The sequence below is a fragment of the Armigeres subalbatus genome, chromosome 2, assembly GCF_024139115.2.
Source record: "Armigeres subalbatus isolate Guangzhou_Male chromosome 2, GZ_Asu_2, whole genome shotgun sequence".
NCBI classification, from domain to species: domain Eukaryota; kingdom Metazoa; phylum Arthropoda; class Insecta; order Diptera; family Culicidae; genus Armigeres; species Armigeres subalbatus.
This window is the reverse complement of record NC_085140.1, coordinates 286,074,381-286,135,328: the sequence shown is the minus strand read 5'-3', so window position 1 is coordinate 286,135,328 and position 60,948 is coordinate 286,074,381. Positions and strand designations below refer to the sequence as shown.

At 38.9% G+C, this 60,948-nt stretch overlaps 4 protein-coding genes and 2 pseudogenes across 4 annotated transcripts; 4 read left to right on the top strand and 2 right to left on the bottom strand.

The window, feature by feature from the left end:
• Nucleotides 1-2,682: 2,682 nt before the first annotated feature.
• On the bottom strand, nt 2,683-5,071 carry LOC134216482 (cuticle protein 8-like). The gene is made up of 2 exons (XM_062695353.1): nt 4,997-5,071; nt 2,683-4,939 (listed from the first exon to the last, which is right to left on the bottom strand). Exons 1-2 carry the CDS (start codon nt 5,006-5,008, stop codon nt 4,352-4,354), a joined length of 600 nt encoding a protein of 199 aa, XP_062551337.1. The 5' UTR covers nt 5,009-5,071; the 3' UTR covers nt 2,683-4,351.
• A 2,747-nt stretch (nt 5,072-7,818) lies between these two features.
• LOC134216481 (cuticle protein 8-like) lies at nt 7,819-9,544 on the top strand. Its single transcript, XM_062695352.1, has 2 exons — nt 7,819-7,893; nt 7,954-9,544. The coding sequence occupies exons 1-2, from the start codon at nt 7,882-7,884 to the stop codon at nt 8,539-8,541; spliced, it is 600 nt and encodes a 199-aa protein (XP_062551336.1). The 5' UTR covers nt 7,819-7,881; the 3' UTR covers nt 8,542-9,544.
• A 10,086-nt stretch (nt 9,545-19,630) lies between these two features.
• On the bottom strand, nt 19,631-32,743 carry LOC134209782 (uncharacterized; annotated as a pseudogene).
• Nucleotides 32,744-33,160: 417 nt separating this feature from the next.
• Nucleotides 33,161-34,029, top strand: LOC134216480 (larval cuticle protein A2B-like). Its single transcript, XM_062695351.1, has 2 exons — nt 33,161-33,280; nt 33,343-34,029. The coding sequence occupies exons 1-2, from the start codon at nt 33,269-33,271 to the stop codon at nt 33,952-33,954; spliced, it is 624 nt and encodes a 207-aa protein (XP_062551335.1). The 5' UTR covers nt 33,161-33,268; the 3' UTR covers nt 33,955-34,029.
• Nucleotides 34,030-50,274: 16,245 nt separating this feature from the next.
• Nucleotides 50,275-52,123, top strand: LOC134216479 (uncharacterized; annotated as a pseudogene).
• Nucleotides 52,124-57,233: 5,110 nt separating this feature from the next.
• LOC134216478 (cuticle protein 8-like) lies at nt 57,234-58,046 on the top strand. The gene is made up of 2 exons (XM_062695350.1): nt 57,234-57,361; nt 57,425-58,046. The coding sequence occupies exons 1-2, from the start codon at nt 57,251-57,253 to the stop codon at nt 57,941-57,943; spliced, it is 630 nt and encodes a 209-aa protein (XP_062551334.1). The 5' UTR covers nt 57,234-57,250; the 3' UTR covers nt 57,944-58,046.
• The last annotated feature ends 2,902 nt before the right edge of the window (nt 58,047-60,948 follow it).

Below are 60,948 nucleotides of genomic sequence, written 5' to 3'. Positions count from 1 at the left end.
CCCAAAAGTGGTAAAAACGACTCATGATATAAGCCTAGTGTATTTTCCCTTTATGAAAATACACCATGATTTGAGCTCATGATATCATGATTATGATATCATGACGCATACGAAGTGTTACAAATTATTCAGCCAAGAGATAACCATGAATCGGAATCATGATATCATAATGAACTGCTCCCCAAATCATGATTTGAATTATGGAAATCATGACTTTGGCTCATGATAGTGGATGCGCCTAATTCATGATTCCGTTTTTTTCTAGGACCATGAATCCAAATCATGATTTCGAGATTTCAATTAATGAAATCAGGTGCGACTTTTTAGGGTACCATATATAAAAACATGTTTTTGACATTGTGAATCTGTAGAAGCTTATGATGAAACACATTTTTGGATTTTCATTAAATTTATTTTGTTTTACATTTAACTTGTGTTACTCATCCATTGATTCAAGTAAATCTCGTGTGCTTTTTTGGAGCTGCAAGATAGACGCTGGTATTTAAAAAAAAATGACTGAATGAAAGCCATAACGGTTTGCAGTCCGGAGTATATTGCAGGTTCAACACATATGTTATGTGCATGGAAATGCACACAGCATGTACAATATTATCCGCAGTTAACTCAGCGCCACCGAAAATGACCATTATCGCTGTCGAAAAATGACCATTATCGCCGAGCCCACTACGACAATTTGGGGCTGTAGAGAAACACTGCCAAATTTCTCGGTAAGAAATTTGAGTCGCTGCTCGATTCTGCCTTCGATGTCACCTGCCGTCTGTATAAAAGAAAAAACAATAGATGTATGAAAGTAAAAACCTGAAACTATTTTTTGTCAGAGTAACAAAAAACATTCAAAGACAATTTAGTTATAGAAATGATCAATCAGAATAGAAAAAAAAAACAGATTAATCTACCTAGCGGTGATAATTCCTTTCTCGCTCATTATAAAATGTATAGATGAAAGTTCTTTAGAGAGATCAAAACAGCACCAATATGAAGCAATTAATGGCTTACCGTTGGAAAATGTATATTCGGTGCCAGTTTTTTATTGATATATAGACATTCGACATATTGGAAATAATTCTTCTTCTTCTTCTTCAAGCTTCCAAATTCTAATTTTTAATAAGCAACAGACAACAAAAATCTTTATACTATTTCTTTACAAATAAATGTCGCAAAATTAAATGATTAGGTGATGATTAGAACATCATTTTTAAGGACAATCCTCACGGAACTCAAATATAAAAGTAGTAGCGTTTTCAAGGGCACACCGCTCAATACGGAAGCAACGCACAACTGTCGTTTTTATTATATCACGCATGCTACGACGCAACATGATCATCATATAACTTTTTTGACTGATAAAAAGGATCAGTTACTACTTACGTTATTATTTTTGCTACAAAAGACACATTCTCACGTATATTTGTGCCAATAAATCATGTTCCTTCTACCAGATCTCTGAAGTGCGGCATCTATACCGACGCGGCATCTCACCCGGATTTACTTTATACTAATATGAATTTCGACAAAATGTTTCCTTTTCCACTATTTTTGACAAACCAATTTTAACCACGTAATATATTTTAAGGATATCATTCTTGGAGGTTTGTTATACTGAAGTTTCGACTACACGAAAAGAGAAAGAAAATCTCATTCCCATCGTTCAGTAGTTGGAAAAAACGCAGCTGGAAATTTTTTCCCGAATCTCGTTCCTTTTCTTTGGTTCACGGTTGGATCAAACAACACAAAATTTGAGTTGGATTAGATCTGGCATATCTTTCATTCCAGCCGTCTTTCATTCCATCAAACACAGAGAATGAAAACTACATAACGATAGCAGTTCAATGCGGAGGGAGTCAACATTAGGTTTAAGGGGTGGGACTCAAATTTGTTTTTTTAACCTATTAGAATTAAGGAAAATTAAGAATTAAGAAAACTATACAATGTTATGGAAATACTAATATTATCTTCTAAACTTAGACGTACATGTTTATGATAGAATTACAGGCGAACGTATAGACTAGATAGTTCCGTTAGATTACGGCAGGTATGAAAAATCTGTATATATAAAAATGAGTTTGTATTTCCTTTGAGGCAATATAACTCACAAATGGAAGAACCGATTTGTATGATACATGCATGGTTCGATTCGATCTAGAATGGGCTGTGTTTATATGTAGGGAAAAAAATAATTTTCATGGGGATATTTCAAAAATCAATAATATGCTAAAAGCTGTTGAGTTGTGAAGAAATTCAAGACGATTTAACATAATTCGATCTAAAGTGAGTTGCTGCAATATTTGACATTTACAAAGCAAAAGTGTCGATCCCGGGTATTATATAGAAGTGAATTTGAAAGCGAGTGGAGGGCAATATTTGTGATGACATAAATATTACGACTTCCTTCTGCCGTATGAAAAGGGATGGGAGAGTATCAGTGTGGAAGCAGCCGATAGTTCGTTTTCGGAGTGAAATGATATCCTTTCAGTACTACTTTATTGTACGAGAAAGGTAAAAAAGTATTTTGACAATAATTTCTCAACATAGAGTCCGATCTGGCTAATTTTTAATAATAATATCGGAATAGATCAGTTAGAGATTAGTGATAAAATAAATAAGCGACACTTTTTAGGCGATTTTTCTGTAATTTCATTTGATTTTGCCCATAGCTTCCGAGCCCATAGTGCGATCTGGCCAATTTTCGTCGAATGCGACTTGCGAATTGCGAGTAATTCGGATGAAGATAAGTGCCAAAAAAATGAGTGAAAATTTCTTAGGCGATCTTTCGGTAAAAATAATATTTTGGCTATAACTTCCGAGTTCATAGTATAGGGACACGAATTAAAAAATAATGCAACTATTGGAACAATGTACCAATAATTAAAGTTGTCATTTAAGGACGGAATGTATGGAATGCATGCGACGGAAGCATTTTCTATTAAAATAGATTAGGAAAACTGTGAAATAAATATCCAAGGTGAGTGAAATAAGTATTTGAATAATTCTGGGAAAATGAAAAGTTTTAGAACATACTTAGTTCCTCCACTATTGGATCATTTACCATAATCCAATGGTGATTTTAGAAAACTAAACAGTTCATTTCTGAAATCCCTATTCATGATTTTTTTTAGAATTATCAACCATTTTTTCGTCAAAGTACAGATTGCTGCTGAATCTTCGGATTTCACCTGGAGTGAGAATTATTTTTAAAATTTTACTTATTCAAAATATACCGCGTCACTAATCTATAACTTATCACGCACAACGGTGCCTGTATAAGTATGAAGGATTTTAGAAACTATTTTCCTACAACAAATGCCATTTCAAGTTATATTATGTTTAAAGGTTTTGTCACACCCCAGTAAATAATAAAGCTTTCCATGCATTCTGGAAATGTTTGAAAAAAAAAATTGGAGTAAATCATTTATCAATTATTTTCGCATATAAGTTTAATTTATTCGTTCAGCAGGGCAGAACGATCGCGCGATTTGTCGAAATTTTGTGTTTTGCATTGCGCGGCCGGTAATAAAGTTAATTAGTTCAGTGCGTGTTGGCTCTTGTTTCGGACGGCAGAACGATCACGCGATTTGCCGAAATTTTGTGTTTTGTTTTGTTTTTCCCTTAGGACGGTTCGTAAGTAAATTGATGAATATATTTTATTATTTTTACAGCATATACTGTTATTGACAAACGCTCTATATTGTCGAATAAAGCTCCCTATTATTCACCTTTCCCACTAACACAAATTTTCCTTCCCGAGACATCTATGAAGGTAGTATGGGTTCCCTGCATCTTCACTAGTAGATGTTGAACTAACATTCCTTCCCTTCCTTCCGTGATTGTAAGGACGTGGCCAGGTATACAACTGCTACTGTATAGGAAAAGGTACTAATCCCAAGTATCAATTTGCGACAATATACAGTGGATTGCTCAATTCAAGCTCTGTCTGGTAGGGGGGCGGGTGTCGCGGGAGGGGGTTCTCTTCGTCGACTTCCCCTCATTTGAATGGAGGTGACAGGCAGGGGGTTTCTTTGCAGTTTATCACCTCAGAATGCAAGTTCGCATTGTTTTCTTTCGTTCTGAGGTGATGAACCACAGAGAGATCTGCTGCTTGTCACTTTTGTTTAGGGGAGGGGGGGTCGATGGGGAGAGTCCTCTCTTGCGACTTTCGCCCTTATTCCGGATGGAGCTTGAATTGAGCATTGTATAGCCACCCACGATTTGTACAATCACATATGCTATGCTATGCTATGCTATAAGTTTAATTTATTCGTTCAGCACAGAACAAATTGCCTATTTCATTATCTAAGTTGTCTGACTAAGAGAAGTATCTGGTTAAATCATTCTAATAATAATGACCATTTTGCGAGAGACCATGATGCGAAATTGGGGCGGCAATGTGTGAGATATGCGCAATTGGTGCCGCCTGATGCGAGATGGTGGCATGATGCACTGGAGCGACAGCATGAGAAGCAATATGCACTGGCTGGGCAATAACTTTGTGCACTGGCTGGGCGATCTTCACGTGCGTTGGCTCCCGACGAACGACAGCATTGAATCCGGAGTGATGATCGGCGTGGTAGTCAACAATGCGCTGATGTCCATCAGAATCAATCAGACTGTACTGTCCGTGGACCTCATCTCCGTGGCGTGTCTCATGTTGGCTTTTGATGTCTCCGGTGTGTTCATCGTGGACTGCGTAGGAGAATTCGTAGTTAGCCGGGGCGTGTTGCTCAACTTCTTTCACGATGGTGTGGTGGACAGGTGCGGCGTGAATTGCAGCCACATGATGCACCGGAGCAGCTTGAATAGCAGCCAAGTGATGAACTGGAGCGGCATGGTGATGTTGGATAGACTGATGTGAAGAAGCGTATCCATGCTCTGGGATCAATCCAGCGCTGGCAGCTACGACCAAGGTGGCCAATAGAACTAACTATAAAAAAACGTTTATAAATATTTAAAAAAAGTCATACATCTATCGGAGACTTACTTTGAATGCCATTTTGAAATTACCTTTACTGAAGAACTTATTCTCGAGGAATGATGCTAAGGATAACGATTTCACCACTTTTATACCACCTAAAGCAAGAATTTTCTTAACGAATTTTACACACCATTATTATGGTGTCCAGCTGCCCTTGATGATAGCGTTCAACTTTCTCTGTACAAGCGAGCCTCCATACCAGCCTTCAAAACACACCCGCGAAAACTATTTTCGGATTTCATTTTTTTTAAATTTTTACTTCCATTGTGCAATTTGTCACCACGAAGAACTTGTTTCGAGACATTCAGTCATTACTGCTTGAACAAAAAACGGCTGCTAGTAGGTAATGAAAGTGAAAAAAAAAATAATTGGTCCGTGTTTGCATCCGCATAACTTGAAACGGCCGGATGATATTTCTTCATTCATACAGCCAATCTGGCCAATCTATGCTTTATAAATAGGGATATTTTTTCATGTCAAAATCACGAGTTGTATATAGTGAAAATCTCAAAAACTTGAATAAGGATTTATATGGGAACTGTGCATAGGCAGTGGATAACGCGCATTCTCGCTTACTATGCAGGACAACGCAACGTCTACCGACAACTAGTACGGTAAGAATGTATAATCTGCCCCGCTATTTAATTAGTTTCTTAAGCAACTGCTGCTGGGTACGCCGTCATCGGTTCCGACATCCAATTTTATTTATTAACTAGCAGACCCGACGAACTTCCTTTCGTCTAAAATTGATTTATTCTCTGATTAGATCTCGAGTTCTGCAGAAATTTCCGTTTCATTTGTATGGGAGCCCCCTTTATCAGAAGGGGGAGGTGTTTTGAACTACCACAGAAACATAGCTTCGGTTCCAAAACCTCCATATGCCAGATTTGGTTCCATTTGCTTGGTTAATTATCAGAGTTAAGAAGCAATTGGTGCTTCATTTGTATGGGAGACCCCTTTTCCAAAGCAGGGAGGGGTCTCGGACCGTCTTAAGAACCTTCCCCGACCCCAAAAACCTCTGAATACAAATTTTCACGCTGATCGGTTTAGTAATTTCCGAGTCTGTAAGGCTCAGACAGACAGAAATTCATTTTTATGTAGGAGAGCTGTTCCGTTTTCCATCTCACTGAACATATATTCATCTCATAGCAAAACAAAGAAATACAGCGCCAATCTCGTCGCTTCTTTTTGATAACACGTGTGCTCACTCGTGAAAAAATCACAAAAATAAGAAACAAACCAAATTCCTTTTCATTGATTTGTTTTTGATGGGATGGAATTCCCATTGCCGTTTCTTTTCTTCTCACGTAAATTTTACTCAGTTTTCGTCAAAAGTGGGACTACTCATAGCTATGAGAGGAAAGAGACGGCAATACAATTTTACTCAGTTAGTGAGTAGATTAAAGTTAGCGTATCTGATCGTTAAATAAACGAACATCCACTCGGCAGACACGGTCGAAACAAGCGCTATCTTCAATAATCGAGCAAGTAAGTACAGTCTGTGTTTTAGTTGTGGCGAAGTGGTTAAGATAGCGAATCAGTGTTCGGGAAAATATGTTAGACACGCGTTGCGTTTCCGTCTTTGTATCATCATGAATATGGCGTCGTAGAACAGAAATAATAAGTCGTTTACTAAGGCGATTTCAAATAGATTTCCTTCCCAACTAATATACTATTACTTTCCAGTGCGCTCATGGAGATGCAGAGGATTCCTCGGTCTCTTGTAGCAATGAGTGTCGAGCTAATTTTCCTCCCCTTATCCTAATTGACTGTGAGGACAAGGCCGGCATCGTTTATGTCCTTAAATTAAGGTCACTCCTGACGGAATCCAATTTTCAAAGTACTCGCGTTTTCAAGGGCACACCATTCGATACGGAAGCAACGCACAACTGTCATTTTTATTTTTTCACGCATGCAGCGACGCAGCAAAGCTCCCCCTCCCTGCTTTGGTCTTCCATACAAATGAAGCACCAATTGCTTCTTAACTCTGATAATTAACCAAGCAAATGGAACCAAATCTGGCATATGGAGGTTTTGGAACCGAAACTATGATTCTGTGGTAGTTCAAAACACCTCCCCCTTCTGAAAAAGGAGGCTCCCATACAAATGAAACGGAAATTTCTGCAGAACTCGAGATCTAATCAGAGAATAAATCAATTTTAGACGAAAGGAAGTTCGTCGGGTCTGCTAGTTAATAAATAAAATTGGATGTCGGAACCGATGACGGCGTACCCAGCAGCAGTTGCTTCAGAAACTATTTAAATAGCGGGGCAGATTATACATTCTTACCGTACTAGTTGTCGGTAGACGTTGCGTTGTCCTGCATAGTAAGCGAGAATGCTCGTTATCCACTGCCTATGCACAGTTCCCATATAAATCCTTATTCAAGTTTTTGAGATTTTCACTAAAAACAACTCGTGATTTTGACATGAAAAAATATCCCTATTTATAAAGCATAGATTGGCCAGATTGGCTGTATGAATGAAGAAATATCATACCGCCGTTTCAAGTTATGCGGATGCAAACACGGACCAATTATTTTTTTTTTCACTTTCATTACCTACTAGCTGCTATAGCCGTTTTTTTGTTCAAGCAGCAATGACTGAATGTCTCAAAACAAGTTCTTCGTGGTGACAAATTGCACAATGGAAGTAAAAATTAAAAAAAATGAAATCCGAAAATAGTTTTCGCGGGTGTGTTTTGAAGGCTGGTATGGAGGCTCGCTTGTACAGAGAAAGTTGAACGCTATCATCAAGGGCAGCTGGACACCATAATAATGGTGGTTAAAATTCGTTAAGAAAATTCTTGCTTTAGGTGGTATAAAAGTGGTGAAATCGTTATCCTTAGCATCATTCCTCGAGAATAAGTTCTTCAGTAAAGGTAATTTCAAAATGGCATTCAAAGTAAGTCTCCGATAGATGTATGACTTTTTTTTTCAAATAATTATGAACGTTTTTTTATAGTTAGTTCTATTGGCCACCTTGGTCGTAGCTGCCAGCGCTGGATTGATCCCAGAGCATGGATACGCTTCTTCACATCAGTCTATCCAACATCACCATGCCGCTCCAGTTCATCACTTGGCTGCTATTCAAGCTGCTCCGGTGCATCATGTGGCTGCAATTCACGCCGCACCTGTCCACCACACCATCGTGAAAGAAGTTGAGCAACACGCCCCGGCTAACTACGAATTCTCCTACGCAGTCCACGATGAACACACCGGAGACATCAAAAGCCAACATGAGACACGCCACGGAGATGAGGTCCACGGACAGTACAGTCTGATTGATTCTGATGGACATCATCGCATTGTTGACTACCACGCCGATCATCACTCCGGATTCAATGCTGTCGTTCGTCGGGAGCCAACGCACGTCAAGATCGCCCAGCCAGTGCACAAAGTTATTGCCCAGCCAGTGCATATTGCTTCTCATGCTGTCGCTCCAGTGCATCATGCCACCATCTCGCATCAGGCGGCACCAATTGCGCATATCTCACACATTGCCGCCCCAATTTCGCATCATGGTCTCTCGCAAAATGGTCATTATTATTAGAATGATTTAACCAGATATTTCTCTTAGTCAGACAACTTAGATAATGAAATAGGCAATTTGTTCTGTGCTGAACGAATAAATTAAACTTATATGCGAAAATAATTGATAAATGATTTACTCCAATTTTTTTTTCAAACATTTATTATTTACTGGGGTGTGACAAAACCTTTAAACATCATATAACTTGAAATGGCATTTGTTGTAGGAAAATAGTTTCTAAAATCCTTCATACTTATACAGGCACCGTTGTGCGTGATAAGTTATAGATTAGTGACGCGGTATATTTTGAATAAGTAAAACTCTCGGGGAGTGTTTCGTGGCAGCGCACATCTGTAGTCAGGGGCTCCGTAGGTCGCAAGTATCTTTTGCGGAAAATTTCACCATTATTTTAAAAATAATTCTCACTCCAGGTGAAATCCGAAGATTCAGCAGCAATCTGTACTTTGACGAAAAAATGGTTGATAATTCTAAAAAAAAATCATGAATAGGGATTTCAGAAATGAACTGTTTAGTTTTCTAAAATCACCATTGGATTATGGTAAATGATCCAATAGTGGAGGAACTAAGTATGTTCTAAAACTTTTCATTTTCCCAGAATTATTCAAATACTTATTTCACTCACCTTGGATATTTATTTCATAGTTTTCCTAATCTATTTTAATAGAAAATGCTTCCGTCGCATGCATTCCATACATTCCGTCCTTAAATGACAACTTTAATTATTGGTACATTGTTCCAATAGTTGCATTATTTTTTTAATTCGTGTCCCTATACTATGAACTCGGAAGTTATAGCCAAAATATTATTTTTCCCGATAGATCGCCTAAGAAATTTTCACTCATTTTTTTGGCACTTATCTTCAACCGAATTACTCGCAATTCGCAAGTCGCATTCGACGCAGAATACAGACCCATTGTTTCCTTTTGAAAATTGGCCAGATCGCACTATGGGCTCGGAAGCTATGGGCAAAATCAAATTAAATTACAGAAAAATCGCCTAAAAAGTGTCGCTTATTATTTTATCACTTATCTCTAACTGATCTATTCCGATATCTATCTATATAATAAAAATGAAATGGTCTGTGTTCGTATCCGCATAACTCGAAAACGGCTGGATGGATTTTCTTCTTTCCTTCAGCAGATATGTTCATTTTGGTTTCCGACGGGTTTATATAATATTTGCTCATGAGAAAATTACGGGCAATGTTGATTAAATCTTCAAAAACTAAAATTAGGATTCCTATGGGCATTTTGTATGGGTAGTCCAGAACGCGCATTCTAGCCTACTATGCAGGACAACGTCTGCCGGGTCGACTAGTTATTATTAAAAATTAGCCAGAACGGACTCTATGTTGAGAAATTATTGTCAAAATACTTTTTTACCTTTCTCGTACAATAAAGTAGTACTGAAAGGATATCATTTCACTCCGAAAACGAACTATCGGCTGCTTCCACACTGATACTCTTCCATCCCTTTTCATACGGCAGAAGGAAGTCGTAATATTTATGTCATCACAAATATTGCCCTCCACTCGCTTTCAAATTCACTTCTATATAATACCCGGGATCGACACTTTTGCTTTGTAAATGTCAAATATTGCAGCAACTCACACGAATTTATGTTAAATCGTCATGAATTTCTTCACAACTCAACAGCTTTTAGCATATTATTGATTTTTGAAATATCCCCATGAAAATTATTTTTTTCCCTACATATAAACACAGCCCATTCTAGATCGAATCGAACCGTGCATGTATCATACTAATCGGTTCATCCATTTGTGAGTTATATTGCCTCAAAGGAAATACAAACTCAAACAGATTTTTCGTACCTGCCGTAATCTAACGGAACTATCTAGTCTATACGTTCGCCTGTAATTCTATCATAAACATGTACGTCTAAGTTTAGAAGATAATATTAGTATTTCCATAACATTGTATAGTTTTAAGGAAATTCTAATAGGTTAAAAAAAACAAATTTGAGTCCAACCCCTTAAACCTAATGTTGACTCCCTCCGCATTGAACTGCTATCGTTATGTAGTTTTCATTCTCTGTGTTTGATAACAACGGCTGGAATGAAAGATATGCCAGATCTAATCCAACTCAAATTTTGTGTTGTTTGATCCAACCGTGAACCAAAGAAAAGGAACGAGATTCGGGAAAAAATTTCCAGTTGCGTTATTTTAATCTACTGAACGATGGGAATGAGATTTTCTTTTTCTGTAGTGTAGTCGAAACTTCAGTATAACAAACCTCCAAGAATGATATCCTTAAAATATATTACGTGGTTAAAATTGGTTTGTCAAAAATATTGGAAAAGGAAACATTTTGTCGAAATTCATATTAGTATAAAGTAAATCCGGGTGAGATGCCGCGTCGGTATAGATGCCGCACTTCAGAGATCTGGTAGAAGGAACTTGATTTATTGGCACAAATATACGTGAGAATAGCTCTGGACGAGAACAGCTTCCCTGGGAAGCTTACCAGACTGATCAAAGCAACGGTGGGTGGTGTGCAAAACTGTGTGAAGATCTCGGGCGAACACTCCAGTTCGTTCGAATCGCGCCGGGGACTAAGACAAGGTGATGGACTTTCGTGCCTGTTGTTCAACATTGCGCTAGAAGGTGTCATGCGGAGAGCCGGGTGTAACAGCCGGGGTACGATTTTCAACAGATCCAGTCAATTTATTTGCTTCGCGGATGACATGGACATTGTCGGCCGAACATTTGCAAAGGTGGCAGAACTGTACACCCGCCTGAAACGTGAAACAACAAAAGTTGGACTGGTGGTGAATGCGTCAAAGACAAAGTACATGCTTGTGGGCGGAACCGAGCGCGACAGGGCCCGCCTGGGAAGCAGTGTTACGATAGACGGGGATACCTTCAAGGTGGTCGAGGAATTCGTCTACCTCGGATCCTTGCTAACGGCTGACAACAACGTTAGTCGTGAAATACGAAGGCGCATCATCTGTGGAAGTCGGGCCTACTACGGGCTCCAGAAGAAACTGCGGTCGAAAAAGATTCGCCACCGCACCAAATGTGTCATGTACAAGACGCTTATAAGACCGGTTGTCCTCTACGGACATGAAACATGGACAATGCTCGAGGAGGACTTGCAAGCACTCGGAGTATTCGAGAGACGGGTGCTTAGGACCATCTTTGGCGGTGTGCAAGAAGACGGTGTGTGGCGGCGAAGAATGAACCATGAGCTCGCCCAACTCTACGGCGAACCCAGTATCCAGAAGGTAGCTAAAGTCGGAAGGGTACGATGGGCAGGACATGTTGCAAGAATGCCGGACAGCAACCCTGCAAAGATGGTGTTCGCTTCCGATCCGGCAGGTACGAGACGGCGTGGAGCGCAGCGAGCGAGATGGGCAGACCAGGTGCAGAACGACTTGGCGAGCGTGGGGCGTATCCGAGGATGGAGAGATGCGGCCTCGAACCGTGCATTGTGGCGTCAAATTGTTGATTCAGTGTTATCTGTTTAGATGTTAAATAAATAAATGAATGAATACGTGAGAATGTGTCTTTTGTAGCAAAAATAATAACGTAAGTAGTAACTGATCATTGTTATCAGTCAAAAAAGTGATATGATGATCATGCTGCGTCGCAGCATGCGTGAAATAATAAAAATGACAGTTGTGAGTTGTTTCCGTTTTGAGTGGTGTGCCCTTGAAAACGCTAGTACTTTAAAATTTGAATTCTGTGAGGATTGTCCTTAAAAATGCTGTTCTAATCATCACCTAATCATTTAATTTTGCGACATTTATTTGTAAAGAAATAGTATAAAGATTTTTGTTGTCTGTTGCTTATTAAAAATTAGAATTTGGAAGCTTGAAGAAGAAGAAGAAGAAGAAGAAGAAGAAGAAGAAGAAGAAGAAGAAGAAGAAGAAGAAGAAGAATTATTTCCAATATGTCGAATGTCTATATATCAATAAAAAACTGGCACCGAATATACATTTTCCAGCGTTAAGCCATTAATTGCTTCATATTTGTGCTGTTTTGATCTCTCTAAAGAACTTTCATCTATACATTTTATAATGAGCGAGAAAGGAATTATCACCGCTAGGTGGATTAATCTGTTTTTTTTTCTATTCTGATTGATCATTTTCATAACTAAATTGTCTTTGAATATTTTTTATTACTCTGACAAAAAATAGTTTCAGGTTTTTACTTTCATACATCTATTGTTTTTGGCTTTCTCGTATACTAAGTATACGTAAAGGCTATATGTTCACTCTAAAAACAAACTTTTTATAGAAGGCTCGGAAACCCATAGTGTTATATACCAATCAACTCAGCTCGACGAATTGAGGTGATGTCTGTGTGTGTGTGCGTGTGTGTGTGTGTATGTGTGTGTGTATGTGCGCACCAAAAGAGCAAAAAGTTTAGCTCACTTTTTTTGCACTTACCCTCAACCAATTTACTCGCAACAGGTTTACGCATTACGCATTCGACGCAGTATACTGCCCCATTGTTTCCTATTGAAAATTGGCCGGATCGGACTATGGGCTTGGAAGTTATGGCCAAAATACTTTTCCTCATAAAAAAGCGCGTAAAAAAGTCTAGCTCACTTTTAATGCACTTACCCTAAACGGATTGTCTCACAACAGGCTGCATTCGACGCAGTATCTTACTCCATTGTTTCCTATTGAAAAGTGGACGGATCGGACAATGGGTTTGGTAGTTATGGCCAAAATACTTTTTCTCATAAAAAAGCGCGTAAAAAAGTCTAGCTCATTTTTAATGCACTTACCCTGAACGGATTCCCTCACAACAGACTGCATTCGACGCAGTATACTGCCCCATTGTTTCCTATTGAAAATTGGACGGATCGGACAATAGGCTTGGTAGTTATGGCCAAAATACTATTTTTTACCGCACGAGAAAGGCATCATCACCGCTAGGTGGATTAATCTGGGTTTTTTCTTTTATACAGACGGCAGGTGACATCGAAGGCAGAATCGAGCAGCGACTCAAATTTCTTACCGAGAAATTTGGCAGTGTTTCTCTACAGCCCCAAATTGTCGTAGTGGGCTCGGCGATAATGGTCATTTTCCGACAGCGATAATGGTCATTTTCGGTGGCGCTGAGTTAACTGCGGATAATATTCTACATGCTGTGTGCATTTCCATGCACATAACATATGTGTTGAACCTGCAATATACTCCGGACTGCAAACCGCTATGGCTTTCATTCAGTCATTTTTTTTTAAATACCAGCGTCTATCTTGCAGCTCCAAAAAAGCACACGAGATTTACTTGAATCAATGGATGAGTAACACAAGTTAAATGTACCGTCGTTCGGGGTGACATTGGGCCTAGGGGGTAAGATTGGGCCAAAAACGAAAAATGTTTCAACTCCTAATATCTCAGAAACTGTTACGAATTTGGATGAAAACTTCAAACGGTTCGAAAACATATTAAAATTCACGTCTAGGAAATCACAAAACAAATTCCAAGGATTAATTGTGCTCGTACCATAATGCTTGGAATTTGAATGTAAAACTATTGATCGAATTAACCCGTATTAAAATAGTGTCAGTAATGCCCCACAAATCTATTACATAACTAAATTTTAGATCGATGGATACCTGGTGATCATGTTACGATAATCTGTTTGTTGTTTTATCGAATTTTATGAATATTTATTTAGCATTCTTGCTTTTTCGTAGCAACGAGCAATGCATGCAAAAAAGGGGTGAGATTGGGCCAAGCTTTTGGCTGATTTGCCATACATAGTTGGTAAAAGCCTTAATGTAGGCAATTATTTTTATTGAACGATTGAGTCGTTGCATCGTCACCGCTGAACTTTATTGTATGTGGCCCAATGTCACCCCCTGTGAGGGGTGAGAATGGGCCAATTTTAAACAACATATAACTTCGAAGAATTTCTCTCATTTATTGACGTAAACTACGTCTAAGGGGAAGACTCGGATACAGGGTGACAAATGAAAATTTCCAAATTCGAGACCGTCACGAAATCATGTAAGATTTTGAACTTGAATAGCGCCTTTATCTTCCGATGGATTTTTGAGATTTATATATCAATCGACTCGGAAATTCTCTACCAATTTGTCAATTATATTGAAACTTTGGGTTATGAACGTTAAAATAGGGTATCCGATCATTTTGGCAGCACCTTCTTTTCTTGTCCGCAAGAGTCTCGTTTCGGCCGTCGCCGTTCAGTGCGGTTGGCTTTTTGACTCTGCTCTTTGTGCGGTGTTTCGCACAAAAAGTAGAACAATGGAGCCGTACCAGTGACCGCGGTCGAAACAAAGGTAACAAAAATGCGTAAAGTAGTGCATGGTGCATAACAAGTGATGCAGATTGGGGCATGAGACGATCAATTGCTATCAATGCCAATGCTCTTGCTAGTAATGCAATCATCGCAATGTTATTTCACAAACATGTTTATATTTAAAAACGACTTTGGAAAAATGTTGAACTTTTTTTTTTGCAAACTGAAAACTAATTTTATTTATTAAAAATTATGGTCTACGCAAGGTCAAGCTCTACTGGTCTCCGCAAAGTCAAGAGGGAGGGGGTAATCTTCTTCTTCTTCTATTGAATCGAGCGGCGTGAAAATTTGAATGCAGAGGTTTTTGGGGCCGGGGAAGGTTCTTAAGATGGTTCGAGACCCCTCTCTTCTTTGAAACCTGGCTCCTATACAAATGAAACATCAATTTCACCATAACTCGAGATCAAGCAAATGGAACCAAATCTGGCGTGTGGATGTTTTGGAAGGGTAGATATATTTCTGTGGTGGTTTGCAACGCCTCCCCCTTCTGGAAAGGAGGGCTCCCATACAAATGAACTAAAAATTTCAGCATAACTCGAGAACTAATCAGAGAATTAATCAATTTTAGGCAAAACAAAGTTCGTCGGGTCTGCTAGTAAAAAATGAATATTAAAATGAAAAAAAAAATCCTTGGATTTGTTAAAGAATGTTTTGAAAGTTCGTGGGTGCAATCATGCGGTACTTATTGTACACGACAAAAGCTTCGGAACGCATACGTTCTTGAGACGGGTTATATGAGTTACAATAGAGCTATCACCTTCTTGCTCCCTGATTCAAAAGTCTTGCAATGATAATATTAAAATGGTTGCACGAATATTTTATCCATAGTGACACTCAGTGTTGGTAGAATCATACTCAAATCTGAATCATCGAAGTTTCATGCACGAGCTATCTCGCCTGCGATTCTGTAGGTGGAGCATCGATTTCACCATTGAGTTTCTCGGCCAGAATCGCTTCGCTCACTCACCGAAAAATGATTTCGTTCTAAGAAGCGTCAAAACGCAATCGAGGCGTTGTTTTAGACGAAAAACAGATAATTCAATGCATTCAACAATGAAGAACACGTAAATATCATGCAATGATGCAAATTGCGATTCGAATCATGAGCAAATCTATGGGCCATGATTCTGATGGGATTTTACTCACGCATGGTTTGAATCGCCGATGAGATTTAAGATTTTGAGATTTTACCAACACTGGTGACACTGCCAGACAGTGGGAGTTAGATTGTAATAACACACACACCCTCTTTTCCCGTCCGCAACGTTTACTACTCGCGCGCATCACAACCAAATTAATTGGGTTTTGGTACATGATTGACATTTTATGATTTCTAGTGATGCACCACGAAAAACAAGATATGCCTATGATTGGAATGTTTCTGAATAATAAATGTTGCAAACGGAAAAGAGGATTCTCCCCTAGTGCTTCTTCTATTGAAATATTTCATCAAATGCTTTAGAACCCAAATGTAGGCAATTCGGATCCAAGAAGGAATAAATTTGGATTTTCATAGTAAATTTTTTAAACAATTGTCGTATCCAACAATTTTCATATCTTAAGATATGCTGTTCGAAACCAGTGACATAAGTAATCAAATGAATTTTCTAAAAATATTCATGCCTGATGGCACTACAATCCTCACTGAACAAAACTGCCTTACGTAGTTAACGTTGGGCGGTTGTGTCTTGTACATAACCCTTCTGATTTTTATTTTTTCCCCACACAGTGGTAAATTTATTGTTCAAGCTTGTACCTAACTAATTACAACTTGATTCCAATATTAACTACTAGAGCTTTGTAACATTTACTTGGAGCATACCACATTTTGGCCCAATGACACCCCCGTAGACGGTAAAACAAAATAAATTTAATGAAAATCCAAAAATGTGTTTCATCATAAGCTTCTACAGATTCACAATGTCAAAAACATGTTTTTATATATGGTACCCTAAAAAGTCGCACCCGATTTCCTTAAATTAAAGAAACTCCGAAGCATGTACAGTGAGGATAGTTTTATAGTCCAGAGAATACTATTCAACTGGTCAGCTGTGCATATTTGTTGTTTCTTGGCCAATCACGGCTAGCAACTACGATGTGTACAGTGAATCAAGCTAAGCTAAACTAACCAAACGGCTTTTCTGGCATAATAACTAATTATGCCAAACGACCGTAAACACGGAAGCTTGAGCATACCCAAAAAATCCACATTGTCGCAAGAAGAAAATAAGATTATTGAGTACATTCAAAGTTAATTGCCTATATGCCGGGTATTAAGCCACCCGGAGTGGAAATTGATTACTATGTCTGAAACTTGATTATGCATATGTACAACATGTGATAGATTTAGTTCGGAAAAGGTATTGGAGGGTAACCGCCCCTTCGGTGTAGGAGCCGGACAATACTAAATACTTATCCTACTTGGTTGACATGTGTACAAAAATACATTTGAGAGAGTTAGTTCTGAAAATGTATTGCGAGAGATCGGCTGGTACCTGGTGCTGGGAATTTGGTTTCATCAGTACCCGCTAAGCTGCGGTGGACGACGGTAGGGAAGGGAAAGTAGGGAAAGCACCTGTCATGCGAACTGGGGTCGTGGGATCAAAGCCCACCGAAGGGGCGGTTACCCTCCAATACCTTTTCCGAACTAAATCTATCACATGTTGTACATATGCATAATCAAGTTTCAGACATAGTAAGATTATTGATATTAACCCGAATTATGTATCGCTAAATAAACAACATCTCATTTATTTCTATAAATTAAAATCATAACTAGGGGAACTGTTTCGTTTTTCATCTCACAGCACAAAAAAAAATTTAGATTTTATTTTTTTTTCAAAGGGAGGACCCTTGGCAAAAAAAAAGTTTTTTGGATAACTCTGGAACGCAATGGCCGATCGAACTAATGTCGAATTCGTTTTTAAAAAGTTCCAACCTAGGTTGGAACCAGTTCCAACCTAAGTGCTGTCTAAGTGTTTTTTTATTCGCTCAGGTTGGAACTAGGTTCGCACTAGTTCCAACCCCAAAGCTGTCGGGTTCGCACTGTGTTGTTTCACGGTTTCGCACCGGGTTCACCAATACAACTGTACTTCAACTGTCAAAACCACGTGAGTGGGTGGGACTGGGCGGAATAAACAAGCAGAAGGGAGAACGAAACTGTCTGTTTATTAAAATGAAAGGCGCGTAGAAAACCTTTTTTTTCCGATAATTTTGTGATATTTGTTATTGTAGTTTAAAATTAAATTAAACCGGTACTGTTGTCTAGATTCAGTTTTAAAAACAGTTGTGAGGGAATGTATGTATTCATAAGTTCATTCGGGTTTTCCTTACTGATTGTGTCCTAAATTAGGTCGGTGGATGCAATTATGTAGTTTTGGAATTCCTCTTGAAACCCGTTCTCAAAATCCGCTAAGAATTGTCAGAAAAATATATTTGAGGAATACCGAATAGAATTATTTCTTATGCAGAATTTCTTTTGAAATTCTTCCAAAAACTCTTTCGTGCATTTCAGAATTGTCTTCGGAAATTCTGCCAAAAATTACTTCAGAAATTCTTTCAGTAATTCTTTCTTGAATTTTTGGCGAAATCTTTCAGGTATTCCTTCATATTTTTTCCAAGGGATCCTTTCGAGATAAATTCCTTTGGAAATTCTTCTAGGAATATCTTTGAATACTGTTCCAGGATTTTCTCTGGAAGTTGCTCCAGGAATTAATCTGGAAATTCCTACAATGATTCCTTCAGGAAATCTTTCTGGAATACAGGAACTTACTCAAAGTTTCCTTCAGGAATTGCTCCGCAAGTTTCGTACATAAGTTTCCCGGAAGTACCTTGAGCAATTCCTCCGGGAGATTCTTGAAAATTGAAAATGCACGGGGCCCAAAATCCGGTGGAAAATTTTCCCGAGGTGTGAGGCTACCTTTATCAGGAGAGGTAGCGAGGAAGGAAAATTAGCGAATCCTGGAGAATTATTACATGCTTCAGAGTGTTCTCCGGAAAAAAAAACGTTTGCGGAAATAGATGATTTTTTATAGAATAGAAAATCTCTTTTACATGAATTCTATACGGAATTCTTGGTATAAAAATGTGAGCGGGATTATTGCATATAATTAAATAGGTGAACTGTTCCGATCTCCATCTCACTGAACATATATTCATCTCATCGGGAAACAAAGAAATACAGCACCAATTTCGTCGCCTCTTTTTGTCAACATGCGTGCTCACTTCTGAAAAAAATACAAAAATAATAAACAATCCAAATTTCTTTCCATTGCTTTGTTTTTGATGGGATGAATATCGGAGCCATGAGATGAATTCCAGGAGCAGTTCCCCTATTTTTATCCACCCAAAAGTAAATTCCACTATCCGTAAAAATCATATTTATTTATCATGATCTGATTAGTCAAGGCCAACGCACTGCCAGTGCACTAGATGTCCTGGATCATACACTGCCGTAAAAAACCTTCCGGATTTCATTAACTTGCCTTATGAAAATTAGCCACAAGGAAACACTTTGAAAATCATAAGGTTACCTTATGATGCTGAATGAACTATGGATGAACCAGACTCATAGTTGATGTTTATGTTTTTCTTAGAATTGCCTTATGCGTTTCATTAGACAACCTTATGAAATACAATAAGTATGAGTTATGAAATTCTTCATTGAAATTTTGATTTCAGTTTTAAAAGATTATGTAAATTTGTCTTACAAATACGGGAAAATATATAATACAAAACACGTTTTATTTTTTAAACAGAATCAGTCAAAATATAATAAATTCCTCCGGGATATTCTCCAATAATTCCTTAACTTTTTTTCCAGCAATTCTTCCGGGAATTCCTCCGGAAATTACTCTATATGAATTCCTTCAGGAAATACTCAACGAATTACTCCAGTATTTCCTTCGGGAATTTCTTCAGGAATACCTCCGGGAATTTCCCCAGAATTTCTTTCAGAAATTCCTCCAGAAACTCCTTCGGAAATTACTCCGAGAATTCTGGAAAGAAATCATGGAAACAATCCCGGAGGAATTCCCAACGAAATGTCTTGACGAATACCCTAAAGCAATCCGGGAGGTATTCCTGGAGGTATTCCTTTCGGAAAACTTCTATTTGCCTTGCGTACATCTTTCTGATTAATCCTGCTCCAGTTTTCAAAGACCTTACATCGGGTGCCTTCACCTTATCTTCTACGGAATGTTTCAACTTGTCTTGTCAACCATTCAGTCGAGCCTGCTTCTGTTTTTCGCTTGATTTAATCTCTGCTATTGCTGTGACAACCGAATTTCGACAAGTTTCCGCCATCAGAGGATTTTCCGGAAGGGATTCTGGCGAGATGGTTTCGCTACTCAGATCGACTGGCCTTTTGAAACGCCTTGTACGACGAGCCGATGAAAATTGATCAAATTGTCCATCTCCAAGTACTTCGGGTTCGGCGAGACTATATTTAGTCTATAGTCTTCGGTTCCAATTCGACAGATTGTTCATTATCGCCGTGTAGCTTACGACAGGAACTGCTTCCGCTAACATTTTGATTTTCACGGTTAAAGCTCTTCTGGATAGAATGCGGCGTTTCAATGTTATCGGAATCGATCTCGATCTTATTATTCGTCTGCATAATGCAGTGCTCATATTAGATGTGGTGCGTTCGACGACCTCTTCGTGGTAGGGGTGCAACTGATGGGATACTCTCCAGTAACTGATTATCGCTGGTGCTGGTGCATGATAGGTTGATGGATGAAATCGTGGACGGAGTATTATCGGTCGTATGTAGATCGATTATTTTTCCGCCACTGGACTTCGTTGTCGAGTACTCGCTACAGCTCGCTACCATTCGTTGGCCTTATGTAGATGAATTGCTTGTTTTCTTCGTTTTGCTTTGGTGAACTGACTGCGCTTTTGGGTTGTGAAGTGTTGTCCGATCCTCGGCGAATGTAGATTTGCAGCCAATCGGATCGAGGTCGTTCACCCAGTGATTGGAAAACAAATTTTCGTTTGTCCTCATTAAGTATCGACTGCGATTTTGGACCAGTATTTTCCCTGAATCGTTGCCTTCGATATCGTCTGGCGTCTTGATCCTCTTGGCTGTTCTAACTGGATTTCCGCCATGCCGATTGGTCCTGGACTGACGGTAGTGCACCTAGAGCGGTAACAAAAAAATATTCAACCACACAGAGTGAATAAAAATTTCTGATCGTACCGGCAATTGCATCCATAATTCCCATGACATCAGTCTTCTTAAGTGCACTAGATGGCTTTCAGTCGGGATTAACAAGTTTGTAGTTCGATGTCATCTGATCCACCGTATTCTCTGTTTTCAGTCTCATACGATCGCCGGTTGACGGCGAGCATTTTTCGTTTCTTCTTCAATTCTTTGGTTCATTCGTCGGCTTCGTTTGCTTGCAGCCATGACTCGATCTTTTGTCGCCATTCGCTGGAAAAATAATTTTCGATTAGCGTTCGAGAACACAAACCATTAGCCGAGCTATTAGCATGGTGGCCACAATCTCATTCTGACGTAGAGACCACACTCTTAGATTTGTTAGTTTCGAAATAGTTCACCCGTACTGTTTATTAGTCACTTACTTCAAAAATTGAAGAGAACTAAAACAGGTGACGGCGAGCTCCGTCGCTCCCAATCCGCTTCGAAGTCCACATTGAGCACTACCGGATCTTGCTCGACGAGCACAAGACCGATCCAAACTACCGCCATACGAGGATACAGACTTCCCCTCGCGGCTGCAATTTTCATGACCAGACGACCGGATCAAGTCCTTGAGATTATCTTCATCCTATTCGGAAAGCACCCGGCTGCTCCTTCTAGGTAGACTACCATTTGGTGTGATATCCGGCGAAGCACAATCATCTCGCAGCATCACTGGATCTCCATTGCTGGTAAACGATCCTATCCACCTTCGGGACATGGCTGGGCTGTATCGCATGTCATACTGCAAGGGATCCACTGTTATCTGAATAAGACACTGGAGTTCAAGGTTGATTTGCTATGGAAGGTATACAAAATATCACGCAATGTGTTACAAATGGGGTTACACGAAAAAAATGCGAAACATACATTGCCGTTGTTTGAGAGCTCGCTGTTCCTCCCTTCCGTCGGACCCGTGCCAGTTCTTCCTGGATACTGCGCTTTTAGTTCTCCTTGACGGCTTAAACGTCCTGAAACATTCCTCCATTTTGAGCGTGGCAAAGTCGTCACAGAAGAAGTCGGCCAACTAAAGTAGCATCGTTTCCGGTCGTTTCAGCGCTCGTTGTTTCATCAAGATGTTCCGTTCCGCGGTCTGTATGTAAAATTTTAAAATGAATTAACAATTCAGTCAAATATACCAACAATTTCCAGCTTACTGTAATAAGTTTATCCATTTGATATTTGATTTTCTAGTTCGCACATCTGGCCTGGGAAGACCAGAAGTTCGGGGTTTTCCTTCTCTGCTTGTAGTGCCACAAGATGTATCAGGTTCATACCGGGTTTGTTTGCCCGAATATCTGTTAGTTTCTGCAGTGAGGACAATTTAACACCGGCAGCATTTCCGGCGTGACCACCGGAATTCAGGAAGTTACCGGCCACTAGTATAAATTAAAAGTTTATTCTCCATACTCAATATTTTCTTTACTATTTATCCCGCTTGAAACACGAGCTGTCACTCCAAAAATGAACTACAAAAATGAACAACATGATATTTCATAAGAACACCTTATGAAAAATTTACGCAAGAACGAGTTATAAATTTCATAAGGTAAAGTTATGAATTTTGTGAAGTTTGTTATGTTTTCGATAAGGAACTTATGAAACAGAAATAAAATGAATTTTTGATGTTTCATAAGGCAAAGATTATGAAAATCAATTTTATTTTTCCGGCAGTATATGTTTCGAATCAAAACAAACACGATGCTACGCACACCAACATATCCAATGACAGATGGAACTGAAAATGTTTTTTTATTCAGGGTTCGGGTTGGCACGGACCCAGGTTTAAAAACGAATTCGACATAATTTTCAATAGGAAACAACTAGACCGGAATCTGCGTCGATTGCAATTTGTTGCGAGCAAATTGAATAATGCTAAGTACCAAAAAGTGTGTCTCACATTTTTGTACACACACATACAGACATCACCTCATTTCGTCGAGCTGAGTCGATTGATATATGACAATAAGGGTCTCCGAGCCTTCTATCAAAAGTTTGGTTTTGAAGTGATCCTATAGCCTTTACGTATACTTTGTATACGAGAAAGGCAAAAAAATGCATCTTCCCGCTTTTCTAAATTTTGACGTTTGTTTGGAACGAGATTCGGAGCATGAAATCAGTGTATTATATTCTTACAAGGCATAAGGTTAGCAAAAAAAAGCATTCTTTTAGTTCCGGTTGGTTGTGACCGACGATTTCGATTTTCAGATTTCACAACAGTGCCTCCCGTTGCTGTTGTTTCTCCATCACGAAGACCCACTGGATAAGGTATTTTATTTGTTTTATTTTTGTGATTTTTTTAGCAGTGAGCACGCATGTTAGCAGAAAGAAGCTTCAAGATTTGTGCTGTGAGATGAAAAACGGAACAGTTCCCCTAGTTATGATTTTAATTTATAGAAATAAATGAGATGTTGTTTATTTAGCGATACATAATTCGGGTTAATATCAATAACCTCATTTTCTAAATGCGACAATGTGGATTTTTTACCCATTTTCCAATAAAACAGCAGTTGAAAATACCCATTTATTGAAGTTTGTTGAGAGTACTCATTAATGAGTAAACGCGATATACTCATTCAATGAGTTATACTGCTTTTCTTCAAAATGGGATCTTGAATACCCTTTAATGTGTATTCCCAGGCTTTTGTGTGTCCATTTCAGCCGATTGGCCGTCTCTACCCAACGACAATTTCAGTCAAACGGCATTTTCGGCCTAACGACTTATTCAGCCAGACGTCTTTTTCGACCAAATGACCTGTCCGCTCGGTGGAATGGCATTATTGGCCGCATGTCCATTTCTGCCAAATGGAATTTTCGGTCAAATGACTTTCGGTCAGATTGAGTCTGACCTAATGGTTTGTTTGGCCAAACAATTTCGGTCATATAACTTTCGGCCAAACGGCACATCCATGTTTTCAATGAGAACTCTTCAGATTTTTGCCTTTCTCGTATACTAAGTATACGGAAAGGCATTAGGACCGCTCCAAAACCATTTTTTTTTATAGAAGGCCCGGAGACCCATAGTGTTATATATCAATCGACTCAGCTCGACGAATTGAGGTGATGTCTGTATGTGTGTTAGGGTGGCTCAAATTAGTATGGGAAAAACTTTTTTAATTTTTTTGATGGGCCGCCCTCTTATTCGGTTCTATTTGATGCCCTGATGCTCTGGACAAAATTTCAGCCAAATCGGTCAACGTTTGGGTGGTGCTAAACTCGTTGGAAGTTTATATGCAAAAATGTATGCAGAAACATCCAAAAACAGTGATTTGCAGTTGGAAGGCACAATTTACAATCAAGAACCATGATACTCATTCAGTTCTTGTAGAATTAAATACAGAGTGTTATGCAGAAAACCGTGAGAAGATTATGCATTGATTCAACAATGAAGAACACGTAAATATCATGCAATGATGCAAATTGCGATTCGAATCATGAGCAAATCTCTGGGCCATGATTCTGATGGGATTTTACTCACGCATGGTTTGAATCGCCGATGAGATTTGAGATTTTGAGATTTTACCAACACTGGTGATACTGCCAGACAGTGGGAGTTAGATTGTAAAACCACACACACCCTCTTTTCCCGTCCGCAACGTTTACTACTCGCGCGCATCACAACCAAATTAATTGGGTTTTGGTACATGATTGACATTTTATGATTTCTAATGATGCACGAAAAACAAGATATGCCTATGATTGGAATGTTTCTGAATAATAAATGTTGCAAACGGAAAAGAGGATGCTCCCCTAGGGCTTCTTCTATTGAAATATTTCATCAAATGCTTCAAAACCCAAATGTAGGCAATTCGGATCCAAGAAAGGCATCATCATAACAATTTTCATATCTTTAGACGATCCCCACCGATGTGTATCCAAATGAGTGTCTAGTATAGGAACGAAATGCGTTCATATTTTATTTATGCACTTGTTCTCGCACCGGTTGTTTCTATCAAGGTTGTTGAAGTGCAATCATGCTTCGCACCGGTGGTGAATATCCGGTTGCTATTGAGGCAAACACGGAAATAAATAAAATCAGGAATTTTTTTTTATTTATTTTCAAATCTTTCAGAACGCGCTCCAACTTTTGTAATAAAAAATATGTGCGTAATGCATTTTGTGATTATCAGATTAGCTAGACACACATCTGCTAGGTGGCGCTAGCTTATATGCAATAATTCAGTGAGGTGGATATCTCGAGATCTATAAGACTTAGAAAGACTTTGTCTTCTACAAAGTTGTTCGGGTAGCCATAACATTTATGATGGAGACTAGTTTAGTTTGGAATTCATACGCATAGCGGCGCCAGTGTATGAGAAATAACCTGTTAGGTTAAATATTTCTAAATCCGTTAGAGTTATAAAGTGGCCATCTTCTACAAAGTTATCCGAATTATCTGTTAGGTTGGTTATTATGTAAGATTTAAAAGGGTAGTCAAAACAGAAGTTTAGTTTGAAACCGCAATACTCGTTGGCGCTCGAATTGAGTCCAATCGAGTCAAGTACGAGGCACTGAAGATGGTCTTACTGTAGAAGTCGAAATAAGTATCTGTCAAAGGTACAACCAAGTTTTGGAATTAAATGGAATTGTACGAACTCGTCTTATGGCAAGTTACTTTGTAGAATACGGCAATATTCTGAAAATTCCAGATTTTGAGATATTTACCCTATCAGTTTATTTCTTATACACTAGCGCCGCTAAGCGATTGTGTTTAAAACTAAATTTGCTTGCATCATGACGGTTTTCACCACCCGAACAACTTTGTGGAATACGGCAATATTCTAAAAATATCTAACCTAGCAGGTTATTTCTTATACACTAGCACCACCAAGCGGTTATATCTTAATCTAAACCTGCGTTGGTCATAATGGTTTTGACCACCCGAACAACTTTGTAGAAGGCGGCAATATTCTAAAAATTACATATTTTGAGATACCTAACCTATCAGGTTATTTCCAATACACTAGCGCCGCCAAGCGGTTGTATTATTAACTAAACTTGCTTTCGTCATGATGGTTTTAATCATCCGAACAACTTTGTAGAAGACGGCAATATTCTTAAGATTTCAACTATCGAAATATCTAACCTTATAGCTTCACTAGCGCCGCCAAGCGGTTGTATTTCAAATTAAACTTGTTTTCGTCATGATGGTTTTGACCACCCGAACAACTTTGTAGAAGACGCCAATATTCTAAAAATTCCAGATTTCGAGATATCTAACCTATCAGGTTATTTCATATGCACTAGCGCCGCCAATCAGTTGAAATCCAAACTAAACTGACCTCCATCACAATGGTTTTGATGATAAATAACCGAACAATTTTTCAGAATGCGGCACATTTTTTATTTATGCGTTACTCTATATTTCCGTGTGATGGTTTGGCAACGGTTGGAGCGGGTCGCCAAATTTGCTAACTCGCTATTCACCGAAGGTTGCGTTTACATTTCCCAAACCCGTTTACCAACGACCGGTGCGAGTTCGCGGCATGATGGAGGTTGCTATTTTGGCTTTATTTACGCACTGGTGGGGATCGTCTTAGATACGCTAGTTTTGTTCGAAACCAGTAACATAAGTAATCAAATGAATTTTCTAAAAATATTCATGCATGATGGCACTACAATCCTCACTGAACAAAACTGCCTTACGTAGTTTACGTTGGGCGGTTGTGTCTTGTACATAACCCTTCTGATTTTTTGTACTTAGCTTTATCCGATTTTCTAGCAAGTTGCACAAGTTGCAATCGACGCAGATTGTGGCCTAGTTAGACCCTATTGAAGTTTTTTGTTAAGGGTCCCCCCTTGGAAAAAAAAATTGAGACATTTTTTTTTTCGGAAATTGCTGCAATGCATTGAAATGTAAGCATTCATTAGCAAATGAGAAATGATGGAAATAATGAAATCTATTTCCTTAGAGTGCTATTTTGACCTATCTAATGTTTTTTTTGAAGTTTCGGAACGAAATTCTTTGAAATTTTACTAAGCTCTACATCACCTTTGAGTACAAACCGGGTCGTTCTTTTGAGTTTGCATTTTGCGTATACTAAGTATACGTAAAGGTTATAGGATCACTCCAAACCGAACTTTTGATAAAAGGCTAGGAGACCCATAGTGTTAAATACCAATCGACTCAGCTCGACGAATTGAGGTGATGTGTGTATGTATGTATGAATGTATGTGTGTGTAAAAAAGCTAAAACATTTTTTTTTCAAGAACTTTTGCAATGCATTCAAATCAACACAAATAAATTATGAATTGACGGAAATAACTGAGTCTATCTCCCTAAAATGCAATTGTGATCTCTCTTATATGCTTTTCTTGTTACTCTTATGTGTTTTCTTGTTTTTTAATACACGCTAGGTGGATCATAACGTTTTTTTTTATTTCTGTACAAAAATGCATAAAATTGAAACTTCCCAAAATTTGAACGAGCACTAATGGACAGTGTTGTGCTGAATCATTATCAGACGATAATGATAGCAATTTCCATGTGAAAACTTTTCACATATAAACTGTAGGCGATTTGTCGCCGGCGACAACTTCTCAAATTTTGTACTCAAACGATAATAAACACAGAATTTTCATTCAAACAATAATCCTTACTAATTTCAGCTAATTGTCAACAGTTCCGTTATATATTCTATTTGGCGTATTTTTTTCATGGTAGTAAGGAAAAAGAGTTCAAAATGTAACGGTAAATGCTTCAAATCAAGATACGATTTTCAAACGATTCTTAATCGCTGGCACTTGATAATTTAAAAATAAGATCGCGGGTGAGTTTGATCATCCTCGATTTTTTGAAAATTAAATCTTTTCCTTCCCTGCTAATGGACACGTGGTATCGAAAAAAATGCGGTTTCCAAAATTTCCCAAAAGTGATTTTTGATATTCCAAAATTGATAGTAGACGATGCAGCTATATTCACACTTAATTTTTTTCGCCGAGGCCGGCAAAATAAATTACCGAGAATCCAACAGCTGAGATGTCGGTAAAAATCTCGGCAAAAGTTCAAATTACCAAATTACAGCAAAAGCGTGAGGTAGCATCAAATATATTTTGTAAATGGAAAATGTGAAATGAATAACGCTTGAAATTATCGAGAGTATCATTGTACACCCAGGTTTTTTTACACGGTTTGGTTTAAGTCGTTTAAGACCTTCAGCGTCAATGAAACAATGAGTTGACCCCACCAAAAAATTCACAAAAAATCAAAGAAAATTCAGGGGGTATTTAAAAAGTTGTGAAAGTTCGGGTTTACCGAGAAATTGATGAATTCCAACCGCGTGTAAAAAAAAACCTGGGTCCTATTTCGACCACTTAAGATATGATAACACTACTCTGGCTGCACTTAGTATATGGCGAGCTGGAATGCTCTTCCACATCCAAGAATCCGTCACGAGAAGTCACACCCATTGCAAGCTGACATTAATCATTGAGTTACAATAATCGTCCTCTTCATTCTATTCCATGATGGTATATGTTCTGTAAAATAAAAGTTCAAGCACGGGATAAAGTAAAATGCCTGCTAAAATGTAACTTTATAACTTACATGAAGATTTTGACGTAGGACTTACGTCTTTCATTACTATACTGGGTGTCATTTAGATTTTCTAGAAATCCAGAGCGTTACGCTGAAAGGGAAGATTTTGAACGTTACTAGCGCCTTTATCTTTCGATGGATTTTTAAGATTTATACATCAATCGACTCGGACACTCTCCAGCAATTTTCCAACTTCATTGAAACTTAATATTGTTTACGATAAGCTATTGAAAATTTCAATTCTTGTCAAGGCCAAAAAAAATTTCATATATAATGAATCTCGTGCATTCCTAACACGGACATCAGAATGCACTGCCACGTGCCATCGGATCCACCGCAAGATATTATTTGTGCGTAAAAGAAGCAGTGCCTTCCGTGTGCGAGTCATTACCGTTAGTGACAGCAGCGCGTACTGACGTGCTTTATGCTCGCGCATTTTTTCTCGCATTTTTTTACCTACACGGCATACGCTAGGAGAAGAATGAATTCTGTCATTGAAAGGAAAAGTAGCATCATGAAAAAAAATCACAGCGACGTATGGGATGCAGCTCTCAAAATAATTTTCAAAATTAAAAACTTATATTTATTTACAAATAATTTATAGCATGAGGTTAGAATTTTGATTGTCTACATTATACATATATTAATTTGATTTTTAATGACAATGAAGTTTTCTCTTGAAATGATTCCGGAGATGGTACTACTTTTAATGTTTATTGAATTTCTAATCCCGCCCAATAAATCATTTTCAAAATAAACTATGTTTGTAATTTTTAAAATTATTTTCAATTCCGTTGGCTATACCTTGCCGTGTTAAATTTCAGTGATTCTACTTTTCCTCTGATGACAGCGTTCATCCACTTCTCCTCGCGTATGCAGTCGCCAGTGGGAGAGCTCCCGGTGGGTTTGCGAGTGTGTGTGAAAGAAGAGGGCGCAATTTTTTGCCATTCTATGCATGATGAATATGATGGTCGGATGCAGTGGTGTCGGTTACGATCGATGCAATCGCCCATCGCATCGCTCGGAGCTCACGGCTAGACACCGATGATGGCTGACGCTGCGAGGGCAGCGGTGGTGGATGAAGAATAATAAAAATAGCCCAGGGAAAGTGATTGGTTTAATAATCCACATCATTCCGGGATGGGAATGAGTCATGGCATATGACTGACCATATGTTAAGTGGTACTAAACGACAAGTACATTAAAACAGGGTTATACCATTACAGTTCTGATTCCTTAGCAAAAAAAAATTAACTACAATACTGATCAACTGAATACAGAAATTTGATTAAAAATAATTATTTTCATTCATTCGCAGAAGGCATTGGCAATTAAATGATACACATTTGCTTGAGTTCATAAGGGTTTCTCTCTCTTCTCTCTTCATTGGCATTACACCCCCCACTGGGACATTGCCGCCTCGCAGCTTAGTGTTCATTAAGCACTTCCACAGTTATTAACTGCGAGGTTTCTAAGCCAAGTTACCATTTCTGCATTCGTATATCATGAGGCTAACACGATGATACTTTGATGCCCAGAGAAGTCGAGACAATTTTCATAAGGGTTTAATAGTTAGAAATAAAGCGAAGCTAATTATGTATTTAAATGTTGGTTTTATTTCTAGAAGTTTTGAAAAAACAAATCGCTAATTATTCTACATAGTATGAATGTTGTCGTTTCCAATACCTATCCAGTTTTCCGCGAGCGGTAATGGCCGCCAGCTTGCCTGCGGGTTAATCTCTGATTTGACATTTCTGGAGGTCAACTGCACCCACCGTTCCGAGCATTCTGATCAATGTGGCATATAAGAAGGTGCTGATTGAGTGAATTCGAGCCTTCTTATATACCACATTGATCAAAATGCTCGAACGGTGGGTGCAGTTGACCTCCATAAACGTCATATCAGAGACTAACCCGCAGGCAAGCTGGCGGCCATTACCGCTCGCGGAAAACTGGATACTAATCAAACCTCATTAATTCAAAAGTTAAATGTAAATACGTTACGATTATTCAAGTCCTACGTCTACTCGCGGTTATGTTTAAAACATTACCCATTACTTTTTTTTGTACTGTCTCTGTCTCTATGTTCCGTAGATCTCCGTTACTCAGGCCATCCGGAAGACGCTCCCAGTAGAACCAATCCTCGAGCACGACGACACGCCACATCGTCCCTTACGCCAAATGCCCGGATGAGCAGCCGAAATTCCTTGATTCCGACGTAAACTAACCTCGAGTCACCACGAGTACGCTGGCTCCTATCCCTCTCTTACTAACTGGAAAAAATGACATTGATTGTATATATCACAAAGAAATATGGCTCCGTAAAGTGTTATACACGCCTGAGCCTACCAAATAAACGAACTTGGAAAAAAAAAAGTTGCCTGGCGTCCGTAGCAGAATCACGAGCGCGCGTCGGAGGGAGATGCTACAAATATGTATTCGCATGAATAGCTTCAGTGGCAGTCAAGTTTTATTCTTTCAAGATTCTTATTTGGTTTTGTTATTCCAGCCTGTGGCGTGGGTCGTGTGGTCGTTAGTGATTCGAAATATGCATTATTGGGATTTAATCGATTCTTCTCATGCACACCATTTTAAACATAGGAAGATTGAGGCGAGACGAATTTGTTCAAAGTACGACGTCGTAGCATACGTTGCCGTTCGTAGCAGAATAACGAGCGCGTATTGTAGAGAGCTGCTGCAAATATGTATTCTTGCACTGGCACTAGATTCTTCATTTGATTTCTGTGTCGGTTTGATGAGAAGATTTTGCCAAGGAATGGTATGCAACGCTGATTATTTATCCAAAATAGTTGATGTGAGAAATTTGGACATATTATGTATCTTAAAGGCATGGTCAAGTCAAGTCCTACGTCCACTTAGCGGTTATGTCACAGACATTACCCACTGTTCGTTTTTCTAACACGTGCTTCTGTCACGTTTTGACGTTTGACAAGTATACTTCTCCGAAATTCGGTAAAGTGGATAGTATACCGATGAAGATCGCAAAGCATATATCCGAATCTCAGTAAAACGTTTATTTAGCTGATTCTCGGTAATTAAATGTACAATAATTCGGTGAAACAACTTTTTTTGACGACATTCCGGTTAAAAGCGGTTTTACAGAACATGTTCGTTAAATTCTTTTACCGAAATAAGAATCTGGCTTTTAAGTGTGTTCAACTACATATATATTTTCCGTTTTCCGCGTACTGGGAATGCCGGATATTTCCCTGCTTCAACTATCGAATGCCTTGATGGATGTCTATATCACTGGTGGAGACAACAGTGCGCACATTGTTTTTATACCCTATGGGCTAGGAGAGCCGGATTAATTCTGCCATGAGAGAAAAAGGAGAGTCACGAAAATTTACCACGGCAAGGTATAGCCAACGGAATTCAAAATAATTTTAAAAATTTTTAGCTGATATTTTTTTTTTTAAATGGTTTACATATTGCACGAGATTAGAAATTCAATAAACATCAAAAATAATACCTTTTCCGGGATCAGTTCGATTATCATGATCAATCAAATAAACATATGTCAATGTAGATAATCAAAAGTCTAACCCGGTGCTCCAAATTATTTTCAAATACATAACATTTCGAAATTTTTAAAATTATTTAGAGAATTGCATCCCATAGGTATCTCGCTGAGGAATTTTTTCGTGATTCTACTTTTTCTTTTTTGACATTTCCTCTAGCGTATTGATGTTGTGCCGATTGGTGATCAATCGAATCCAAAAACTATCTCCCTCAGTTGTGAGTAGAAATATATTGACTCTATGTCCATGTTTACATCCACATGATAAATCACTGCAACAACTGGGCGGCATTACAAATTGTTTTCGAATAGGTTGCCAACTAAAGATTAGTTATTATCCAGTTTTCAATTTACTTCAGAATTTGTCAATCAGTTCATATTTTTTGCCTTTTCACTTTTCCGAAAACAACTTTGCCGGCACTTATATTGCTTATTATCTTTTGTACAAGTGGTTTGACTACCGATTGCATTGATTCAGAAGGAACTGGGACAACACTAGACTACTGCTGCTGAATAAGCCCGCCGTGTGTTCCTATAACGAAGCAAATAACATCACTTTTTCGATTTACGATTGCCGGTCGGTTGATCGAATTACTTTTGGTGGCACCGGCAGCAACGTACATCGTCGGTTGGCGACATCTCGTTCGATCGGGTAAAAATGTAACAGAAATAAAGATATATAACTGGTTCAATCGTACTGACGGAATTCGACCAGACCCTGCGCGAACCGTTGAGGATATTAATATATTTGATTTGTCTGCGCATTGCTCCGCACAAAACGGTGTCAATGATGTGGTCGTTCTTGCAAGACTACCACGCATTTGGCTGGAAAGCGATCAACGCACTCATTAGTCGGATACGCTGGAAGAACTCGATTTTTTAAGGGTGACATTTTTGCGCAAGTTTTCCCCACCGTGGCCGTTCTTCAAGAACCCATATGGAGAGTGTGGAAACTGGTCACACCTTGGGTAAAAGAGAATATTCTGCAGAAGCGGAAAAGCCTGCGCGAATTGAATTGGATCTTTGGTATATATACTAAGGTGGAATTTAAGAAATTGTATAGTACAGCGAGAGCATTCATAGAATAACGGTAACAGTGAAAGAGCAAATTGAATTCTGAAAACTAAAGTTTAAGAGTGAATATAGATATGGCTTTCAAAGTAAAACTAAAACCCATAAGCATTTAGTACATAGGTGACTGAAGTTCTGATTATTTTTGCAGTTCATTCTGGTAGTGTCTTTAGTTGCAGCAGTCAACGCACTGCCCCAGCATGGATATGCATCATCGCATCAAAGCATTCAGCTGCATACGGCACACGCAGCTCCAGTTCACCATGTTGCTGCTATTCATGCTGCTCCAATTCAACATGCCATTGTGAAGCAAGTCGAACATCATGCTCCAGCAAACTACGAATTCTCTTATTCTGTCCACGATGGTCACACTGGAGACATCAAGAGTCAACACGAGTCCCGCCACGGTGATGAGGTACGTGGTCAATACACCCTCCTGGATGCCGATGGTCATCATCGTATTGTCGATTATCACGCTGACCATCACAGTGGATTCAATGCTGTGGTTCGCCGAGAGCCCACCAACATTAAAATTGCCCAACCAGTGCAGAAAGTGATCGCTCAGCCAATTCACGTAGCCGCTGTGGCTCACGCTGCTCCCATTTCGCATGCCAGCATTTCCCATCATGTAGCTCCAATTGCTCACATTTCGCATGTCGCCCCAGTGGCCCACGCCAGCTATGCGCATTATGCACCTGTTGCCGCTTACCAGAGTCACGGTGGACACCAGGCCACCAGCCATATTACTCATCACCACTACTGAGACGCTTATCTTTCGTTCACATGGGACCTGATTGTAGAATGTGCGAATTAGAAATATAGTCATTTTAACATGTTATCATTTCGATTTTATATTTACTTTAGTTAAAGAGAAGTATCCTTCCACTTACTTGCTTACTTACTAAATGGGGTACAGCTCTTCCTTGCAGAGCCTACGTCGAATACAGTATCCTTCTTCACTGGACTCGATCCTGGACCAATCGTATAAAGTATTGTAACTGCACCAGTTTTGGCCATGTTCCTAATTTGGTCAGTTTCTCGCATAACTCCAACAATAAAGCAACTTCCGAGGGTTTTATTGGCTGAAACAGGAGATATATCCCTTATGCTTCATCGCTGTGGAAACTGATCGATGGTTTTTGGAAAATATACATTTTTCAGGGTTGGCCAAATTAGGCACTAAGGTGGCTAAAACAGGTGCACTTCCTATATGAAGAATCAGGGTAGTTTACAGCGCGGATTACGTCTTCGTTCGCAAACTACGGTACTTAAGTAGGTTACGAATTTCAAAGACCTATCCTCGCTCTCTCCCTCTTAGAAGACACAAAAGTCTCCACCACGGCACGGTGATCAATCCCGAGGGCTTGCGAAATGTCAAACCCGATCGTATCTAATCCCTTAGACAAGCGAAGCTGCGGTATACATCAAGTATAAAATCATTAGCTGGTAAAATGGTAGGTAATTGGTGCAAATTTACATTACTTTTCAGTTTTCTACGAAAGCACATTCTGAAATGATTGAACAACTTTTGATGATTGACCAATTTTGGATCAATAAAAAAATCAACGCTCGATTGCGATATCACACTTACCTACTGAATTCTAATACGCTGGCAATGAACTCGGTTGACTGGCAGAGCACATAGCATGCATTATTTGGAAGCCGAACGTATATTTTACTGTTTTCCGCAGTATTTCCTCATTGAAGCAACAAGTCAGTCGCGACAGACGAACTTGGTTTAAGTTTAAAGCGTCAGGAATGAACCCGTGAAGGTTATTACCGACAGTTCAAAGAGCGATTCATGGGAGCCGTAATTTACGTTTCTAGTGTACATAAAACGAATTTTCATTTAAAATTGTTTTATCATTATTTTTTTCTTTTAGTCAAGATGCAAAGGTTCATTGACCATTTCCACAATTCTAAACTATTCGGTTTTCAATCCAGGCTTTTCCGGCAAGCTATTGCACTTTGGCACATCCCTCTAAAATGGCAATTTCTAATAATGTTTCCAATCACTGTTCAGTTTCAACTACATGATAATTAATTGCATATTGTTTGGCAACTAGGCCATACGAAAAATCTTTTTGCCTTTCTCGTATACAAAGTATACGTAAAGGCTATATGATCGCTCCAAAAATGAACTTTTTATAGAAGGCCCGGAAACCCATAGTGTTATATACCGATCGACTCAGCTCGATGAATGGAGGTGATGTCTGTGTGTACGTCTGTGCGCAAAACACGTATAAAAACTAAATCATTTTTTGCGCACTTATCCTGAAACGGTTTGTTCGCAGCAAATTGCATTCGACGCAGAGTCCTGTCCCATTGTTTCCTATTGAACATAAGCCGGATTGGATCTACATATAAGCCGGATTGGATACAATTCAGAAATATGGCCAAAATACATTTTTGTACATGAAAAATTCTCACTCATTTTGAGGCAATTATGAGGCAAAAAGACCACTTAACTCTTATTGACAAACTGCTAAATGACCGAACCCAGTTCAGAATGTTCGAAAACATCTTTTGTCTGAAGGTTTTCCAGAGGTAAAATAGAAATAGAATAGAATAAAAGAATAGGTAAAATTGGAATCTGCAAATGTGATTGATTAACGTTTTAAATGAAAATTAATAAATGATAAATAAAGCACCTTTAAATGGATTATTAGAAGCCACGGTTAAAAGTTTTATACAAACATCAAACAATTTATTGAAATCTCAAACATCCCAAATCCTGCTTTCCTGCGATTTCTTGGTAGTTTACTTTAGTTAGATCCATACATAACTATTTTTGAAAGTAAATATAAAATCCTTAGCAGTTAGAAATATTGATTGAAAACATTGATGATTTATACAAGTTTCTGTGAGCGATAATCGTAAGAATTCCTGTATGTTAGTTTCTTGGAAGACCTTAATAATATTTGAAAAGCAATGTTTGTCCTGATAATTGATAAAAAATCTCAAATTATGTGAGTATTCTCCGCAAGAACAATAATAAATATTTTAGAATTGATTATATTGCCTCCGCAAGGATAACTGTCCCATGTTGAAATGGATTTCATATCAATATGGAACGGTTATGCTTTCAGCGGCAGTATTGGTAGAATATGCATAGTATTCTCAACATATTATTAAAATCGGAGACAAGCTCGGTACTCTAGTAGTTACCGATTCTGCCTATAGAGCAGAAGGTCGTGGGCTCAATCGCAGGCTCGTCCCTTTCCAATTCTGCATGTCTCAGTTTTTTTTTTGTTTTTCGTTTTCTACCAAAACGAATTCTACCCAACTAACAATTGGAATGCTTCAAAACTCTTGTTAGTTTTATAGAGGTTTATAATACGTGACGGTTACATACGTGACTATAGAATAGTCGTCAACGCCGGTCGGCGATTTTTCTCTTTGCTTTATACGCCCGTTTCTGTTGAACAAGCTTCGCAAAAATCGCAAAAATATTCCTAGTTTGAACAAAAGTGCTGTATTAACGCATATGTGTACAAGATCAACAAACTGCGTATTATAAAGTGGATTCAACGCTAATTTTTGAGCCGAAATATTTGCTTGTGGCCATCATGGAGAAGATTTGCGAGAAGTGCTCATTATCTATTGATATGAAGAGTGAGTTGTTTACTGTGTGTGAGGGAAAGTGCGCCAAGTCATTCCACGCTTGCTGTGTTGGGCTTTCCGAAGCTGATGTGTGCACCTTGTTCAGCAATATAATTTGGCTGTGCGATGCATGTATGGTAGGGTGTCCCAAAATTGGACCAAGTCTGGGATTTTGGAGGCTCAACCTTCAAATGAAAGCTTAGGGTATAACAAAAGAAAAATTGTTCTAGGACAACTCTGTGAAATAACGTTTAGGGGTGGCCCCGACGCGTTTTATGAAAAAAGTGCATTTTTGCCTTTCTCGTATACTAAGTATACGGTAAAGGCTATATGATCGCTCCAAAAACAAACTTTTTATAGAAGGCCCGGAGACCCATAGTGTTATATACCGATCGACTCAGCTCGACGAATTGAGGTGATGTCTGTGTGTGTGTGTATGTGTGTTCGTCTGTGCGCACCCACCCAAAAAAAATTGTCACTCATTTTTCAGGTACTTATCCTTAACCGATTTACTCGCAACAAGTTGCATTCGACGCAGGACACTTTGCCATTGTTTCCTATTGAAAATCGGTCAGATCGGACTATGGGCTCGGAAGCTATGGCCAAAATATCACTTTTATTACAGAAAAAAATGTCACTCATTTTTCATGCACTTATCCCTTAACTGATTTACTCGCAACAAGTTGCATTCGACGCAGCATTTTCTGCCATTATTTCCTATTAAAAATTGGTCAGATCGGATCGGAAGTTATGGCCAAAATACTACTTTTTTATAGAAAAATTGAGTAAAAAAATGTCACTCATTTTTCAGGCACATATCCTTAGTCGATTTACTCGCAACAAATTGCATTCGACGCAAGATAATCTACCATTGCTATAAGAAAATTATTTTGAGCTTTTTAGTGGAATGTTTTCACCTGTCATAAGACGAGTTTAAACAATCCCATTGAATTCCACCACTTAATTGTATCCTGACAGATACGTATTTCGACCTCAACAGTAAGGCCGTCTTCAGTGTCTTGTACTTGACTCGACTACCATTGCTTCCTATTGAAAATTGGGCAGATCGGACTATGGGCTCAAGAGTAATGGCCAAAATACTATTTTTATAATGCACGAGAAAGGCACCATTACCGCTAGGTGGATTAATCAGGGTTTTTATAGGTAACATCGAAAATACCGGTATATCGGAAAGAAATTCGATGAAACCCATCCATTTTATATTTTTTACATTTAACTTAGGGTCTATACTTTATGATAAAACTTTGATACCGCATGTTTTAGCTCTACATATTTTTCACTGATGCTTTAAATGCCCAAAATGATGAATTTTTCTTAATATTTTTTTATTAATGCATCCAAAATGGGTATCCATCTTAATGCTTTCGAAACTCGAAACCACCATAGAAAGGTGGGGAATTTTATAACGAATATTTTGCTAAAAATAGCAACCTCCTATCTCTATCCGTTTAAAAGTTATTCACGATTTACTGCAGCTTGGAAAAAGACTTTTTGAAATTTCGGATCATAATACCTGGATCATGTTTAAGTAAAGAAACGCCTACTTTTCCATACCAACCAAATGAGCGCTTTAATAACCAATATAGCATTCATATGAGTTGCATAAAATTGTTTTAATACTTATTTGGGTGTTATAATGGAAACCCAACGATGGACCAGCAGTAACATGACTGACTACAAATTATTCAGTTAGTCTGGGTGAGTACTCAAATAGAGTGATGAATATGGTTTCAAAACTACCCATAGGTAGGTTCAGCTATCGTTTCATGGTTTGGTGAGCTGTGCAATGTTTCTCGATAACATGGAAATTAATATCTAGTTTCGAAAGCATTATAATGGATACCCGTTTTGGATGCATTAATAAAAAAATATTTAGAAAAATTCATCATTTTTGGGCATTTAAAGCATCAGTGAAAAATATATAGACCTAAAACATGCGGTATCAAAGTTTTACCATAAAGTATAGACCCTAAGTTAAATGTAAAAAAATATAAAATGGATGGGTTTCATCGAATTTCTTTCCGATATACCGGTATTTTCGATGTTACCTATGAAAAATGCACTTTTCTCATAAAACGCGTCGGGGCCACCCCTACACGTCATTTCCCAGAGTTGTCGTAGAACAATTTTTCTTTTGTTTTACCCTAAGCTTTCATTTGAAGGTTGAGCCTCCAAAATCCCAGACTTTGTCCAATTTTGGGACACCCTAATGTATGGTTTTATTCTCTAGGATGAGAGAACGCACGCATGCTGATGCTGCTACAGCCACTCAACCTGCCCGATCGATGGAGAACGAAATAAACGATTTGAAATCTACAGTGACAGAAATCGCCAAAACACTCTCAACTGTAATGCAGTATCTCGATCCTGCTGTTATACATTTGCATTCAACACCTGTGACATCGCCACATCTGTTTGATGGAACGAACAATGCGCTATCGTCTGGACCAGCGGTTCCCAACCTTATTCTTGAGAGGTACCCTTTCGAGCTTTTACATTAATTGAGGTACCCCCTATTTTTTCGTTTTAAATAAAAATAAGCATAGCCCATGAGGCATATGAAAAACGGTCCTGAAAACTGACAGGCTTCCGAGTTTCTTGAAAAGAGACTTCCGAGCCTCTTGGAAGAAGTATATCGTTAATTTGTTGATATTTTTCGGTGAAAACTAAACTCACACTTTGCATAATTTTGCATAACGTTTCGGCCTACTGCTTTTCAGCCATCATCAGATTTGCAATTAATCAAACGTTCACCACCAGTGTGGTTTTCAAACTCACCACACTGGTGGTGAACGTTTGATTAATTGCAAATCTGATGATGGCTGAAAAGCAGTAGGCCGAAACGTTATGCAAAGTGTAAGTTTAGTTTTCACTAAAAAATATCAACAAATTAACGATATAAAAGTTCACGGTGACCCAAACTCTACCAAGTGAAAACTCTTGGAAGAAGGCTTACGACCCTTTTGGGAGGAGGCTTCCGAGTTTCTTCTTCCTCTTGGAAAGAAGCCTCCGAGCCTTTTGAAAGAAGGTTTCCGAGCCTCTTGGAAAGAAGGCTTCCGAGCCTCTTGGAAAGAAGGCTTCCGAGCCTCTTGAAAGAAGGCTTCCGAGCCTCTTGAAAGAAGGCTTCCGAGCCTCTTGAAAGGAGGCTTCCAGGCATCTTGAAAGGAGGCTTCTGAGCCTCTTGAAAGGAGGCTTCAGGCCTCTTGAAAGGAGGCTTGAGCCTCTTGAAGGAGGCTTCAGAGCCTCTTGAAAGGAGGCTTTTGAGCCACTTGAAAGAAGGCTTCCGAGCCTCTTGAGAGGAGGCTTTCGAGCCTATTGAGCCTCTTGAAAAAAAGCTTCAGAGCCTCTTGAAAGGAGGCTTTTGAGCCACTTGAAAGAAGGCTTCCGAGCCTTTCGAGAGGAGGCTTCCAAGCCTCTTGAGAGGAGGATTCCGAGCCTCTTGAGAGGAGGCTTCCGAGCCTCTTGAAAGGAGGCTTCCGAGCCTCTTGAAAGGAGGCTTCCGAGCCTCTTGAAAGGAGGCTTCTGAGCCTCTTGAAAGGAGGCTTCCGAGCCTCTTGAAAGGAGGCTTCCGAGCCTCTTGAAAGGAGGCTTCCAAGCCTCTTGAAAGGAGGCTTCCGAGCCTCTTGAAAGGAGACTTCCGAGCCTCTTGAAGGGAGGCTTACGAGTCTCTTGAAAGCAAGCTTAGGAGTCTCTTGAAAGCAAGCTTAGGAGTCTCTTGAAAGCAAGCTTAGGAGTCACTTAAAAGGAAGCTTTGGAGTCTTATTAGAAGACTTAGCATTAGCATTAGCATTGAGCATTTCGCACAAATTCGTAGGTGGTACAAGCCAAGACTATTGTATGAGAGTAGCAACACTCTCATCCGGTACCACAGATATTGATTTGGGACTAATCGCTATCTCTTAGATGGAAGCAATGCACTCTCCAATAGTCGAGATCTGTCCTGGCCACGTCCTTGCGAATGCTGAGGAAGGGAAAGGATGGTTAGTTGGACACCTACTTCAGAAAGATGCAGAGAACTCTACGACCTCTCATAGGTGCCACGGGAGGTTTTTGGATTGTTAGTGTTGAAGGTTTAGCTGTAGGAATCGTTCTGGTAGTACACACTTAACTCATTTCACCGTATTCGGTAAATTTTACCGAAATCTCAACAGCAGAACTATTCGGTATTTTATTTTACAGATTTTTTGTAATTTTTTCCATTGCTCAACTGTCAAAATCACCGAAAATCAGTTAAATTATTTACCGAACAGTTCTGCTGTTGAGATTTCGGTAAAATTTTACCGAATTCGGCGATTTATTTTAAGTGTGTACGTGAAACACAGAAAGAACTAAGATAGAAATACAAAGTAGGAAAGGGACGAGCCTGGAATTGAACCCACGACCTCCTGCTTATAAGGCAGAAGCGGTAGCCACTAGACCACCGAGCTCGTCAGCTTTTCGGAAAAAGCCTGTATGCCTATAAAATGGAGGATTTCAAACCTTCAGTATTAGTATATTAGTATAGAATAGAATTAGTATAGAATCTAGGTTTTAGTCGCCGAAGTTTTGTTTTTTTTAGTCTTTGTGTCATAGTCCTTCATATACTGTGTTGGCTGTGGTCAATTAAAAAAACACATTTTTTTTTAAATTAAAGTTTCACAATTATCAAAACTTTGTCAAAAAAGATTATTTAAATTGTAATACATCCGCCATTACGCACTTTTGTCTGAGGTACCCCCTGCAGACAGTAAAGGTACCCCCAGGGGTACATGTACCCCAGGTTGAGAACCGCTGGTCTGGACCAACCCAGAAAGAATGGCTAGAGTCTGCGGAATCACTCGATTGTGAAACGTTCGCATTATACCTAACCAATATTGATAGGAACGCCACCGATGAAGACATCAGAACTATGGTTTCACACTCATTGAATGTCCCCTTGCATCTTTGTTGTGATACAGTAAAGCTTGTGCCAAAAAAACGAAACACTAGCTCCAGGGATTACGTGTCATTTAAAGTTGTATTGACTTCGGACTTGAAACAAATAGCAATGGATGCATCTACTTGGCCTAAGGGGATAAAGCTTAGAGAGTTCATAGATCGAACGAATGAAACATGGAAACCACCCGTTTAAAAAAAAAAATATTAATAATTAGTAAATGATTGTTGTTTTTTCGTTTTAGTCGTTGTTATTTGTTTATGTATACTATGTTGAGAATGTAGTTAATGTAGGTAATCATGTTCGTATTATGATGTAAAATTGTGGTGAAAATTATTGTAGCAATTTGTATTGATGAAATTTGTTGTTGTTTGTATACTAGTTTTAAGAGATTCAATAAGACCAGTATTGGTCAGTTGGGTTTAATGAAATAATAAATAATAAATAATAATAGCACGCTCCAAAGCTTAAGGTTTCATTCTGGTTTCATACAGTTGTCATTTAATTAGAGTACTAGGGAACCGTGTTTTGACTTCCAATATAAAATCTCGTATTCTAGGTTCTATAATGCTCTTGTATTCCTCTTCAGAACTACAAAATGGAACTAACATAAAACCAGCGAGTGATTTATATGTTGATTTTGATCAAGACTTATATAAGCTGTCAAGCTTTGTAGAGTACTGTATAAAACCCACATATAACCTTTAATCCTGAAAAAGACCTGCATAGGAATATGAAGTTTTGAACATTTACATTCGATAAATGCACGAATTTCTAATCCAGCACAAATTGTTTGGCCAGTCGCCACTAGATATTTTATTTCCATTTGGCAGCAAGAAAGCATAAATCATAGCAGTATTTTCTTCGACACAAATTATTGTATAAATTCAATTCGACGACAAAACCTCTAGCTGTTTAAAATGCCATGATAGGGCCAGTTCAGGAGTAACGGTTTTATAGAGGTATATTTTATGCATTTCGGGGCCTTCATTAGCCGCATGGAAAGATGCGCGGCTACAAAACCGACCATGCTGAAGGTGGCTAGGTTCGATTCCGGGCACGGTCAAGGAAATTTTCGGGTTGGAAATTTCCTCGACTTCCCTGGGCATAGAAGTATCATCGTGTAAGCCTCATGATATACAAATGCAAAAATAGTAACTTGGCATAGAAATCTCGCAGTTAACAAATGTGGAAGCGCTTAACCTTTTGTCTGTGCTCTGGGGTCAATATGACCCCAGGCGTTTTTGAAAGGCTGCCATTTTTATAAGTTTTCAATCGATTCTCGAAATTTTTGGTAGTTTGTTAAAAATCGCCGAGATCTGCCCTTTAAGTGCAAATTCGCATGGAAAATCTTGAAAATAAGCGCCATTGTGTACTTTAAAAAAAATTTACGTTGTCTGTGCTCTGGGGTCATATTATGATGATGATGATGATGATGATGGTCCCGCCACATACCCCTACAAAGGTTTGAGCTGGACGAGTTATCTTTAAGATAATTAAATAAGATCAATGTAATCGGTTTTGCAAACAAACGATCCGATTGTATATACAGATATAAAATCCAAAATAAAATTCCATACTGTACAGCAAAAATAAATTGGTAAAATGAACTAAAGAACTACACCTAGAATTTTTGTAATCAACAGTAGTGATACATGGAGCTCATCAAAAGCTAAACTTGTGAAACCTCTCGCACAGATTTCAAAAGCTCCGCCAAACATCGCGTTCTTTTCACAAACCAATATCGCAATCTAAAACTCACATGTATCTGAACATGGATCATTAGGTTCGACAACCAAACATCAAAACTTGTGTAACCGCTCCGTCGATAACAAAAGTTTCGGAACAACCGCGAGTACAAAATAATCTACCAGAAGGCTTACTACTAATTCAAGAGCATGATTCAACAGTTCGAAATATGCAAGTTTTTAAATAAATTCAAAATCATTCATATCTGTAATCCGCGCGCGATGCTCAAACTTTTGTAGACTACACAAAGAAAGGTTAAAAATAAACTACGTCAATAAATTAAAATCCATCATCATCATCGAGGCGAACGTTATAGCTTATTAATGCCTCAATAAATAATAAAAATAAAAAATGGTCCATAAAAATCATCCGTTGTTAAAAACTTCGTCAAGATACATGTGTTAACGGGTAAAAAATTGCCGGGTAGCTGTTCAAAAGGCAGCTTTGACGTGTGAAATACATTGTCTCTTGAACTGCGTTAGCGTGACTGCACGTTTGATGTGTGAAGGCATCGAATTGAAAACATTTATACCTTTAAAAAACAAAGAGTTTTGTGAAGCGCCATACAGAAAATAGGGTGTTCTCACATTATCCGCGTGTCTAGTATTATAACTATGAATATCACTTCCTCTTTCAATTCGATCACACAAATATCGAGGCAGTAAACCGTTTATTACTTTAAAATGAACACCATAGTCAAGTACACTATTCTTTGCTTCACTGACAGCCATTGTAAGGCGTCCAACAGGAAAGTTGAGGAAGTGAATCTATCACATTTTAAAATCAAACGCATTATTTTATTTTGTAAGCGCTGCAATCTCGATATTTGTGTTTCGTTAGCCAAGAAAAGGATGGAAGGGCAAAAATCCAGATGAGGAGAGATGATTGATTTATACAAGAGTATTTTGCTACCAATAGTCAAATCGTGTTTTAATCGACAGAGCATTCCATACTTCTTGGCTATTTTCTTGATAACATTGTCAATATGTATGTCAAATTTTAGCTTGTCATCAATAATCACGCCAAGATATTTAATATCGCGGACGCGATCAATTGTCTCATCATCAATTTTAACAGAGACATCCTCATTTACTCGGGTTCGCGAAATTACCATGTATTTTGTTTTATTAATATTCAATTTCAATTGCTTGTATTTCAAATCCATCTACTTAGAGAGTGTAAATCCTCGTTCAAGCGTGAAACGGCATCTGCTAAATTTTTAGCTGCAATGAATATCACGGTGTCATCAGCAAAAGATTTATATCACAAAATCGTAAGACTCGTCGCATGTCATTTATATACATAATGAATAAAATAGGCCCTAATACACTTCCCTGTGGCACTCCTAGCGTGTTCTCCACGGGACTAGAAACAGAATCATTAAAAGCAGTCCTTTGAGATCTGTCAGACAAATAGCTTTTAAACCAATTGTATGTAGATCCCGAAATTCCAAAGCGCTTGATTGTGCTCAACAATAAGGGCCGAGAAATTGTCTCAAAAGCGCGTTTTAGATCCAAGAACACAGCAACAATCGTATCTTTACGCTCTACATTTTCCTTCCATTTAGCTAATACCAAGTTCAATGCGGTTTCACAAGAATGACCTTCTCGATATCCCGATTGTTCCGGTATCAGCAAGTTATTTCTATTCAAATACTCAAGCAGCTGGCCTTTTACTACAAGTTCCAAAATTTTCTCTAATGTGTGCAACATATTGATAGGACGAAACTCTTCGGCTTTAATCGTCCCAGCAACTTTTTGAATCGGAATCACTAGAGATTCCTTCCAAACTTGTGGCACGTGCCCAGTTCGTAAAGATTCATTTATAAGGTCCAGCAAGTTGTGTCCGATGACATCAAAGCAGTCTTGTATTACCTTGGCATTAACATTATCGACTCCAGCCGTTTTTCCAATTGAAAAGCAAATATTTTCAATCGGCTGTTTTATTTCGTCAGGCTCATCAACTAACTCAATTGACTGGTTAATCAGTGAGACACTGTTGACGAAATATTGATTGAATTTATCTGCAATAACTTGTTCTGACTGTTCTAATGTGCCATCGAAGGTTATGGATCGCGGTTTGCTACTATTAGGTTTTAACAAGGATTTCAAAATTTTCCATAACTCTTTGCTGTTATTTTGATGCTGATCAATTTTCCTCTGAATATATTCGCATCTCGTTTTTTTCAACATATGCGAATATTTATTACGCGTGACCTGATACCTTTTCCAATGAATAGCATTATTACTTCTACAAAATTTTCTGTACAATTTGTCCCTTTTACGTTTGAATCGTAAAAGATCCAGATTGTACCAGCTGTTCGAGTTTTTCAGAGATACATATTTATGTTCTATTAGATTATTGGTACAGGTTTTCAAAACGTCAGTAAGAACAGCTGATTTTGATCTAACGAACCGACGTTTGATTGAAAATCCACGTTTCTTGCGACAAGACTCGAGATAGCTTGTTTTGAATATTTTCTCCAGCACTTTAATTTGATAAGATCACTATTATTATCACTATTATCATCTACGTTAATTACTAGAGTTTCATGATCGGTTATTTTCAAATCACAAATCGTTACCGTACTAACGGAATCGAAATTAGAATATACATGATCAATTAAAGTTCTACTGTGCTGAGAAATACGTGTATAATCGAAGACCTTTTGTTTCAAATCAAAAAGTCTGCTAACCGTTTCAAATGATTCGAATTATGGATGTCACACCAATTGATATTAAAATCGCCAGCGAGTATATTTAATTTACTAGGATCTATGAACATCTCCAACCAGTTCTCCAAAATTTCAACAAATCGCTGGTCATTTGAACTGGGAGAGTGATATAAAACTCCATAGTTACCCATCTTCATGCCACGTTCAACTGCAATGCCTAAGAACCAGTTACCATCACAAACTTCGTTCAATTGAAGCTTGAATTGAACCGATTCTTTGACATAAATAGCAACACCGCCAGTGTGTCTTGAATGTGATAAACAAGCAGCTACACTGTAACCCGGGATACTGTACTGTTCGAAAGAATCACTGTCAACGATATGCGTTTCAGATAAAAAAGACTAAAAATGGACGTTTATCTTCTACAAGCTGACGTAATGCAACGTAGTTTGTAGAGAGACCTGCAATGTTCAAATACAAAATATCGAATTTATTTACATTCATACTAGAACTTGGTTGCTATTCATTGAAATGCAAGCTGCTCTTTTTGCGATCAACTAATCTTTTATACACTTTGCATTCAGTACTGAATGCTCCGTGTTTAACGTCCAAATTCGTTTTACGTTCTTGATTCATTTTATTACAATTAACACATTTCAATACAGATGACGTGCATTCAGATGTCTTGTGAGGTCCACTGCACTTAGAGCACGCGATAGCGTTTTTGCAATCTGTGCTCATGTGCCCAAATTCTCCACATTGGAAACACCTAAGAATACTAATCTCAGGAACAACAAGGCACCGATCAAACCTTATATTTACTTTCTTCGCGGTCAACAAACAGCTATGACTGTCTTTATCGACTTCAATCACAACGTTGTACTTGTTGTATTTGAAACGAGGATTTTCAAACACCCGTATTACTTTTACATCATTGATAGCGATGTCTTCATTCTGATCTTTTAAAATCTGAATGAAGTCATCGGAGGAAAGTTTCTCGCTCATGCCCATCACTTTTAACTTTGGCACCGATGAGGGAACAACAGCATTGTAATTTTCACCCAACTCGCTTTGAATGCCTTCTTTCACAACATTAATACTATATCCTGTTGCACACTCAGCAATAATAGAGCCGTTTTTCCCGTTTCTAAAGTTACTGATTTTGTGTGTTTTGGATCTAATTTGGTGGTCAAAATTTCCGAGTATCATCGCTACTCTGGTTGGACTCTTTCGGTTTTATCACTATAACCGGACGAGCCTTACGAACAACCTTCACATCATTAGCGGTCGTACTTTTTGTCTTAGCTTTATTACTACTATTACTTTTCATCCCAGTGCACTTCTTCTTAACAATATCCGCGAAACTAACCTTTTCATTAAAAACATCATCAGACGCGTCGTCTGCTTCCTGAACCTTTCGCTTTTTACCTCTGGGATTAAGTGCCGACTCCGAAGTCGAACGAGATGAACCTTGCATTACATTCATTGCATCTACTTTACTGCGCGCATCAAATTGTAAAAATGAACCTTTCATATTTTCCAACTCATTTCCAATTAAATCCCGAAAACCAGAGACTGCATTGTCTAAGGCATTTTGTACCTTTTTCCCCAATTGCTCCATCCCGTCTTTCAACGCGATGTTTATCAGAACAGCAATATTGTCTCGAATACCACCGATCGAATCAGAGAGTGAAGAAATCTTCTTCATCTCTTCTTCCAACTTTTGTGTGTTCGAGAACAGAATATTCTGCTCGCCACAACACTGGCTTGATAAACATTGATCACACTTGAACACAACATTTACATTCTCCGTGACCAGCTTTGCCAATGGTTTGGTCATGGAAGTGCACTTGTAGTGGTACACTTTAGCGCAACCACAACCCGAACAACTCATAGGCAAATCGCTGGGCAGGACCCCCATACCGCACTCACTGCACTCAACCATCTCGCTACTACCTTCACACAGCTCAAACGGTACCAATGCAGACGACACAAAACACAAAGAAACAATAAAGGCGCAAAAATGTTACCGGCCGCCAGCTGCTGCTGGGGCAGAAAATCCACAATTAAACGAAAATAACCAGCAGCGACAACCTGTCGGCTAGTTATTTCGATGCAGAAAACACTTGGGCACGCAAAGGAAATATATTTCCCGCGGCACTTGATCAATTTCACACGTTAATTGATTTTTATTTATCACTGCACTGCAGAAACAAACTACACCGTTCACCGTTTCACCAAATATGAATAGCATAGCATATGTGATTGTACAAATCGTGGGTGGCTATACAATGCTCAATTGAGCAATCTACTGTATATTGTCGCAAATTGGTACTTGGGATTAGTATCTTTTCCTATACAGTAGCAGTTGTATACCTGGCCACGTCCTTACAATCACGGAAGGAAGGGAAGGAATGTTAATTCAACATCTACTAGTGAAGATGCAGGGAACCCATTCTACCTTCATAGATGTCTCGGGAAGGAAAATTTGTGTTAGTGGGTAAGGGGAATAATAGGGAGCTCTATTCGACGATATAGAGTGTTTGTCAATAACAGTATATGCTGAAAAAATAATAAAATATATTCATCAATTCACTTACGAACCGTCCAAAGGAGGACAAAGTAACCTGGATTTTACAAATGTTTCGCTGGATTTTACAAAATTTCGGTAAATTGCGCGATCGTTCTACCGTCCGAAACAAAAGCCAACTCGCACTGAACTAATTAACTTTATTACCGGCTGCGCAATGCAAAACACAAAATTTCGGCAAATCGCGCGATCGTTCTACCGTCCGAAACAAGAGCCAACCCGCACTCCCCCCTGCACACGCATTGACCCCAAATTCAAATTGTTTTTCAGGACTTAACCAAAGATCGACCATAGGTGGACGGGTACCTCGCAAGGAGGGTTTTTCATAGAAAGAGTACAAAAACAGTGATTTTTAAAACTTATTCTACTTATATCTTATAATCCTACACACTTTGAGTGCAGTTTTCAACAAGGTTATGTAGGACAGTCTGTGCATTGACATGAGTTTAGAACTGGTGGTATATATGAAATCATTATTTTAGACTACGTACCAAAATACGTCAGATCTTACATGGAATAATATAATAATCAAATATTACTGCTCACTAGCTCCGCCTCTTGGATGACGTGCTCATTACACTGAACACTGCTTTGTAGTCATGGACATCCTGAACAATTTTGCCGAATACAGCTTGGGTGTCAGTACGAAGGATCTCAAGCTAGAGCAATATTTCACTTAGGCAAGAATATTGCAAGCCCGCTAGTGCGGCCTATTTGTAAAATTCCTAATATTTTTTCCGTCATAAGACAGTCCATTGACACCAGACAAACTTTTAAAGATGTCATTTTTATAAATTTAAAATTTGTGCGATGATTTCATATACACCACTCTCTAGCGGCCAAATTCCAAACTAATCAATGTCTCAGTCAAAGCACACGTCTTCCTGTATAACCTTTTCGGTGCAGTTCAAAATGGGCAATATGAAGATATTCAGATATAAGTAAAATAAGCATAAAAAATCACTGTTTTTGTACCCTTTTTCATGAAAACCCCTCCCCGCGAGGTACCCACCTATGGGCAATCTTAGGTAATGCCTGAAAAGATGATTAAATTATCTTTTGAAACAGCCCAAAAAATCGTAAATTAGCCAAACAATAAAAAAGTAATAGCAATTTCAATTTGTGGTCAATATGACCCCAGAGCACAGACAATGTAAGTTTTTTTGAGCACAGACAGAAGGTTAATGGCTCCACCGCAATTGTTTGCTTTATAAATAAATTTTGTCACACCCTAGTTTGGCTCCACACACCCATTAGTGAGTGTCGGCCCTGTCAGGCTCTCACGGGCGATACACTGAAACAAAGCGTATAGTAAATTCAACCATGGTGCTGTAGTAAAAATAACAAATTCTAGTGTTGTCAAAATAAATACAAAGATCGTTGAAATAACAACATTGTTTTTAAAAACACTATGCTAACACGGTATATTTTACCGTGTACATAGTAAAAACAACAACATCTGCTCCTGGTTCACTTAACTGACATTTTTCATCATTACACATCATCTTAACCGCCAGAAAGTATTAACGATTTAAGTTCTTGTGTTATTTTAAATCTAATGTAAAAATGAATGCGCAAAACGAAAACCAAATGGTTAAAATCCCTGTTGATGGTATAATTGAGGAAGAAGAGCTAGCTGATGGTTTGTTTGGCTATGTTTTTGACAACATTTATCGTAAAACCTTGTCTCTTCCTGCAGCCTGTGATGAAAACCCAGAGCTACGTAAACTGATCGTCGATAATTGGCAAATGGATTCATCAATCTATTCTATTTTGATCGGTAAGATTATTTTGTGTTAGTTTTGCTGAATTCGTATAGGTTTTTCACTATAGGACATGGTGTGACGGTGGAATATCTTGCACTCATTGACGAAGTGGCCCTGGCAGATATTTTCTCAGTCGCGAAGTGGACAGGCCATAAGCACGCTCTCAGGAGAAAGCTACAGCTGTGGGAAAAAAGTGCTATGTTTCAGGTAGATCCGGTGAACAACAATCCACCCATCGTTAGCAACCCTGGTCCATCACAAGCACAAGTTTTCGCATCAGCACCCCAATATCCTCTTCTGCCTACATCAGTTACTCTGAATCTTCTGAAGGACATTCTCGGAAGGAACGAAAAAGGGAAGATTGTGACACAGTTTTATAAAACTCATCAGCGACTAGACACTCAACATAGGAAGTACTTGGCACACACCGTAGTCGACTATTACATTGCGAATGGCAATTATTTCCCGATACCAGATATGGCACGATTTTCACAATGCATCGCAGAGAAATTTCCACCAGAGCTACCAGTAATTAACCACATTATGTAGTAACCCAACCCTCATTACATTTTTTTTCCTCCACAGGAAGTGTACTTCAATCCACGGAACGTAGCGATAAACAAAAAGCATCCAACTGGGATTCTCTATGATCGGTTCCACAACCGGAACAAAAAGCATCAGCTGCTAAGCAAACTGGAGCAGAAAAATACCACCGTCGATTATTGGAAAATCTTCAAGGCCAAGGCTTTGACTTTGACAAGTGAAGGTATTATTGTTGTCTGTTGATTGTTTTTTTTTATTAATAATGTAATCTTTGATTTCAGAAATCAAAAAACAAAATTCGTTTAAATCATGGCTCCGAAATAATCAACAACCCTCCGAAAAAGTAGTAGATCATTGGCGAGAATCGTTTTTACTGCGCGTTAGAGAAATTGTGGGAGAGACAGATCCAGATAAGGGGCAGCTGGTAGCTGAATGGCCAAGATTGGCTGATGAAAATGGTTACCTACTGGTAAGCGCAATTTTTTAAAATTTGTATACTTTATTTCTAAGTAGTTTAATTCATTCATAGATTGACGCCGACTTCGAGGCTATCTACCGAAACTCAACCGGGTCTTCTATTTTCGAGGAATGGGATGGTTTTATTCCTCGCTTTCTGGAATACGTTCAACTGAATGGCTTGAAGGATGACTATTCTCGTCAACTGTTGATACAACTGGAGGAGGAAGTTGTCCCTAAAGGTTTGTTATTAGCCATGAATAAATTTTGGGGAAAGTAACTCAATAATTGATTATTTCAGATACTCGTGACTTCATTTGCTGTACTATTTTCCATGGTCTTGTTAAGCTCGTACGGACATCATTGGCTCGTACGGACATCATTCAAAGTTACCAAGCATCCTTCAAGCACAAACTGACATGTGCTATGCATGTGCAACTTACGAAGAGTTTCTCGAAGCAGTGAGCTCATTGCGTAACGAGCTTTTCTCGGATAAAATTCCTTTCACTCCTCGCATATATGTTGTTGGTCAAGTTGGTGAGTTCACTGGATTCTACGTAGTTACTTCAAAACTTCAGTACCAGCTGCCGACATTCCTCCGCTGCGTCGATCTAATAGTTAAAATTAAATTTACCCTCAACTACGAATTTCCTGAGAGCTGCGAGTTGTTTTGGTGTTTCATCGCCAAACACTTCTACAAGCTTGATTTCTCGCGTAAGGCGAAGAATAGCCAACTGCTCCAGCTCTTTGCGCACTTGGGAGACAACTTGCCATCATGAATTGTCATCTGTGTCAAGCCTCTTACGAATCAGTTCAACACATTTTCGACCACCTGACAATATACCACAGTACTCCGACAGAATTAATTGATATTTTGATTGAGTTAGAGCAAGTTGGAATAAATTTGATAATAGATGGCGATGACGTTCGTGTATATTTCGTATTGATGGGTATCCTGGGTGATAATCTAGGAATTAACACACTTATGGGCTTCGCAACATCCTTTAGTTCACTACTGTATTGCAGATTTTGTACGCAAAATAAATACGATTCGCAAACCGCTATAAGTCTAGATCCTAATCGTAATCGAACAAGGAAAAATTATGAAATTGATGTACAGAAAAGTTTCAAAGAATCAGGGATAAAGGAAGCTTCTGCCTTTAATAAAATGAAGCATTATCATGTAGCTGATCTTGCTATCGTTGACATTATGCATGATTTCTATTCCCACGGTATTTGCAGCTATGATTTATGTCTGGTTTTGTCATACATGATACAAACTTTACAAATATCTTTGCAGACTATCAATTATCGAATACAACAGTTTGATTTTAAGGAGACAGAAAACAGAAACACATTCAAAGTAATATCGCGAGACCATATAAAATCAGCCAGTTTTAAAATGACTGCCAGAGAAATGATGCTATTTGTTCATTACTTCCCTTTATTGTTTGGCGATGTGATACCAGAAAACGACAAAGTTTGGAATTTTATTCTTTCTCTTATTGAGTTAACTTCTCTTGTGTTGTTACCTAAATTTAATAACGAATTGCTGAAAACTCTAGAAGATCAAATTGAATATCATCACTTTCATTATAGGCAGCTCTTTGCAGAGCCACTTAAACCCAAATATCACATTTTATTGCATTATGTTCAAACCATTAGGAAAATTGGACCTCCACGTTACACTTGGAGTTTTCGCTTTGAAGCATTCCACCAAATTTTCAAAAAGTATTGTAGGAATATTACTTCTAGACGAAACATATTGTGTATCCGGAATAAATTTATACCGCTTTTTATACCGAAGTTGGATTTATCTCCAGATACAGGCAACTTTTCCAGCTTCGGAAGTAGTGCGCTGGATTCGCCTAAAGATGCGCTAAACAACGCATCAATTAGTTTGACAAATAAAACTTCGGAAGAAAGTTCGGTTCGGAAGTCCCGACTTCCGAATTCTAACTTGGTGCTACGCCGACAATATGTTTTACGTTATGCACTAAGGCTAAGTTGATATTCATGAACGACATAAAACATCTGAATCATTTTAAAGATCCCTTAACATATAAAAATCCAATAAGTTTACGATCTATCGATTTGCCATACTTTTCAAAGTTAAATTTAACAAATGAACTGCTGACATTAAACTTTAAGACAGTTTGCGCTTTGACATATAAGGGTACTGAGTATAAGGTTGGACAATTTCTCACGAAGTCCCTCTCTAATCTAAGATCAGTAGAGTTGTATGAAATTAAAGACATATTGATCGCAAATAACACGGTAAGAATCGCATGCCAACAATGGGAGGTGGAAGAGTACTGTTATCATTTTGCAGCATTTAAAGTTAATATGGCTAAGTCAGTGTACGATATAATGACCATTGATGTGTTTGATGGACCTCCTATTCATGTATATAATGTTCAAGATGTTAGTTATATAAGGTTTAAAAAATACTTTATGTAATGTTTTATCAGAAAAAATATAATGTACTGCATAATCAAATCAATAATGAATTTTAAAGACTCGAACGCAATATATCGGAACGGAGAAGGTAACGGCAAGATTTGACAGAAAATATATGGGTTAACTCTTGGGTTAACTGTCCTACAAACCCTAGCGTTAGCGGTGCCGTTCCGATCAATTGCTATAAGGGCTTAATTATTTCTAAATTTGCGGAATATAGGTCCTATATTCTGATTTTTCACGATTCCGAAGCATCAAAGACAAGAAAGAATATTCTTTTTGAAAAAAATACTATATAATGCAGTTAAGTTTACTACACGATTGTAATTCTAAATGCAAAAAATCGTTGTTTTTTTGACATTTTATTTCGCTTAGAATAACTATATTTTATGGTATTTTTGACATTTGTTTGTTTATTATGCAACCATGGTAAAAAATACTACACAATTCATTTGAAATGAATGCGGTATGTAGTCTGCACAAATCAATTGGTGTTGTGCATTTAATTTAAACTATCAATATGGTATTTCTTACCACAATGCTGTTTTCAGTGTAGACAGTTGTCTTACCCACAGTATACTCGCCTCATCCAATCATTTCATGCTGAAATTTATTGACAGCGGTACAGGTGGGTTGCCAAAATCAACACCTGATTCCAAAAAAATCATAAATGGAGGTTACCACCAGGAGCTAGAGAGAGAAAGCAAACGCAAGGTGGGAGTAAATACTGTCAAACTTCGTGCTTCACACGAAGTTTGATCTCTCGTTTACCTCAGCCCATTCCCAAAAAATTTCTTTTCGCAGCAAACCCTCGAAGGGAGTAGTAGTGTTTAGTTTTTTTTTATTCTAATTGTGCCATTTTGTTATAAGTATCTTCTTATTAGGTATCGCTAGAAAAATATCTAAGAAAAGTGTTGGGTTATCCCGTAAAAAGTGCAGGAAAAAGGTAACTACGGATTGTCAATGGAATCCATAGAAAGCACATGTAACGTCACACAATAGGATACTAACGCCATGCGGCAGGTCTGATAGAGGGCCTTGTTTCTTTTGTTCCTTTTGAACAGGTTTGGAACCCTTCCGCGGGAGATCGTAGCGGTCACTAGGGTGACCCCCAGCAGTGCACTGCCATCAGCCAAATATCCCTCATTCTAGAGGTTTGACCGGAAAGAAAGCAAAGCCCCGCATCAGCCCGGAAGTCGTGATTCCGTTCCGCGGCTGTAAGCAGTCAACTCAAGCCATTTTCCAGTGCACCAGTGTCCCGAGTCGTATGTGTTCAGCCATCTTGGATTCAGGCATCGCCCAGGTCGGGAAGATACTCCGTAGTGACGTATCACGTGAATCTCGTTAATTTTACTCAGTGGTGGAGAGCTTTCGATCGGCGAGGACAACCCGCAACGTAGCCGCCATCTCAAGCTATCCCGAATTGCAAGCCATCGAAACGAACCGAGCTACCGCAACATTACCTTTCGTCCGGCAAGCCGCCGACCAATATCAGGTACCAACACCGCCTCTTTCGCTGCCACCACGCCATCAAACCCGCTTCAATCACCATTCGTCCGGCAAGCCGTCGACCAGTATCGGGTATCAACACCGCCCATTTCGCTGCCACCACGCCGTCAAACCCGCTTCGAACATCTGCGCTGACTGCTAGCGGCCCTTTCATGCAGAGCAGAGACCATCAATCGACACTCAGGGCAACCATAGGCCCTTGCACGCAAGTACCCTAAAAATTGTGGCGTTTGTACCTAAATTACCACCCAAGGGCAAATAAACCGATATGATGTTAAGCTAAATCAGGTGGCAAACTTATTTAAATTGCGCACCCCTGGATAAAAAAAGCTTTCACTTTCTTTTTGCTATTTCCGCATTGTTCGGGCTCGCAAAGGAGCCGCCAAGTCTTGTCCTCCGGTGGTTGTCCCTAAATGAAATTTTCTACAGTTTTTGAGATAATTTAGGGTGGTAGAAATCTGGCCTGTACTTTCTCAACTACTCTGGGTCCTCCAGTGGATCGGTGATTGACATACGTACCTCATGGCTGGCCAATAAACCCATTGAAAGACGGATTGATGTGAGTTTAAGGTAAGTTGGAGACTAATGATCCTGACGAGTCCCATACCCTATGAGGTAGATAGTTTCAAGCCCAAATTTACCTTTCCTATTTGTCCTACCCACGACTCGGAACATGGATCAAATTGCGATTACGTAATATAGTGAAAATCTTGCATCTCTTAAAAATTAATGGTTTTATTATGGATTTGGAAGGAAGGAAGGATGTGTGCAAATCTGTGAAATGATGAAAAACCTAAATACAATGGGATCAAATTTTTAACCTTGACATTTATATGTCTTCGAACTGCCAATACAGTTTGATTTGTTACACCTGCAAGGCCTCATCAAAATCAAAGATAGAAAAGGATCACTGAGGTGTGGCTTTAGGCTATAATAAAAATTGATTTAGGCTGTACACATTTTTATTTGGATTTCAGTACCCAATTCAACATATGGTTGAGAACTGGCCTCGGCAAATCATAATATAAAATATAGCCATAAATGCCTATACTATAAATAGATTACTAGAAATGAGAAATATTTGTGTGGAAGTAAACATTAAAATTGGTACGAACTAAACAGTTCGTGAATTATCCCAATTGCCGGTTATAACATAACATTACTCGTTAATACATGCGTGAATAAATCACAATTACATAGTACGTAATACACCTTGGTGTACGAGAAAGGTAATCAAAACGATTACTGACCTATTGAACCTATGACCAATTTTCTCGAGAGAGTTTGGAGTCCAATCGTGCATCGGTCTCATTCGCCTACACACATTCCAAATTTGCGCGTAACTACCACGAGAGAGCCCGCGTGCGTGCGCCAGAGGATTGCGTCGTCCCGCCATACCAACGACAACAGTCGCCGCATCGATATCGACGATAAACAAAATCGTTCGTTGACCTTCAAGACCGCTCTGAACTGCAACACCGCGCGCTGTTTCCACTTCCGAAACGATTGATCTTGGGCTGTATTTCGCTTTCGGTTGGGTATTCGCTCTGGTTTCTTCGGTCGGCTTCCAAAAATAGTAGACAAGTTGGGGTTGGAAGGGCATCGGGTACCTGCTGCAATAAACCCGTGGCAGCTGAATGGGGTGAGGGGACATGAACGATGGCTTCTCTTAGAGCCGTTGTTGCATCCGCTCAGTGACGATTATATTGCTTCAACAGAACTTCGACCACATAGTATTCCAGTATGTGATCGAGATTCTGTTCTCAAGGAAACATGCGAATAGTTTTTTTTTGGTATATAAACTCAGATGAGATGTCGTGGCGTTGTCATTCGATTAGGGTTACGACGCACGACGACTTGAAACTTTACGCAATGGCATTCAAAGTGAGTTCTTTTGTTTTGGGTTTGTTGAATTAATCAATGAAATTTTTCCAAATTTTTGCACAGTTCATCCCAATGTTTGCCTTATTGGCGGCTGTATCAGCACAGTTCCATTCAGGATTCCATTCTCAGTCTCCGATTTATCATCAGCAACCTCTGGCGAAAGGATTTGTTCAGCCTGCAGCTTTGAAAACCCTAGCCCAACCAGAATACCTGAAAACCGTTGTTGCTCAGCCAACTTACGTGAAACCAGTAGTTCAGCCAACATATGTGAAAACCGTTGCCCAGCCCGCTTATGTTAAGCAAGTTGAAGAATACGCTCCACCTCACTACGAATTTTCCTACTCGGTGCACGATGAGCATACCGGGGACATCAAGAGCCAGCATGAGTCGCGCCACGAAGATAAGGTGCAAGGACAGTACACCCTTCTGGATGCCGATGGCCACCACCGTGTCGTTGACTATACTGCCGATGACCATAACGGATTCAATGCTGTTGTACGCCGAGAGCCGACTGGAGTGAAGGTCGCACAGCCTGTGGCCAAGGTGCTGGCACAGCCGGCTTACTACCCAAGCCATTACTGATCATAAAAGGAAACAAACCGCCGCCATTCAATTAGTCATCCGATCATCACATCCTCTAGTGTAGGTAGTTGAATTATTTGAAAATACAATTTGTTAAAAGTGATTGATTCTTGTTTGGTCTTATAAAAGTGACTTCGTACTGAAGTGAAGTGATAGCAGTGACAGTTGAGATGTGGTTTATAATAATTGAAATTGTGTTAAACATGAATGTGAGTCATTCGAGAGATTATTTTTCAAACAATTCACTTTACGCATTCGGACTATTGTTCTTAAAACCTGTAGTTCTCTTTCCACATAATCCAATAGCTGTCGTTGTGAAAAACTAGTAAAGTCAAAGTGAGTGCCATAAAGTGTTCTGCACATACTCAGAAGTATATGGACCACATCCAAGTTATTGACACTTAAGAATAAGTGTGCTTGCACAATTTTGTACGCGTGGGGCAAGCCTTTAAGAAAAAATGCTGGCTGCTCTAGGTCCTCTAATAAGTGTTACGGGAGCTTAGGAAAACACGCTTTTCGTGTTTCCTTCTCACTCACTCATGGTTACTGGGCACCTCTAGAGGTACATAGGATCAACATAAAGCTTTCCATTCTGGGCAGCTGCGCGTTCTAGGCTACCTATTTTTTTCCGGAAACCTTAGTTAAGCTCAGCTCAGCATTGACTGTCCATTACAAATATGCACAGTTCATAGCATTTTTGGAGTTTCAATAAGTCAAGACCAATAACGTTGCCGACCTCATTTTTACATTAAATTTGGAGTTAGGAGAGGAAAATTAGTTTTACACTCATAGCTATATACAAGAGACCGAGAAATCGTCTACATCTCCATACGCGACACGAAAAAGGAATGGTAGGTTGGATGAGACGGTAGTCTCATAAATAATCCATCAAGAAAAATACTTGCATTCAGGAGCCACGGTAGATGGCAAAAAGGTACACGGAAGAAATAAACTACCCAATAGTGAGTTTAATTCACCCAACCTCGAACATCCGTACGGGAAGCCAAAATTGAGTAAGTAGGGTCGAAGTAGTTTGCCTTCACTCCCATGTTAAAAAAGTACCCAACGGAAAATTTATTTACCCAAATATAAGTCAATTTCGACCTCAGGTAATAAAACTCAAAATTAGCTTCCCGTATTGAACTGGCGTCGTTGGATTGTTTGGCTCTTTTGTTTTTGACAACAAAAGAAAGAGTGGATGAAAAAGAAGAGATAAAATAACTCAAAAGTAAGTTTAAAAATACTCAATTTTGGGTACTTTTTTTATTCCGTGTATATTCTAAGTCAGGCTCGCTTCGGGTGATGTGTCCAAAATATAGAGAATACATTGTTTCTGGTTCGTCTTTTTGTGACAAGGGTATTTAATTGTACCAACTGCAAACAACTTGGCCACACTGCCGAGTTTTGTGACAACAAACCACGCTGTGGCAAATGTTCCGAAAGGCATCGGGAGGAGTCTTGCCAGCAACAAGCAACAAAATGTGATTATTGTGTTTTGAATTCTAACCATGGATTGCAAGAATGCCCGGCATACAAAAGCGCACCTAAAAAGTGAAGCCATCGTTTGTACAGCGCTCCATGATAAAAATCGCAAGACACATTCGCCACAGCCACTGCATCGACTGAAATTTCAGCTACCGTTCGTGTAAGTGATTATTATGATTCCATTTGCATTGACGAATTGGACTGTGACGTTGATGATATGGATGATTCTGCGGAGGTACACGTGCCCGAAAAGAGGAAGCAACCGCGTTCCCCGGGATCGCGCCGTAAGAAAACAAAAAACATCCATAAAGGCTTGTCAAAATCTGAGGGTAATGGGGATTTATTTAAATTCCCGAAACAAACTATCTCTACTGCTTCTTTTGATCCTTGTTGCAGTAAGACATACCCGCCATTATTGCCTAAATCCGATGTTTCCAAGAAACATCCGGCTAGGACTAGCCTAGGAGAATCAAAAAAAGAAAAAAGTCAATTCGCACCCCCCAGAAAAAGTATTCCGTGCAAGCGAGGATTGATCTCCTTTAAGGACCTTGTGGACCGTTTTTGTACTTATTCTATATTTTGAATTCAATGAGGCCTATCATTGACCTTTTTATTACAACAGTTGAAAGTTATCTGAAGCAATTGACTGTTTCATGGCCCCTTCTTGCAGAAATTGTATCTTTCAATGGATAATACGGCCAATACCAAAGATACAATCACTGTGCTGCAGTGGAACTGTCATAGTCTGAAAAACGTGTGCAAGTTTTTGATTCGCAATTCCGATTGTGATGTATTTGCTCTCTGTGAAACATGGCTTTCTTTTGAAGACGAAATCAACTTTCATGATTTTAACATTATTCGCCAAGATCGGGACGATAATTATGGTGGCGTTCTTTTGGGGATCCAAAAACGCTACTCTTCCTAATCGTCGCTTGCCAAATAAATGTAAAGAATAAAGACGTTTGCATAGCTTCAGTTTATATTCCACCAAACGCATCTCTTAATCGTCGACAGCTTTGGAGTGCTGATAGATATAGCATCTCCAGTATTAATATTGGGTAATATAATCGAGGTGGTTGAAGAATTCGTGTACTTGGGCTCACTGATGACCGCCGATAACGATACCAGCAGAGAAATTCGGAGACGCATCATGGCAGGAAATCGTACGTACTTTGGGCTCCACAAAACGCTCCGATCGAATAGAGTTCGCCGCCGTACTAAACTGACTATTTACGAAACGCTTATTATACCGATTGTTCTCTAAGGGCACGAGACCTGGACGATGGGACGCGCACTGGGAGTTTTCGAAAGTGCTGCGTATCATCTATGGTGGGGTGCAGATGGCGGATGGTACGTGGAGGAGCGAATAAACCACGAGTTGCATCAGCTGTTGGGAGAACCATCCGTCGTTCACACCGCGAAAATCGGAAAACTGTGATGGGCCGGGCACGTAGCCAGAATGTCGGACAGTAATCCGATGAAAATGGTTCTCGATAACGATCCGACGGGAACAAGAAGGC

Coding starts and splice junctions, on each gene's coding strand:
- LOC134216478 (XM_062695350.1), top strand. CDS start 57,251: ATGCGAATAGTTTTTTTTTGGTATATAAACTCAGATGAGATGTCGTGG. Junction 57,362..57,424: donor TTTACGCAATGGCATTCAAA/GTGAGTTCTTTT, acceptor ATTTTTGCACAG/TTCATCCCAATGTTTGCCTT.